Here is a 71580-nt window from a genome sequence, read left to right on the forward strand (position 1 = left end):
GACTGGTTTGCCGCACGCTCCTTCCACTGCATGCGCTTGGTTTCTGCATGCTCTCGGCGACGAGACTCGAGGTGCTCAGCGCCCCCCCGGATGCTCTTCCTCCACTTTGGGCGGTCTTTGACCAGGGACTCCCAGGTGTCAGTGGGGATGTCGCACTTTATCAGGGAGGCTTTGAGGGTGTCCTTGTAACGTTTCCTCTGCCCACCTGGGGCTCGCTTGCCGTGTCGGAGTTCCGAGTAGAGCGCTTGCTTAGGGAGTCTCGTATCGGGCATGGGGCGATGTGACCTGCCCAGCGGAGCTGGTCGAGTGTGGTCAGTGCTTCGATGCTGCGGATGTTGGCCTGATCGAGTTGGTGTGTCTGTCCTCCCAGTGTAGACATATTTTGACACCATTCATGGAGTTTACATGTTTCTCTATCCAGCACCTCATGTTTCTGTATGAAATTTCAACTGCCCGTTCTGTGCACTTACATATTTTATCTTAACTCAGTTTGAAGTTCTCAGGCTGACACCTGAGCTTCAGTCATCCCTCCCGGATTGGTGATGGTGAGAATTCGGCCAGCTCACAGCGAGCCTGTGAACGCAAGTCATTAATATGAATTAGCATTGTCCGAAGGTGTCTCCCCAGTGTCGACACATGATTTGCAGCACAGCTCGCTGGTCTGACCCACTGATCCCAGCAACCCTGCTTCAGCAAGTGCTGATTATCTCCTTTACACACCTTTGTACAAAGGAGTGTGCTAGACCATCCAATGCAAGCCCTCCCAGATCTCTGTGCTCCTCCGATTCCGGCCTCTTGCACATCCCCCAATTTTCATCGCCCCACCATTGGTGGCCGTGTCTTCAGCTGCCTGGGCCCCAAGGTCTGGAACTCCCTCCCTAAACCTCTCCGCCTCTCTACCTCCTTTAAGACGCTCCTTAAAACCTATCTCTTTGATCAAGCCCTGTCCCAGTATCTCCTTCTGTGGCTTAGTGTCAAATTTTGGTTGATAATCGCTCCTGTGAAGCACCTTGGGACGGTTTCATATGTTAAAGGCGCTATATAAATGCAACAAACAGGAAGTTGTCTGTGAAAGTTCGGAGCGAATAGCTGGTGTGATTTGGAGAGCCGGACTGCAGCTCTAGGATCCTGGCACGGAGACAGAGATTGGATTCAGCACCAGGAGCTCGTGTGGTGTTAATCCCAGCTGGTCATTTGAGGGTGAGGGCCAGGTCACAGGTCTGACACTGCACATGGCCCGAGGCTGATACACCCACCATCAGTCTGCTGTACAGCTTGCAACCCAGCAGCACTCACCTTGCCTCGGCCCGGGGAGGGGGGAAGGAGGGGTAGGGAAAGTGGGGGGGGGGGGGGAAGGAGGTGGCAGGGACAGGGGAGGGGGCAGAGAGGGGAGGCAGGGACAGGGGAGAGGAGGAGGGGGGCAGGGAGGGAAGGTTCCTGGTGCGGTGTATCTGGCTGGGTCAGACCAGCTGGAAAGCTCACCGTTCCCTGTCCTGGTATTTCCCCGCCAGTTCCTCGCTCTCGCACTGAAGCAGTAGGCCATTTTATTTTTTTCTTCTCTCTCCGTCACTAACTCACCTGCTGTGCGTTTCCAGTATTTTCTGCTGTTATTTCAGATTTCCAACCTCTGTTGTTTTCCTTCCCACCTCTTGGTTTCTGCAATTGTTGGCATCTCGCCTCCATCTCTCTCCCCGTGTTTGATCCAGAACTCTGCCCTGCCCCAGTTGCTCATTGCGTCATTGGGAAATGACGGTGCTTGAATCACCGTCAACTGACAGCACTGCATCCCCAAATAATTATAGATCGGGTGCAGATCGCCCTGGCCTTGCTCACAGTGAGCGAGACCATCAAGGCCAGAGTTTCATTGGCGATAAGTCAACGTTGGCTCAGGTCAAGCAGTTTGTTTCTATCGGGGACCTTCAGCAATTGGAATATTCTCGTCTGTTTCCCTGTATTTTAAATCCTGTGTATTTGTAACCAAGTGTGATACCGAGAGAATGTACCAGTGTGCGAGAATATAAAAGCTCGATCGAGGCCCACGGCCCATACACTCAGTGTCGCACAGGAGGCTGCAGGTTGTCTGGACTAGTGGCTCTTCATCGTTTCCACATTGTTTTCAGTTTAGTTTTTTTTACACGTCCAATTTATACACTTACTGCCCATGTCCCTTATTGTTTATATGCATCGGTGGCCGTGCCTTCAGCTGGCTGGGCCCCAAGCTCTGGAACTCCCTCACCTCTCCTAAACCTCTTCACACTGCTACCTCTCTCTCCTCGAAGATGCTCCTTAAAACCGACCTCTTTAACCAAACTTTTGGTCATCTGTCCTAACTTCTCCTTGTGTGGTTCAACAGCAAATGTTATTTGATAATCGCTTCTGTGAAACACCTTGGGACGTTTTACTATGTTAAAAGCACTACATAATTACAAGTTATTGCCTTGTGTTTTTTCTGCTCACCACCTCTCCATTCCACCATTTCAGTGTTTACACACCCGAGCAATGCCAAAGGAGCTGTGCTAATTATATATACATAGTTATTCTCGGGCAGTGTTAAACGAACAAATTCAGTCCAAAAATCCCTCCAGTTATGTTATTTCAAATCCCTCCTCGTTATACAGGACAGCCCGGGGCCCAGAATATCCAGCTCCTGTTATACAGGACAGACGTCCTGATCCATGGCATAGAACGAGGCTGGGAGTGAATTGATTTTCTGCCTCCTCTTGACATCCAGCAATGGCCAGGTCTGGAGCTACCAACCTGCTGCACTGGGCTTCCCTCGACCTGACTGACACTGACAGGGACCCCCAGTACTGGGCTCACTGATGGATAGGGACCCCCAGCACTGGGCTCACTGACGGTGACAGGGACCCCCAGCTCTGGGCTCACTGACAGTGACAGGGACCCCCAGCACTGGGCTCACTGATGGACAGGGACCCCCAGCACTGGGCTCACTGACGGACATGGACCCCCAGCACTGGGCTCACTGACGGTGACAGGGACCCCCAGCACTGGGCTCACTGACGGTGACAGGGACCCCCAGCACTGGGCTCACTGACGGTGACAGGGACCCCCAGCACTGGGCTCACTGACGGTGACAGGGACCCCCAGCACTGGGCTCACCGATGGTGACAGGGACCCCCAGCACTGGGTTCACCGACGGACAGGGACCCCCAGATCTGGGCTCACCGACGGTGACAGGGACCCCCAGCTCTGGGCTCACTGACAGGACAGACCCCCAGCACTGGGCTCACTGACGGTGACAGGGACCCCCAGCACTGGGCTCACTGACGGTGACAGGGACCCCCAGCTCTGGGCTCACTGACAGGACAGACCCCCAGCTCTGGGCTCACTGACGGTGACAGGGACCCCCAGCACTGGGCTCACTGACGGTGACAGGGACCCCCAGCACTGGGCTCACTGACGGTGACAGGGACCCCCAGCACTGGGCTCACTGACGGTGACAGGGACCCCCAGCACTGGGCTCACTGACGGTGACAGGGACCCCCAACACTGGGCTCACCGACAGTGACAGGGACCCCCAGCACTGGGCTCACTGACAGTGACAGGGACCCCCAGCACTGGGCTCACTGACAGTGACAGGGACCCCCAGCACTGGGCTCACTGACAGTGACAGGGACCCCCAGCACTGGGCTCACTGACAGTGACAGGGACCCCCAGCACTGGGCTCACTGACGGTGACAGGGACCCCCAGCACTGGGCTCACTGACGGTGACAGGGACCCCCAGCACTGGGCTCACTGACGGTGACAGGGACCCCCAGCACTGGGCTCACTGACGGTGACAGGGACCCCCAGCACTGGGCTCGCTGACGGTGACAGGGACCCCCAGCACTGGGCTCACTGACGGTGACAGGGACCCCCAGCACTGGGCTCACTGACGGTGACAGGGACCCCCAGCACTGGGCTCACTGACAGTGACAGGGACCCCCAGCACTGGGCTCACTGACGGTGACAGGGACCCCCAGCACTGGGCTCACTGACAGTGACAGGGACCCCCAGCACTGGGCTCACTGACAGTGACAGGGACCCCCAGCTCTGGGCTCACTGACTGACAGTGAAACGTCTGGAGAGAGGAGCGAGATGGGGCAAATCAGAAAATAGTGTTTTGTTAATGGAAAGCATGTTTATAAACTCTACAGCATCGGAGACATAGGACACAGGATGGCCAAGGAGATTCATAGTTGAGAGTCCTGGAAAATAATTTATTTTTCATCAAAGGAGGAAGATTTCGGTCAGAAACTCCGAGGATACATTCACTCTGGCTCCTGGCCAACAACAGCGACAATCCAGCAAACCTCCCTCTCCCTGTGTCTCTGTTGTGGGGTCATTGCAATACAAAGGGGTGGGAGCTGTATAACACTCGGGTCAGACGTCCAGTCCTGGGCCCCGGCCCTCGGGGAGCATATATTGCTCTCGGAGGGGGGTCAGCACAGATTCACCAGATTGATACCGGTGCTGAAAGGGTTAAATTCCGAGGGTAGGTTGCACAGACTGGGCTTGTGTTCCTCGAGTGTAGAAGGTTAAGGTTGGGATCTGATCGAGGGGTTTAAGATGACTAACGGAGTTGACGGGGTAGAGCGAGAGAAACTATTCCCCTGGTGTGGGGGGGTGGGGAAAGAGAGCAGAGCCAGGCCATCCAGGGTTGATGACAGGACACACAGGGCAGTGGGAATTTGAAACTCCCTCTCCCCCCCCCCCCCAAAAGGCTGTGGATGCTGGGGGTGAACTGAAATTTCAAAACGGAGATGGATAGCTTTTTGATGGGTCAGGGTATTCAGGATGACGGAACCAAGGCAGGAAATGGAGCCAAGATACAGAGGGCGGAAAGGAATTGAATGGTGAAATTCGAGGGGGTGAATGGGCCTCCCCTTCCCAGTTCTCCACACTGCCCTATCGCACACCTCCGAGGCTTGTACCTCCATTCATTTCCCAGCGAGAATACTGATGCACTTCCCTGAGCCGGATTGAGAAGGAGACACGACCTGACAGACTGCCTGCAGCTCCTGTATCGCTGCAGCTCCATGTCACTGGTGCAGTGGGAAAGGCAGCGACAAGCATCTCACTGAAGCTCTTTACTACCCTCGGAGGCCGGGGATAGAATAAGCCAGGGAGACAAGAGGCGATTCTCCACAAGGTGGGAGTGGAACCTGGAGGACCAGTCACCCACAGCACTCGCACACACTTCCTACTCGCTGCTATTCGACAAGGCGAGGGAACACGTCAGCTGCCCAAGGAAGGCAAGGAGAATTTGGGGAGGGAATCGGATGGAGATGGAATGCAGCACCCATTCCTTGATAATAACAGTGTACAAGGAGACAGTACCTTCCCGCACCATCAGATGGCGCCAGTGGTGTCGTACACAGCTCGGCACTGACCTCTTGTGGTGGTGCAATGGCACGGCACCAACCTCTTTAAATTTACAGACAATTCTCAGGAAATCCACCACTCCAAACACAAATATAAACACACAAATCTCAGAGTTTGTGTTCCAGCATCCCGATGCAAGTGATTCTGAATTGTAAAACTGGTATTTTTTTTCTAAAAAGGCACCGATTCTGAAATCCTGTTGCTGGCTCAGTCCATCTCGATCTCCTGCACATTGATGCTGGATTCAGACTTCTCCCACGGCACTGGACCAGGCACATGTGGGTCGTACGCCCACCTCGGGAACACCCGCTTGTACAGGTTCATCAGCACCGTGTCCTGGGACTTGAGCTGCCCATCGAACAAACACTTCATGTGTCCGTGAGTCCCTGCAAACAAACAAGCATGTGAGATCAGAGTACCTGCACCGTGGAACCAAGAGATGGGCGAGGATTACACAGTGCAATCCCACTCCGGGAACTGCCCTGCCGCAGGGTTTAACAACTCAATAAACAGGAGCAGGAGTCGGCCACACGACCCCTCGAGCCTGCTCCACCATTCAATAAGATCATGGCTGATCTTCAACCTCATCTCTTAGGCTAGAGTACTGCATGCAGCTCTATTACAGGAAAGATGTGACTGCACTCAAGAGGATAGAGGAGATTTACCAGGATGTTGCCTGGACTGGAGAATTTTGGCTATGAGGAAAGATTGGATAGGCTGGGTTTGCTTTCTCTGGATCTGAGGGGAGACCTGATTGAGGTCTATAAAATTATGAGGGGCCTAGATAGAGTGGATAGGAAGGACCTAACTCCCTTAGCAGAGAGGTTAACAACCAGGGGGCATAGATTTAAAGTAATTGGTAGAAGGTTTAGAGGGGATTTGAGGGGAAACGTTTTCACCCAGAAGGTGGTGGGGGTCTGGAACTCACTGCCTGAAAGGGTGGTAGAGGCAGAAACCCTCACATTTAAAAAGTACTTGGATATGCACTTGAAGTGCCGTAACCTACAGGGCTACGGACTAGAGCGGCCAGCGCGGACACAATGAGCCGAATGGCCTCTTTCCGTGCTGTAAATTTCTATGATTCTATGAACTCCACCTTCCCACACGATCCCCATATCCCTTGGTTTACACAGTGCGATCCCGTGCCCTGGAGAATGAAACAAAGGTACATTTTTATACAGTACCTTTCACAACCTCAGGACGTGCCACTGCGCTTCAAAGGCAACGCGGTCGTTTTGAAGTGTGGCTGAAGATGGGGTTTGAGAGCAGAGACAGACAGCTGCCAAACTCTGACCCCACTCGTCAGTAAAAGCACATCACATCGCAAGGTAGGATGTTGAATACCGACTAGACCGTCATGGAGGCAGAATCCAGAATAGGTTTGAAAAGGGAAGTGGAAAGATTTAAACCGGTAAGGGAGCGTGCAGGGATTGGGGCGAAGGGGATAGCAGTGAGAGCTGGCAGGGGCAGAGTGGGCCGAATGGCCTCCTTCTGTTCTGGAACAGCTTCCACCTGCGACACGGCAGTCTGGATCCGGCAGTGACCACCTTCACACATCAGCCCAGGGCGTTTGTTCCGACAGCGCAGCCACAGAAAGCAGAAAGCCAGGACCCCCCCTGCCCCACCCGTCCGCTGGTGAGAACAGGAACCAGCTCTGCCCGTGGGACATACCTGCAACGGCGCAGTGCGGGGCACTGGGTGGTCGAGTTCACAGGAGCGGCGCCCTGTCAGAGAGCCAGCGGCTGAGCCCAGGCCTGGACTCAGTGAAGGCCGGAGCCCAGGCCTGGACTCAGTGAAGGCCGGAGCCCAGGCTGCATTTAACAGTCGGAGCGGGCTCCGTCTTTGCACCAAGGGCCCGAAACTTGCGGCCTCGCTGGGTGCGTGCCGTTTCTCGCGGTGCACTGCGCAGGCGCCGACAACCGGCATTCGGGATCTGTCAAAATGTCCTTTGCCAGATCGCACGCATCGCGGGAGAAGGGCCTATACGGGCGGAGATTTGGGCTATTTTCCCCAACTCCAGCTCAGTGAATGTCCTTCAAACTCCTACACCTGCTAAAAGGGGCACACAACCTACTTTTACCAGCGTAACAGTTTTGAAACATAGAAAAATTAAATGTTACTATTTCTTTTTATATTAAAAACCCTGTCTGCCTATAAAAGTAAGTTTATTTTTAACATGGTTAAAACATTTTTTTTTACATTGCAAAAAAATACTTTTTTCTCTAAAACACTTAATTTAATACAATTTCTATTAATTAAAAGAAAAGTTCCTGTAATGTTAGTGTTGTGTGTGATTTATGGAGTATTCTCGAGGATGAATGAGACGATATTGAGATTGGTACATGCCCAGGATACAGACATTCCTGGACAATTTGATCCCGCGCACCGGATTGTACGGCCAGGCCTCGGAGAGCAATTCTACCTTCCTCCGGGACCACCAGGCACTTTCATAAAACATGCTTGGCCGGAGGCGTTCGCCCGTAGGAAGCCTCCAACTGCAATTTCCCCCCAATGTGTCAGCCGTGGCTCAGTGGGTAGTGCTCTCCTCTAACCGAGCTAGAAGGGAGTGGGTTCAAACCATAATCCAGGCTGACCCTCACATTGCGGTGCTGAGGGAGCACCGCACGGTCGGAGGGGCCGTACTGAGGGAGTGCTGCATTCTCGGAGGGGCGGTACTGAGGGAGCCCTGCAATGTCGGAGGGGCAGTACTGAGGGAGCCCTGCACTGTCGGAGGGGCAGTACTGAGGGAGCGCCGCACTGTCGGAGGGGCAGTACTGAGGGAGCCCTGCACTGTCGGAGGGGCAGTACTGAGGGAGCCCTGCACTGTCGGAGGGGCAGTACTGAGGGAGCCCTGCACTGTCGGAGGGGCAGTACTGAGGGAGCCCTGCACTGTCGGAGGGGCAGTACTGAGGGAGCCCTGCACTGTCGGAGGGGCAGTACTGAGGGAGCCCTGCACTGTCGGAGGGGCAGTACTGAGGGAGTCCTGCACTGTCGGAGGGGCAGTACTGAGGGAGCCCTGCACTGTCGGAGGGGCAGTACTGAGGGAGCACCGCACTGTCGGAGAGGCCGTCCTTCGGATGGGAGACTAAACCTTTCGGGTGGACGTAAAAGATATCATGGCATTATTTTGAAGAGCAGATTAGTTATCACCAGTGTCCTGGGGCCAATATTTATCCCTCATCATTAATCATCCTTAAAACAGATTATCTGGTCATTATCACATGGCTGTGTGTGGGAGCTTGCTGTGTGCAAATTGGCTGCCGCGTTCCCTAAATTACAACAGCGAGGACACTTCAAAAGTACTTCATTGGCTGTAAAGGGCTTTGGGACGACCTGAGGTTGCGAAAGGCGATACAGAAATGCAAGTCGTTCTTTAAATGACGAACCCTCTGCTGTGACGGTAATGCAGTATTTCGAGTGTGTCCGCCTGCTCTTCAACTCAGCACAGGTGCGCTGTGTAAACTGGCAACTGTGCCACGGAACGTCTCCTTACCTAAAGGCTCCTTGATGTGACCCCTGCGACCCCACTTTGTCCGAAGTTCGACTGGTTTGAACCACAGCACGTCCTCTGTAAACACAACACCTCCCTTTACAATCGTCAACAGGCACGAGCACGGAGTTATGTCAAATCTTTTCATTTAATTCCAATATCAAACACTCCCGGGGCAGGTACAGGGGGTTAGATACAGAGTAAAGCTCCCTCTACACTGTCCCATTAAACACTCCCAGGGCAGGTACAGGGGGTTAGATACAGAGTAAAGCTCCCTCTACACTGTCCCATCAAACACTCCCAGGGCAGGTACAGCACGGGGTTAGATACAGAGTAAAGCTCCCTCTACACTGTCCCATCAACCACTCCCAGGGCAGGTACAGCACGGGGTTAGATACAGAGTAAAGCTCCCTCGACACGGTCCCATCAAACACTCCCAGGGCAGGTACAGGGGGTTATATAGAGAGTAAAGCTCCCTCTACACTGTCCCATCAAACACTCCCAGGGCATGTACAGGGGGTTAGATGCAGAGTAAAGCTCCCTCTACACTGTCCCATCAAACACTCCCAGGGCAGGTACAGCACGGGGTTAGATACAGAGTAAAGCTCCCTCTACACTGTCCCATCAAACACTCCCAGGGCAGGTACAGCACGGGTTAGATACAGAGTAAAGATCCCTCTACACTGTCCCATCAAACACTCCCAGGGCAGGTACAGGGGGTTAGATACAGAGTAAAGCTCCCTCTACACTGTCCCATCAAACACTCCCAGGGCAGGTACAGCACGGGGTTAGATACAGAGTAAAGCTCCCTCTACACTGTCCCATCAAACACTCCCAGGACAGGTACAGCAGGGGTTAGATACAGAGTAAAGTTCCCTCTACACTGTCCCATCAAACACTCCCAGGGCAGGTACAGGGGGTTAGATACAGAGTAAAGCTCCCTCTACACTGTCCCATCAAACACTCCCAGGACAGGTACAGCAGGGGTTAGATACAGAGTAAAGTTCCCTCTACACTGTCCCATCAAACACTCCCAGGGCAGGTACAGGGGATTAGATACAGAGTAAAGCTCCCTCTACACCGTCCCATCAAACACTCCCAGGGCAGGTACAGCACGGGGTTAGATACAGAGTAAAGCTCCCTCTACACTGTCCCATCACACACTCCCAGGGCAGGTACAGGGGGTTAGATACAAAGTAAAGCTCCCTCTACACTGTCCCAGTTCTTGGGGAAAGAGCAAGGGAAGCAGGACTAATTGGGTAGCTTTTCCAAAGCACTGGCACAGACATAATGGGCCGATTGGTCTCTGTGCAGTAAGATTCTATGTGTCTAACTGTGCAACAGCACGAGTAAAATTCTGCTTACGACTTCATCTGGTCCTTGATGCAGAGATTCGATCGCAATGGGACATTCCGGCTCCTCTGCCTACCAGAGCCGCGCAGCCCCTTTAACCCACGTACCTGGCGCAATGCCGGGACGCTGCTCAGGGGCATCTCCTGGCACCAAACGGCAAGCGGGCGCGAGGTCGCGTTCTCGGCTGCGGACCCAGAACGGCTCCGAAGAAATTCCCGGCCGTTATTTCAGGTTAGCATCTCTTCTCCCCACTCCCCGATCCCAGCTACTTCCTACCCCACCCCCCCCCACTTATCCCGCCCCCCCCCCCCTTCCACTTCCCTCCCTCGCACCCCCGCCCCCGTGCTCACCTCGGCTGAAGAACATGTATCGAGCCACCGAGGTTCTGGTCAGGATTTTGAAGGGATGGCCGCTCAGGGTGATTCTCTTGACGATGACTCTGTCAGGGTCGACCTTCAGCACAGAGCCCGTTGCCATCAGGTCCTGCATGCCTGCGATCCAATCAGCAGTCAGCGTAAGACACCAACACAGAGTGATCGACTGACGGGACCAGGAACTATGTTACACCTAGTCCCCCGCCCCCCGGAACAGGCAATGTGCCCAGGAACGCGTCCATTCGCTCCGGTTACCACCCCACCCCAGTACCTCATCTCCGAGTGGCCACTGCTCACCGGCGAGTGCTGGGAGGCTATTCCACCACGTGGGATTCGCAGTCTGTTTTGCCCCCACCCAGCATCCAATCACGGCGTCATGCTCGCTGGGCAGCAGCGATTGGTTCGTTTCCCGCGCACCAACAATGGGGCACTGAGGCCAACTGCGAGCTCAGCTCGCGTGCAATCCTCGCTCCCCGAGCCTGGAGCCGCCTGGTCACCGTCTGCACCGGATGTGCCAACAGGTGAAACCTAGGTCACCGGGCCAGAGAGCCGCGGGAGCTCGGCACGTGCAGCGACAGTCACCCCCAGTTACAGCTGGATACAGCGACTGCCGCGGTATATCTCACCCCCCCCACCCCGCATTCACGCGCCCCCCCCACCCCGCATTCACGCGCCCCCCCACCCCGCATTCACGCGCCCCCCCCACCCCGCATTCACGCGCCCCCCCCACCCCGCATTCACGCGCCCCCCCCACCCCGCATTCACGCGCCCCCTCCCACCCCGCATTCACGCGCCCCCCCCCACCCCGCATTCACGCGCCCCCCCCACCCCGCATTCACGCGCCCCCCTCCCACCCCGCATTCACGCGCCCCCCCCCACCCCGCATTCACGCCCCCCCCCCCACCCCGCATTCACGCGCCCCCCTCCCACCCCGCATTCACGCGCCCCCCCCCCCCACCCCGCAGAATCATTGCTTACCGTTGGCTCGTTGTTTGAACATCAGCACGGAGGCGGAGGGGAAGGTTATCGGGCTGTACACGGTCCCCACCACAGTGGCATCGGAACGCAGAAACCGCTCATACTTGAACTTGTTGGCTGCAGGAGGAAGGAGAGAGTTAAAGAAAGGACCAACTGCTCTCGCCATCGGAGTCCCAAACCACCTCACAGCCACTGAATTATTTCAAGTGTCGTCACTGCTATGTAGACAAACAAGCGAGTTCCGTACAGCAACATCCCACAGGCAGCAACATGACAAATGACCAGTTACTCGGCTTTTGACGGCGCTGGTTACAGGAGGAACGTTGGCCCCAGGAACAACTCCCCAGCTCTCTGTGCCAATAGTAGCCAAGGGATTGTTTATGTCTGCCCTCTCCTCGGTTTAACATCTCATCCGAAAGCCAGCACCTCCGACAGTGCGGCGCTCCCTCAGTACTGCCCCTCCGACAGTGCGGCACTCCCTCAGTACTGCCCCTCCGACAGTGCGGCGCTCCCTCAGTACTGCCCCTCCGACAGTGCGGCGCTCCCTCAGTACTGCCCCTCCGACAGTGCGGCGCTCCCTCAGTACCGCCCCTCCGACAGTGCGGCGCTCCCTCAGTACTGCCCCTCCGACAGTGCGGCACTCCCTCAGTACTGCCCCTCCGACAGTGCGGCACTCCCTCAGTACTGCCCCTCCGACAGTGCGGTGCTCCCTCAGTACTGCCCCTCCGACAGTGCGGCGCTCCCTCAGTACTGCCCCTCCGACAGTGCGGCGCTCCCTCAGCACTGCCCCTCCGACAGTGCGGCGCTCCCTCAGTACTGCCCCTCCGACAGTGCGGTGCTCCCTCAGTACTGCCCCTCCGACAGTGCGGTGCTCCCTCAGTACTGCTCAAGGCCTCTCCCGACAGATGACCCTGGTACTCCCCAGCACCCCCCTGACCTGCAGTGTGTTGTGAATAGAGAGGAGGAGCCCGGAATCGCCTGCAGCCACAGTGGAAAATCATCTCCTCTTTGGACCTGATGGGCTCAGCGTTACTTGCGTGTCTCCTCAGCAGGAAATGGACAACTGACATCTGGAAAAGAAAGAAAAACCTCAGACTCCGGGCTTGGTGCCCAAGGCCCGTCCCTCCCCAAACATCCGCCTCAATTAGACCCAGCATGAAAGGCGCAGATCCACGGAGAGCAGAGGGGTGAGCAATCGGACAACACTCTGCCTCCACAAGGCACCCCTCAGGTCTGTCAGTGTATTACACTGGGGTACAGTACTGGTGGGTACAGGTCTGTCAGTGTATAACACTGGGGTACAGTACTGGTGGGTACAGGTCTGTCACTGTATAACACGGGGGTACAGTACTGGGGGGCACAGGTCTGTCACTGTATAACACGGGGTACAGTACTGGTGGGTACAGGTCTGTCACTGTATAACACTGGGGTACAGTACTGGTGGGTACAGGTCTGTCACTGTATAACACTGGGGTACAGTACTGGTGGGTACAGGTTTGTCACTGTATAACACTGGGGTACAGTACTGGTGGGTACAGGTCTGTCACTGTATAACACTGGGGTACAGTACTGGTGGGTACAGGTCTGTCACTGTATAACACTGGGGTACAGTACTGGTGGGTACAGGTTTGTCACTGTATAACACTGGGGTACAGTACTGGTGGGTACAGGTCTGTCACTGTATAACACTGGGGTACAATACTGGTGGGTACAGGTCTGTCACTGTATAACACTGGGGTACAGTACTGGTGGGTACAGGTTTGTCACTGTATAACACTGGGATACAGTACTGGTGGGTACCGGTCTGTCACTGTATAACACTGGGGTACAGTACTGGTGGGTACAGGTGTGTCACTGTATAACACTGGGGTACAGTACTGGTGGGTACAGGTGTGTCACTGTATAACACTGGGGTACAGTACTGATGGGTACAGGTCTGTCACTGTATAACACGGGGTACAGTACTGGGGGGTACAGGTCTGTCACTGTATAACACGGGGTACAGTACTGGTGGGTACAGGTCTGTCACTGTATAACACGGGGGTACAGTACTGGGGCGTACAGGTCTGTCACTGTATAATACGGGGGTACAGTACTGGTGGGTACAGGTCTGTCACTGTATAACACTGGGGTACAGTACTGGGGGGGTACATGTCTGTCACCGTATAACACGGGGGTACAGTACTGGTGGGTACAGGTCTGTCACTGTATAACACTGGAGTACAGTACTGGTGGGTACAGGTCTGTCAGTGTATAACACTGGGGTACAGTACTGGTGGGTACAGGTTTGTCACTGTATAACACTGGGATACAGTACTGGTGGGTACCGGTCTGTCACTGCATAACACTGGGGTACAGTACTGGTGGGTACAGGTGTGTCACTGTATAACACTGGGGTACAGTACTGGTGGGTACAGGTGTGTCACTGTATAACACTGGGGTACAGTACTGGTGGGTACAGGTCTGTCACTGTATAACACTGGGGTACAGTACTGGTGGGTACAGGTGTGTCACTGTATAACACGGGGGTACAGTACTGGGGGGTACAGGTCTGTCACTGTATAACACTGGGGTACAGTACTGGTGGGTACAGGTCTGTCACTGTATAACGGGGGTACAGTACTGGTGGGTACAGGTCTGTCACTGTATAACACTGGAGTACAGTACTGGGGGTACAGGTCTGTCACTAACACTGGGGTACAGTACTGGTGGGTACAGGTCTGTCACTGTAACACGGGGGTACAGTGCTGGGGGGTACAGGTCTGTCACTGTATAACACCGAGGTACAGTACTGGTGGGTACAGGTCTGTCACTGTATAACACTGGGGTACAGTACTGGTGGGTACAGGTCTGTCACTGTATAACACGGGGGTACAGTACTGGGGGCACAGGTCTGTCACTGTATAACACGGGAGTACAGTACTGGTGGGTACAGGTCTGTCACTGTATAACACGGGGTACAGTACTGGGGGGTACAGGTCTGTCACTGTATAACACGGGGTACAGTACTGGTGGGTACAGGTCTGTCACTGTATAACACTGGGGTACAGTACTGGTGGGTACAGGTCTGTCACTGTATAACACTGGGGTACAGTACTGGTGGGTACAGGTCTGTCACTGTATAACACGGGGGTACAGTACTGGTGGGTACAGGTCTGTCACTGTATAACACGGGGGTACAGTACTGGGGGGTACAGGTCTGTCACTGTATAATACGGGGGTACAGTACTGGTGGGTACAGGTCTGTCACTGTATAACACTGGGGTACAGTACTGGGGGGTACATGTCTGTCACTGTATAACACGGGGTACAGTACTGGTGGGTACAGGTCTGTCACTGTATAACACTGGGGTACAGTACTGGTGGGTACAGGTCTGTCAGTGTATAACACTGGGGTACAGTACTGGTGGGTACAGGTCTGTCACTGTATAACACTGGGGTACAGTACTGGTGGGTACAGGTCTGTCACTGTATAACACTGGGGTACAGTACTGGTGGGTACAGGTCTGTCACTGTATAACACTGGGGTACAGTACTGGTGGGTACAGGTTTGTCACTGTACAACACTGGGATACAGTACTGGTGGGTACCGGTCTGTCACTGTATAACACTGGGGTACAGGTCTGTCACTGTATAACACTGGGGTACAGTACTGGGGGGTTCAGGTCTGTCACTGTATAACGGGGTACAGTACTGGTGGGTACAGGTCTGTCACTGTATAACACTGGGGTACAGGTCTGTCACTGTATAACACTGGGGTACAGTACTGGGGGGTACAGGTCTGTCACTGTATAACGGGGGTACAGTACTGGGGGGTACAGGTCTGTCACTGTATAACACTGAGGTACAGTACTGGGGGGTACAGGTCTGTCACTGTATAACGGGGGTACAGTACTGGGGGGTACAGGTCTGTCACTGTATAACGGGGGTACAGTACTGGTGGGTACAGGTCTGTCACTGTATAACACTGGGGTACAGTACTGGGGGGTACAGGTCTGTCACTGTATAACACTGGGGTACAGGTCTGTCACTGTATAACACTGGGGTACAGTACTGGGGGGGTACAGGTCTGTCACTGTATAACGGGGGTACAGTACTGGTGGTTACAGGTCTGTCACTGCATAACACTGGGGTACAGTACTGGTGGGTACAGGTCTGTCACTGTATAACGGGGGTACAGTACTGGTGGGTACAGGTCTGTCACTGTATAACACTGGGGTACAGTACTGGTGGGTACAGGTCTGTCACTGTATAACGGGGGTACAGTACCGGTGGGTACAGGTCTGTCACTGTATAACTGGGGTACAGTACTGGGGGGTACAGGTCTGTCACTGTATAACACTGGGGTACAGTACTGGTGGGTACAGGTCTGTCACTGTATAACACGGGGGTACAGTACTGGTGGGTACAGGTCTGTCACTGTATAACACTGGGGTACAGTACTGGTGGGTACAGGTCTGTCACTGTATAACACGGGGGTACAGTACTGGTGGGTACAGGTCTGTCACTGTATAACACTGGGGTACAGTACTGGTGGGTACAGGTCTGTCACTGTATAACACGGGGGTACAGTACTGGTGGGTACAGGTCTGTCACTGTATAACACTGGGGTACAGTACTGGTGGGTACAGGTGTGTCACTGTATAACACTGGGGTACAGTACTGGTGGGTACAGGTTTGTCACTGTATAACACGGGGGTACAGTACTGGTGGGTACAGGTCTGTCACTGTATAACACTGGGGTACAGTACTGGTGGGTACAGGTCTGTCACTGTATAACACTGGGGTACAGTACTGGTGGGTACAGGTCTGTCACTGTATAACACTGGGGTACAGTACTGGGGGGTACAGGTCTGTCACTGTATAACACTGGGGTACAGTACTGGGGGTACAGGTCTGTCACTGTATAACGGGGGTACAGTACTGGTGGGTACAGGTCTGTCACTGTATAACGGGGGTACAGTACTGGTGGGTACAGGTCTGTCACTGTATAACGGGGGTGCAGTACTGGGGGGTACAGGTCTGTCACTGTATAACGGGGGTACAGTACTGGTGGGTACAGGTCTGTCACTGTATAACGGGGGTACAGTACTGGTGGGTACAGGTCTGTCACTGTATAACGGGGGTACAGTACTGGTGGGTACAGGTCTGTCACTGTATAACACTGGGGTACAGTACTGGTGGGTACAGGTCTGTCACTAACACGGGGGTACAGTACTGGTGGGTACAGGTCTGTCACTGTATAACACTGGGGTACAGTACTGGTGGGTACAGGTCTGTCACTGTATAACACTGGGGTACAGTACTGGTGGGTACAGGTCTGTCACTGTATAACACTGGGGTACAGTACTGGTGGGTACAGGTCTGTCACTGTATAACACGGGGGTACAGTACTGGTGGGTACAGGTCTGTCACTGTATAACACTGGGGTACAGTACTGGTGGGTACAGGTCTGTCACTGTATAACACGGGGGTACAGTACTGGTGGGTACAGGTCTGTCACTGTATAACACTGGGGTACAGTACTGGTGGGTACAGGTCTGTCACTGTATAACACGGGGGTACAGTACTGGGGGGTACAGGTCTGTCACTGTATAACACTGGGGTACAGTACTGGTGGGTACAGGTGTGTCACTGTATAACACTGGGGTACAGTACTGGTGGGTACAGGTCTGTCACTGTATAACACGGGGGTACAGTACTGGTGGGTACAGGTCTGTCACTGTATAACACTGGGGTACAGTACTGGTGGGTACAGGTCTGTCACTGTATAACACGGGGGTACAGTACTGGTGGGTACAGGTCTGTCACTGTATAACACTGGGGTACAGTACTGGTGGGTACAGGTCTGTCACTGTATAACACGGGGGTACAGTACTGGTGGGTACAGGTCTGTCACTGTATAACACTGGGGTACAGTACTGGTGGGTACAGGTGTGTCACTGTATAACACTGGGGTACAGTACTGGTGGGTACAGGTGTGTCACTGTATAACACGGGGGTACAGTACTGGTGGGTACAGGTCTGTCACTGTATAACACTGGGGTACAGTACTGGTGGGTACAGGTGTGTCACTGTATAACACGGGGGTACAGTACTGGTGGGTACAGGTCTGTCACTGAATAACACTGGGGTACAGTACTGGTGGGTACAGGTCTGTCACTGTATAACACGGGGGTACAGTACTGGTGGGTACAGGTCTGTCACTGTATAACACTGGGGTACAGTACTGGGGGGTACAGGTCTGTCACTGTATAACACTGGGGTACAGTACTGGGGGTACAGGTCTGTCACTGTATAACGGGGGTACAGTACTGGTGGGTACAGGTCTGTCACTGTATAACGGGGGTGCAGTACTGGGGGGTACAGGTCTGTCACTGTATAACGGGGGTACAGTACTGGTGGGTACAGGTCTGTCACTGTATAACGGGGGTACAGTACTGGTGGGTACAGGTCTGTCACTGTATAACACTGGGGTACAGTACTGGTGGGTACAGGTCTGTCACTGTATAACACTGGGGTACAGTACTGGTGGGTACAGGTGTGTCACTGTATAACACGGGGGTACAGTACTGGTGGGTACAGGTCTGTCACTGAATAACACTGGGGTACAGGTGTGTCACTGTATAACACTGGGGTACAGTACTGGTGGGTACAGGTCTGTCACTGTATAACACGGGGGTACATTACTGGTGGGTACAGGTCTGTCACTGTATAACACTGGGGTACAGTACTGGGGGGTACAGGTCTGTCACTGTATAACACTGGGGTACAGTACTGGGGGTACAGGTCTGTCACTGTATAACGGGGGTACAGTACTGGTGGGTACAGGTCTGTCACTGTATAACGGGGGTGCAGTACTGGTGGGTACAGGTCTGTCACTGTATAACACTGGGGTACAGTACTGGTGGGTACAGGTCTGTCACTGTATAACACTGGGGTACAGTACTGGTGGGTACAGGTCTGTCACTGTATAACGGGGGTACAGTACTGGGGGGTACAGGTCTGTCACTGTATAACGGGGGTACAGTACTGGGGGGTACAGGTCTGTCACTGTATAACACTGGGGTACAGTACTGGGGGGTACAGGTCTGTCACTGTATAACGGGGGTACAGTACTGGTGGGTACAGGTCTGTCACTGTATAACGGGGGTACAGTACTGGGGGGTACAGGTCTGTCACTGTATAACGGGGGTACAGTACTGGTGGGTACAGGTCTGTCACTGTATAACGGGGGTACAGTACTGGTGGGTACAGGTCTGTCACTGTATAACACTGGGGTACAGTACTGGGGGGTACAGGTCTGTCACTGTATAACGGGGGTACAGTACTGGTGGGTACAGGTCTGTCACTGTATAACGGGGGTACAGTACTGGGGGGTACAGGTCTGTCACTGTATAACGGGGGTACAGTACTGGGGGGTACAGGTCTGTCACTGTATAACAGGGGTACAGTACTGGGGGGTACAGGTCTGTCACTGTATAACGGGGGTACAGTACTGGGGGGTACAGGTCTGTCACTAACACGGGGGTACAGTACTGGTGGGTACAGGTCTGTCACTGTATAACACTGGGGTACAGTACTGGGGGTACAGGTCTGTCACTGTATAACGGGGGTACAGTACTGGTGGGTACAGGTCTGTCACTGTATAACACTGGGGTACAGTACTGGTGGGTACAGGTGTGTCACTGTATAACACTGGGGTACAGTACTGGTGGGTACAGGTCTGTCACTGTATAACGGAGGTACAGTACTGGTGGGTACAGGTCTGTCACTAACACGGGGGTACAGTACTGGTGGGTACAGGTCTGTCACTGTATAACACTGGGGTACAGTACTGGGGGGTACAGGTCTGTCACTGTATAACGGGGGTACAGTACTGGGGGGTACAGGTCTGTCACTAACACGGGGGTACAGTACTGGGGGGTACAGGTCTGTCACTGTATAACGGGGGTACAGTACTGGGGGGTACAGGTCTGTCACTGTATAACGGGGGTACAGTACTGGGGGGTACAGGTCTGTCACTGTATAACGGGGGTACAGTACTGGGGGGTACAGGTCTGTCACTAACACGGGGGTACAGTACTGGGGGGTACAGGTCTGTCACTAACACGGGGGTACAGTACTGGTGTGTCAGTGAGGATGTAGTCGGCGGGGGATTGCCAGCGGATGGATTACAGGAGCAGCATATCAGAGTATTGTAGTGAGCCGACTCCATTGGGGATTTCGCTCATGCTGTATTCCTGGCATCACTGCAACCTACATGTCTGGTTAGGTTTTAAGTCAAAGCCCAGAAATATCAAACACTTAGAGACGTTTATGGTCATAAAGATCAAAAGTACACAGCTCTGCACTATACCAGGAGCTGATTGTGGAACAATATCGACACCCCATCGATTACATCATTACAAATGCAGTCAATTAAGATCAATAAATTATTAAAATGGAGCCCCCCCCACTCTCCGACCCCCCCCCCCGCCCCCGCCACCTCCCCCCGTACCTTCTGTTCATGCGGCAGCAGGGTGAAGAGCACAAGGGGGGCCTCGGGTTTGAAACTCTCCATCACTGACACCGGCACGTTGCAGATATGGATGGTGACGTACCAGCCGGGCTGTGTGTGTAAATCAAACAATACAAGGGGTCAGCTCAAAGGAACAGGCCTGACGGTGCAGCAAGCAGCAGCCACAATATCAGCGCCCACTGTGGGCACCCAATAAATTACATTCCATGACTGAGCGATCTCCAGTTGCACCGGGCGATGTGGCTCCGAGCTGGACCAACTGGGAAAGTCCCAGGTCCTGATCTGTGACAGTCCACCATCTCCGCTGGTGTAGCAGAGAGAGGGGGGGAACCAGCCCGGGTTCCCGCTCGTGATTGCCACCGGCTGGAACACAGGCAGACCCGCACAAGACCCTCCCTCCCTCCCTCGGGGGCATAGCGTGCCACTCAGTGCATCAGCTCACACATGCTGAGGTACTGGAGTTGCCAGTGGAATCGTTCCCCAGCGAGAGTCGGCACCTCCTGGGGAGGGAAACGGCCCGGCACACACATGTACCGCGCAGTCCGCAGGTTGGTTCACTAAATTAATGGTGCTACAGAAATGCAAGTTGTTGTAAAATCGAACGGACTGGTGCGTTTAACTGAAATGCTGCAAAGTGTATTTAGTACCACGAGAGGCAGGGTTACAATCAGCTCACTCAGGATCTCCAATGGCAGAACACAAAGCAAGACTTGGATTTATATAGCGCCTTTCACAACCACTGGACGTCTCAAAGCGCTTTACAGCCAATGAAGTACTGTTGGAGTGTACTCACTGTTGTAATGTAGAACAGTCAGAGGACCCTGTAATACCCAAACACCGTCACAAATACACACAGGCCCTCGAATCAGTGCACAAGCCATGACATCTCATTCCTAGTGGGTTTTCCACCGTTAGATACATTTTAGTGCAGCCCAGGATGATGGTGAACCGTTAAACTATAAAGCAGTACATGCCCGCGCACACACAGCCAGACGTGGCACACACACACGCGCGCGCACACACACACACACACCACACACACAGCCAGACGCGGCGCGCGCGCACACACACAGCCAGACGCGGCACACACACACAGCCAGACGCGGCACACACACACAGCCAGACGCGGCACACACACACAGCCAGACGCGGCACACACACACAGCCAGACGCGGCACACACACACAGCCAGACGCGGCACACACACACAGCCAGACGCGGCACACACACACAGCCAGACGCGGCACACACACACAGCCAGACGCGGCACACACACACAGCCAGACGCGGCACACACACACAGCCAGACGCGGCACACACACACAGCCAGACGCGGCACACACACACAGCCAGACGCGGCACACACACACAGCCAGACGCGGCACACACACACAGCCAGACGCGGCACACACACACAGCCAGACGCGGCACACACACACAGCCAGACGCGGCACACACACACAGCCAGACGCGGCACACACACACAGCCAGACGCGGCACACACACACAGCCAGACGCGGCACACACACACAGCCAGACGCGGCACACACACACAGCCAGACGCGGCACACACACACAGCCAGACGCGGCACACACACACAGCCAGACGCGGCACACACACACAGCCAGACGCGGCACACACACACAGCCAGACGCGGCACACACACACAGCCAGACGCGGCACACACACACAGCCAGACGCGGCACACACACACAGCCAGACGCGGCACACACACACAGCCAGACGCGGCACACACACACAGCCAGACGCGGCACACACACACAGCCAGACGCGGCACACACACACAGCCAGACGCGGCACACACACACAGCCAGACGCGGCACACACACACAGCCAGACGCGGCACACACACACAGCCAGACGCGGCACACACACACAGCCAGACGCGGCACACACACACAGCCAGACGCGGCACACACACACAGCCAGACGCGGCACACACACACAGCCAGACGCGGCACACACACACAGCCAGACGCGGCACACACACACACAGATAGACACGGCACACACACACAGCCAGACGCGGCACACACACACAGCCAGACGCGGCACACACACACAGCCAGACGCGGCACACACACACAGCCAGACGCGGCACACACACACAGCCAGACGCGGCACACACACACACGCACACAGCCAGACGCGGCACACACACACACAGCCAGACGCAGCACACACACACACGCACACAGCCAGACGCGGCACACACACACACACACACACACAGCCAGACGCAGCACACACACACACGCACACAGCCAGACGCGGCACACACACACACGCACAGCTAGACACGGCACACACACACAGCCAGACGCGGCACACACACACGCACACACAGCCAGACGCGGCACACACACAGCCAGACGCGGCGCGCGCACACACACACGCACAGCCAGACGCGGCGCACACAGTCAAATTACCATTGCACCTTCCTCCTGCTCTTCAATCTCATTGAAGATTTTTCTCTTGGTCCTGGTAAAGTTCTGGAACTGGAATATTCTGGCGTAATCCAGCGGCAGGTTCTCCTTGGGGTCCCAAGGCGATGCCCGGAAACTCTTCAGACCTCTGTACTTCTGAAACCTGCGCAATGTACAGATCAAGATGTGTGCAGAATAACCAAACACCTACTCAGGAGGGGCTAACCCAGTGGTTACATTTCTCTCGGATTATCCCCCCACCACATGATGCAGCACAGGAGGCGGCCATTCGGCCCATCGTGCCTGTGCTGGCTCTGTGACAGAGCGATCCAGCTAGTCCCGCTCCCCTGCTCTTTCCCCATAGTCGTGAACATTTTTCCTTTTGAAGCATTTATCCAATTCCATTTGCAAGTTACTATTAAATCTCCTTTTCAGGTAGCACGCTCCATATCACAACAACTCGCTGCGTAAAAATAATTCTCATCTCCACCTCTGGCTCTTTTGCCAATCACCTTAAATCTGTGCCCTCTGGTTCCCGACCCTCCTGCCCCGGGGAACAGTTTCTACCTGACTATGGTATCAAAACCCCTGAAGTAGAACTTTTGAGGACTAGCAGTGATATTACGTATGGAATAAATTGTGCAGTACGCTGTCACTGGACAGACTGTCCATAGCAATAGACCACAGGGCACAAAGCAAGGCTTTCCCTTGAAGCAATTCATGAAAGGAAGCAAAAGCTGGAATTTAACCTCTTACACAAGAAATAGGAGCAGGAATCGGCCACCTGGCCCCTCGAGCCTACTCCACCATTCAATAAGGTCATGGCTGATCTGATCATGGACTCAGCTCCACTTCCCCGCCCGCTCCCCATAACCCCTTATCGTTTGAGAAACTTTCTATTTCGGTCTTAAATTTATTTAATGTCCCAGCTTCCACAGCTCTGTGAGGCAGCAAATTCCACAGATCCACAACCCTCAGAATTTCTCCTCATCTCTGTTTTAAATGGGCGGCCCCTTATTCTAAGATCATGCCCTCCAGTTCTAGTCTCCCCCATCAGTGGAAACATCCTCTCTGCATCCACCTTGTCGAGCCCCCTCATAATCTGATACGTTTCTATAAGGTCACCTCTCATTCTTCTGAACTCCAATGAGTAGAGGCCCAACCTACTCAACCTTTCCTCATAAGTCAACCCCCTCATCCCCAGAATCAACCTGGTGAACCGCCTCCAAAGTATATCCTTTCGTAAATATGGAAAGCAAGACTGCACGAGGTATTTCAAGTGTGACCTCACCAAAACTTTATATAGCTGTAGCAAGACTTCCCTGCTTTTATATTCCATCCCCTTTGCAATAAAGGCCAAGATACCATTGGCCTTCCTGATCACTTGCTGTACCTGCAAATTACTTTTTGTGTTTCATGCACAAGGACCCCCAGGTCCCGCTGTACTGCAGCACTTTGCAATCTTTCTCCATTTAAATAATAACTTGCTCATTGATTTTTCCTACCAAAGTGCATGACCTGGAGTGCAACAATTCAAATCACCGAAAACGAGAGATTTTAATTGTTAACAGTTGTATTCAGTCTCATTGGATTCCTTCTGCACTCTCCCCGAGGGGCAGATGCTTTGAGCCCAGTTCCTCCAGTGCAGCAGCTCCCTGCCCCCAGCCCAAGTGACCATTCTTCGGCATGAGCTGAGACAGTGTGCACCGGCGTGCTACTCAACTGCAGCGTGCATCACAGATGAATCAGGTCCTGTTTTTGATTTGTTTCAACTGTGGCTCGGTGGGTGTCACTCTCCGCGTCAGAGGACGACGGGTTCAAGTCCCACCACAGAGACTTAAGCACATAATCCAGGCTGATAGCTCAGCACGGTACTGAGGGAGCGCTGCACCGTCGGAGGGGCGGGACTGAGGGAGCGCCGCACTGTCGGAGGGGCGGGACTGAGGGAGCGCCGCACTGTCGGAGGGGCGGTACTGAGGGAGCGCTGCACCGTCGGAGGGGCGGTACTGAGGGAGCGCCGCACTGTCGGAGGGGCGGTACTGAGGGAGCGCTGCACCGTCGGAGGGGCGGTACTGAGGGAGTGCCGCACTGTCGGAGGGGCGGGACTGAGGGAGTGCCGCACTGTCGGAGGGGCGGGACTGAGGGAGCGCCGCACTGTCGGAGGGGCGGGACTGAGGGAGCGCCGCACTGTCGGAGGGGCGGGACTGAGGGAGCGCCGCACTGTCGGAGGGGCAGTACTGAGGGAGCGCCGCACCGTCGGAGGGGCGGGACTGAGGGAGCGCCGCACCGTCGGAGGGGCGGGACTGAGGGAGCGCCGCACTGTCGGAGGGGCGGGACTGAGGGAGCGCCGCACTGTCGGAGGGGCAGTCTTTTTGAGCAGATATTAAACCGAGATGCTGTCTGCCCTCTCAGGTGGACTTAAAAGATACCATTAAAAAAGCCATTGACAACTCAAAACCTACTCTTTGAAGATGCTGTTTGTGAAAGCAAGAAGAAATCATTTGAAGGATGGAATCCTCCATTGGTCCCCAAAAGGCTGGTGTGTGGGTATTCGGGTGACCCCTGTCCTCAGCCAATGGATAGCTGCAACATCACTGAGTGGCACTGACCCACCCACACCACCGGGAGAAAGGTTAGCCCACAGTCACGTACCGGACTCTCGCGGGCACATCCTTCGGAGTGTCCACCTCATCAGGGAACATTTCATCCATGCGCTCCTGCTTGTACTTTTCCAGCATCTCCTTCTCCTCCTCATCGTCAATCTTTTCGTCGTAATGATCATCACGGATGCTTTCTGGAACAGTCATGGTCTCACACTCCTCGTCAGCCTCTCCCTCACCGTCACTTTCATCGCTGGCCTATGGGTACAGAACAATACATCAGGTGCTGGGGTGACAGGACCACTTCCCACTTGTGTAACCAGCAGCAGCAGCATCGTGGATCAGAGGGTCAATGGGGATTGGGGCCAGGGCCAGCAAGGGTCACCGGGCCAGCGAGGGTCAGACACTGCGCAAAGCTCCTTCGCCTCACCCCCGCACCACCCCAATGGTGTGCCTGTGTTTATTCAGCACATCTCAGACATGTTTCAAAGCGCTTCAGGCAATGAATTATTTGAAGTGCAGTCACTGCTGTTAAGGAGGCAGAGGCAGTAGTCATTATGCGCACTGCAAGATCCCACCAGCAGCAATTTGACGAGTGAGCAGGTAACCCATCTCTGGTGGGGGATGTTACGGCTGGAATGTTGGCCAGGACACCGGCTCACCCATTAACAGTCACCGGATCTTTTACTTCCAGCTCAACAGGCGGACATACAGCCCGTGTGTACCATCTCATCTCAAGGAAGGCACCTCCTGCACTGCAGCACTCTCTCAGCACTGCACTGGGGTGCCAGCCTGTCGTACTTGCTTGAACCTGACCCTAAGAAGGGTGACCCCTCCTGCACCCAGGGAACTTGCCCGTTTTCCATCCCTTGCAGCCTGAATGAGACGGACCATTGTCCCACTCACTGGGAACAGACACCTTCCCGAACCATTTCAGATCGGGCCTTACAGCCAGCTCCCGGGTGCAAGGACATTGTACTAATCCCCAATACCACACACAAACTAAACCCAGTGCACAAGGGAGCCCCGACAGTGAGGAAAACAGCAGCACTTTCATTTACAAAGCGGTTAATATCAAGAGCCCTGAAGCAGGAGAAATGGAATTAAACAATCCTGTTTCCCAGCACTGGGGGCAAGGTGGGCTGCAATTCCATCAGAACGCAGTGATTTGATTCGATAGTCGGCACACTGATATGGAAGTGCAGACAGCAGGGCTGGAATTATGGCCATGTTTCTTACCTGTGACAGTGCCTCCCCCTCCATATCATCATCACTTCCTTCCTCACCATCTTCCTCCTCCTCCTCCTCCTCCTCGTCGTCCAGAATCCAGGCAGCCTGGTAATCGGAAGTGCCCTTTGGGACTCTGCGAACAATCTTTCTACTTTCCTTCAACGCATCTGGAACAAAACAGTGAGATGGGCAAAGCGGTGAGCGACGGCAGAGAAACCACGGCACCGTACTGAGAGAGGCAGCTCTCGCCATACAGCAATCCCCACTCCGTGAAACTCAGCCCTCGGCTGCCTCGTCATCGGTCCCCAACCATCTCCCCCCCCCCACCCCCCCAAGGGCCCTCCGCCCCCCCACCCCCCTCTCGCCGCTGTGAGGCGCTCAGTGTTGGTTATATTTTGGGACATTGTTCCATTTTTCACAGAAAGAATTTGGAACAAGGTCACATTGTGTGTGGGGGGGATTAAAAAACAAAATGTATTCACAATTTTTTTTTTTAAAAGCACCAAGATGAAAGCAGGTTAAAATGCGAATGAACTGGTCACTGAAATGGTTTCCCAATGACCAAAGATAATAAGCAACCCATTGTGCTAAAACCCTCACTGACTCACGCCCACTGTGTTGGGAAGTCTCTGGTCCTGGGTGATTGACAGGTACATTTTCCCCTTCGGTTGTAAAACAGGGGCAAACGCACCAACAGAAAACTGCCGAGTCAGGTTTCACCAGAATCAGTGGCTCGAACGCAGGAAGTTAAAAGTTATTTTTAAAAATTAGTCATTCTTGGGGTCTTTGGGCGTCGCTGGCAAGGCTGGCATTTATTGCCCACCCCTAGTTGCCCTGAGATGGCGGGGGTGAGCTTCCTCCTCGAGCCCCCACAGTCCCTGTGGTGAAGATGCTCAGAGCTGCTCATGCTTTGGGGGTCAGTGTTACCGGGTACCCACCCTCGGCCTCGCGCAGTTCCTCGTCCGTTGGCCAGGTCTGCTCCCCTTCCATTGGATCGGGAACCACCTCCGACTCCAGCGATTCCTGCTTCCTGGAATCTGCTTTCATCAACACTTTCAGCTCCTCTTCCATCTCTGCAGCGGGATCCTGACAAAGGAAGAGGAATCTAATCAATGGAGGTAGGATCAAGGGCATTGAGTCCATCCTGACTGTCCTGTCTTTCAGACCTTCCCCCCCCCCCCCCCCCCCACCCCAAGAACCACAGGATTTCTTATCGACACAGTTTCTCTCTCCCCAGAAAACAAAGACTCCCAGGAAAAACCAAGTGCAACACACATATATTTATATATATATATATTGCTGTCCATCAACTGTTTCCATTAAAATTTTTTATATTAATAATGGAAACCTATGTAAACGACATGCTGTAATTACACCCTCCCGCCAGTGAAGGCGCCACATCACCAGTGGTGGAAAAGTGTAATTACAGAGTGGCACGTTTACATAGGCAGCTACCAGCAACAGCTTGCATTTATATAGCGCCTTTAACGTAGGAAAACGTCACAAGGTGCTTCACAGGAGCATTATTAAACAAAATTTGACATCGAGTCACATAAGGAAGTAATAGGACAGGCGACCAAAAGCTTGGTCGAAGAGGTAGGTTTTCAGGAGCATTTTAAAGGAGGAGAGGTGTGGAGAAGTTTAGAGAGGAATTTCCAGAGCTCAGGGCCTAGGCAGCTGACGGCACGACCGCCAATGTTTGAGCGATGAAAATCGGGGATGAAGTGGCCTGGGGGGGGTTGCAGGGCTGGAGAAGATGAGAGAGATAGGGAGGGGTGAGGCCATGGAGGGATTTGAAAATAAGGATGAGAATTTTGAAATTGAGGCCTTGCCACACCGGGAGCCAATGTCGGTCAGCGAGCACAGCGAGCAATGGGCGAGCGGGATTTGGTGCAACTTAGGAAATGGGGCAGCGAGCACAGGGGGTGATGGGCGAGCGGGACTTTGAGCGAGTTCGGACACGGGGCAGCCGAGTTCTGGATGAGTTCATGTTTACATAGAGTAGTAATTTATATAGCATTAGAAATATAAATATAGATATAGGAATTATAATGAAAATACAAAAATAATAAAATGTATGACTGTAAAATGTGGACTGAACTGTCTCTATGTTGTGGTGCGGTTAGACCCCGCCCTCGAACCCCACTTACCCTGCAGTGCCACCACTGGAGGAAGAGTGGAATTACAGAGTGACACGCTTACATAGACAGTTACCATTATAAATGTAGACGACATTTATAATAGCAAAGTGAAAATAATGTACGACTTCAAAATAATGTCCTGGTCCAACTGTCCCCTGGCCTCTAAACCCACCTCACCTCAGGACTATACTTGGCATCAACTCTTACTGTGGGAGATGGACCAGTGTTGATGTTGTCATTGGGGAGACTGGAGAAGCGGAGGTTGTTCTCCTGAGAGCAGAGAAGGTCTAGGAGTGAATTAATAGAGGGGATCAAGGTCATGAAGGGTTTTGAGAGAGTAAATAAGAACCTATTTGCAGTGCCGGGAGGGTCGGTAACCAGAGGGCCGGTCACCAGAGGGCACAGATTTAAAGTAATCGGCAAACGAACCGGAGGTATGAGGACGACAATTTTTGTGTTTACGCAGCGAGTTGTTGTGATCAGGATCGCGCTGCCTGAAAGGGCGGTGGGAGCAGATTCAATAGTGACTTTCAAACGGGAATCAGATAAATACTTGAAACGGATTTGCAGGGCTGTGGGGAAAGGGCGGGGGATGGGACCAATCGGATCACTCTTTCTGAAGAGCCGGCACAGGCATGATGGGCCGAATGGCTTCTTGCTGTGCTGTACGATTCTGTAAGCATTGTAAGTGCATCAGCCGACTATCTTTTTACTCACTCGCATCTCTGCATCCTCTCTTTTCTTTGTCGTCTTGGGATTCAGGGGCATGGGGTCAGGCGGACCATCGATCTGACTCATCTGGAAATCTCCATGTCCCACAATGTGAACCAGCTTGCTGACATCCAGCGTCTGTCCCCGGACATAACCAGACACCTTCAGCGTTCCCACCAGTCCGCTTTCGTCGCTGGCCTCGAAGGCGGCCCGCTGTGCCAGCAAGTAGGAGCGGTGCTGCCGAAAGGCGAGGTGCCGCTGTTTCTGCATGGCGATGTGTCTGATGACCAGCACGGCCTCCTGCTCTGTGTCCAGGTGAAAGAGTTTGGCCTCAAGGAAACGTTTCTCCAACATCTTGCTCAGGTTCTTCCTGGCATCCGTTCGTTTCTTGACGGGAAGGTCGTTAACTCCCTGAACCACGAACACTGTGGGGCGAGAGTCAGTTACACATGGAGCACCGTTCCCTTTTGGACCAGACTCCCCCCCCCCCCCCCCGCCCGACACCCAACACTAAGCATTACCAGCAGACGGTAGGGTATGTCAGACCAGGGGAATTATCAGCAGGAAAATGCCTTTAGGCCCAACAAGCCCGTCTCCTTCTGATGGATTTCGACCTGTCGGGTCCCCCCCCCGCCGGGTCCCTCGGGCCCGCCTGCCATGCACCCCCTCCCCCCCTCCTCCAGGTCCGCACCCCACGCCATCAAAACTTGGCCTGGATTCTCAATTTCCAGTCAGCTCAAATTATACAATGACTTTAATCAATTTTTTTCCCCGTTAAAATTAGACTTTGATTAATTTTGTTCACTTTTAAAAATATTAATTCTCGATTGTGGACGTGACTGGCAAGGCTGGCATTTATTGCCCATCCCTAGTTGGTTTGATACAACTGAGTGTCTCGCTGGGCCACGACAGAGGACAGTCGAGAGTCAAGCACTTGGGTGTGGGACTGGAGTCCCCTATAGGCCCAGACCGGGTAAGGACAGCAGCTTTCCTTCCCTGAAGAACGCGAGAAGTAGTTGGGTTTTTACTACAATCCGACAGCTTCACGCTCACTTTTACTGATGCCAGCTTTTAAAAAAATGAACTAAATTAAAATTCTCAAATGGCCATGGTATGATTTGAACTCATTCCCTGGTTTACTAGTCCAGCAGCACCACAGCGCTATCCTATCCCACCAGCAAGTCCCTGACAGCGCATGCACACCGAATCCACATACCATGGCTGGGGAGGCCTTGAGCAAACAGACAGGAGAGACAAAAGTCCCCATAACTGTCCCATCCCTCATACGGATCTAGCACAAACATCAGCGTGTCCGCTACTTTGGCAAGGTCAAGAACCGCGTGGATATCACCTGAAAAGGAACAAAGAAATGTGAACATAGGAACAGGAGGAGGCCATTCAGCCCCTCGGGCCTGTTACACAGGAACAGGAGGAGGCCATTCAGCCCCTCGAGCCTGTTACACAGGAACAGGAGGAGTCCATTCAGCCCCTCGAGCCTGTTACACAGGAACAGGAGAAGGCCATTCAGCCCCTCGAGCCTGTTACATAGGAACAGGAGGAGTCCATTCAGCCACTCGAGCCTGTTACACAGGAACAGGAGGAGACCATTCAGCCCCTCGAACCTGTTACACAGGAACAGGAGGAGTCCATTCAGCCACTCGAGCCTGTTACACAGGAACAGGAGGCGGCCATTCAGCTCCTCGAGCCTGTTCCGCCTTTCAGTTAGATCACGGTTGATCTGTATCTTAATTCCATTAACCCGCCTTGGTTCAATAATCCTGACCTAACAAAATCTATCGATCCTGGTCTTGAAAGCTCCAATTGACCGCCAGCACCCACAGCCTTTGGGGGAAGAGAGTTCCCGATTCCTACTGCCCTTTGTGTGAAGAAATGTTTCCAGGCATCGCCCCTGAACGGCCGGGCCCTAATTTTAAGATTGTGCCCCCTTGTTCTTGTCTCCCCCCAGCAGCGGAAATAGTTTCTCTGTATTTACCCAACTGAATACATTTATCATTTTAAAGACCTCATTACAATCACCCCTTAATCGTCTAAATTCAGGGGAACAAAAGCCTGGGCTATAGTTGTGCGTTAGCTTAACAGCCCCGTGTAAACATTGGAGTGTGCCTTGGGCAGAAGGAGAAGGCTGCAGTCTGACTGGTGAGCCAGCCCCCGCCCCTCTAACAGAAGGAGAAACCTTCACGGGCCCAGAGCGCCTGTTGTTGTCGGGCACACCTGAACGGGGCTCCTTCTGCACGTGAGCGACACACATTCCCCGTGGGATCAGACTCGTGGTGAACTGCTTGGATAGATTAGGATTCACTTCAATTTTCTATCTTCAATCCACAGATACTGTTCACAAAGCCCCGGCTCTGCACACTGTTCCTTAATGTGAACCACAAAGCCCCAGCTGACCTTGGTGGGTGGGGCAGGCGATCAGATTGCGCCAGTGTCGCTCTGCAATTGCCTCAGCTTCGGAGTCGCCCCTCCTTCGGGAACGTACCTTGTCTGGTGTCGCCCCGAAATAACCCGCGCAGAGAGTGGGAACTCAGCAATATAAATATATTTAAATCGCAAGGTGGGAGTAGGGTTTGGTGTGTATAACACTTACAGGTATCCGCTCGTTATCTGCAGCATGCCACGCATTTGAAATGCCTTTGACTCCGCTGGTTCTATGAATCTGCAGAAACCCATTGCAGGGACGAGCTGACGGGCCGAATGGCCTCTTTCTGTGCTGTAACCGTTCTATGATTCCATTCATTAGAAACGCTCAGTTGCTCACCTGCATTCACTCGGATGAAGTAGAACCTCTGTTTGAACCTGGGGCAGACTAATCCAAAGCGCTCGCCCCCTTCATCCCGGTCATGCACGCTCGCGGTCTCATCGCTCTGAATCAACCTCAGCGCATCCTGGGCACTTGTGCCAGCGTGCAGGAGGATTACAGCCACCAGGTGGGGGGGTCCCTCTTTACTGCCCAGACTCCTCTTCTCTGTCAGCACCTGCAGAGGGAACAAGCGCCCAACAGCTCACGCACTGCACTGCAGGTCACCACGTATTACACGTTTTACATGCTTCAGCTGTGCAGAGCCATGGTCAGACCTTACCTGGAGTACGGTGTTCAGTCCTAGGAACCGTGCCCTGGCCGGGGTGCAGTGCTGATTCACCAGAATGATACCCAGAGCTTAGAGGATTAAATTACGAGGACAGTATGCATAAACTAGCCTATTATTCACTGGAATTTAGAAGATTAAGAGGCGGTGGGGAATCCAGAACAAGGAGGCATAACCTTCAAATTAGAGCCATGCTGTTCAGGGGTGATGTCAAGAAACACTTCTTCACACAAAGGGCAGTGGGAATCTGGAACTCTCGCCCTCAAAGGCTGTGGATCAACTGAAGCTATCAAGACCGAGATCGATAGATTTTTGTTAGGTAAGGGTATCAAGGAATATGGAGCAAAGGCTGGCAAATGGAGTTGAGGTACATTTCTGTCATGATCTAATTGAATGACAGAGCAGGGCTCGAGGGGCTGAATGGCCTCCTCCTGTTCCTGTGTACCCAGCTCTACACCATTCTCTGTCACTTGGAAACACTCCCAGGTGCCTCCTCCTCCAAGTTTCATTTCCGATGCGGAAGGAACTTGCTACCAGTCAGGATTCGACGGAGCCACTGGGATGAGAGCTCACCGCCTATCCCAGGTGACACATTGATCTGTTCATCACCTTTAGGCACAAATAAATTCTCTCTGAAGTACCTTATTGGACAGAGTCTGGAAATCAGTACCGGGCCGTAATCAAGGTATCAGTGCCAGTACCCACCCAGAACAGAGCTCTTTAAATCAGCCTGCACAAATCTCAGCCCCCAGTTGCTGATGCAGTGCCTGTGGGGAGCACAGACGGATCACTGGCGACCTTCAGCGACCCCTCCCTTTACACTTAAGAATGGAGTTTGCCAGGGATGGGATGTGTGGGTGTGCTGGGGGGGTGGTCAGAGGTTGGGGTTGAAGATTAGGATGGGTCAGGAGTTGGGAGGGTCGACGGTCAGGGTGGGTCAGAAGTTGAAGGTCGGGGTGGGTCAGAGGTTGGGTGTCAAAGGTCGGGGTGGGTCAGAGGTTGGGTGTCAAAGGTCGGGGTGGGTCAGAGGTTGGGTGTCAAAGGTCGGGGTGGGTCATAGGTTTGGTGTCAAAGGTCGGGTGTCAAAGGTCGGGGTGGGTCAAAGGTCGGGGTGGGTCAGAGGTTGGGTGTCAAAGGTCGGGGTGGGTCAGAGGTTGGGTGTCAAAGGTCAGGTTGGGTCAAGAAATACGACGGCTGGGGTCGAAGGTCGGGGAGATCACTCACCGCCTCCCTCTTCTGCTGCCGGATCTGGTTTGCGTGGTGTCTCCGATCATGTTTCTTCAAGTCTTTCCTCACCTTCTTACTGATCGTCTGAACAGACACTCGGCCTGTGGACACAGACTGACAGCGTCAACAAACCGGCCCCGGCCCGGGCCCCGCCTCAACCACAGCCCGCAACCCCCGGCCCCCAGGGCAGGCCCCGCAACCCCCGGCCCCCAGGGCAGGCCCCGCAAACCCCCGGCCCCCAGGGCAGGCCCCGCAAACCCCCGGCCCCCGCAACCCCCGGCCCCCCAGGGCAGGCCCCGCAACCCCCGGCCCCCGCAACCCCCGGCCCCCCAGGGCAGGCCCCGCAACCCCCGGCCCCCCAGGGCAGGCCCCGCAACCCCCGGCCCCCGCAACCCCCGGCCCCCCCAGGGCAGGCCCCGCAAACCCCCGGCCCCGCAAACCCCGGCCCCCAGGGCAGGCCCCGCAACCCCCGGCCCCCAGGGCAGGCCCCCGCAAACCCCCGGCCCCCCAGGGCAGGCCCCGCAAACCCCCGGCTCCCGCAATGCCTGTGTCACGTGGAGCCCCAGCCTCCCCCCCTCTCGGGCCCGCCTACCTTTCCCCGCCCGCCGCAGGCTGCCCTTGGTGCGGTGCCGGCCGGCTTTGTGCGCCTTCTTGGGCTGCTTGAAGCAGCCGGGCCGATGAGGCTCCGCCACCGCGCCGCCCGCCATCTTAACAAGGAGCTGGCGCCTGGCGCACGAGGCGACCCAGGGCCAGCGAGCCCGCTGCACCCTGGGATGCTGGAGGACCCGCGCGGCGGGGCGGGCCCGCTGCACCCTGGGATGCTGGAGGACCCGCGCGGCGGGAGACGGGCCCGGCCTCAGCCTGACAGACTTTAATTTACTGGTTTCCGACAATAACAAACAACAAGTGGCCCTGGGAGCCATTCTGTGGCGGTACTGAGGGAGTGCTGCACTGTCGGAGGGGCAGTACTGAGGGAGTGCTGCACTGTCGGAGGGGCAGTACTGAGGGAGTGCCGCACTGTCGGAGGGGCAGTACTGAGGGAGTGCCGCACTGTCGGAGGGGCAGTACTGAGGGAGTGCCGCACTGTCGGAGGGGCGGTACCGAGGGAGTGCCGCACTGTCGGAGGGGCGGTACTGAGGGAGCCCCGCACTGTCGGAGGGGCGGTACTGAGGGAGCGCCGCACTGTCGGAGGGGCGGTACTGAGGGAGTGCCGCACTGTCGGAGGGGCGGTACCGAGGGAGTGCCGCACTGTCGGAGGGGCAGTACCGAGGGAGCCCCGCACTGTCGGAGGGGCAGTACTGAGGGAGTGCCGCACTGTCGGAGGGGCAGTACTGAGGGAGTGCCGCACTGTCGGAGGGGCAGTACTGAGGGAGCACCGCACTGTCGGAGGGGCAGTACCGAGGGAGCCCCGCACTGTCGGAGGGGCCGTCTTTCAGATGAGACGTTAAACTGAGGCCCCGTCTGCCCTCTCAGGTGGACTCCAAAGGTCCTGTGGCACTATTTCAAAGAAGAGCGGGGGAGTTCCCCCCGGTGTCCTGGGGCCAATGTTTATCCCTCAGCCAATGTCACCAAAAAGATGATCTGCAGATTATCACATTGTTGTTTTTGGGATCTTGCTATGCACAAATTGGCTGCCTGGTTTCTAACATTGCACTTCAAAAGTGCATCAGTGGCTGTAAGTGACATCTTGAGGTTATGTCGTCTTTAAATGAAACATTCAGCTCCAGTGTCTAAAGCTAATCGCACTGCCCCGCTCTCTCCCCATAGCCGTGTATCTTCCTCTGCTTCCAATGCTTAGCCAATTTTTCCTTAAATGGGGCAATCGGCTCTGCCTCAACTACTCCCTGTGGTAAACCATTCCATTCTCCAACAATCCTGTGTGTATAAAAATACCTCCCACCTCTCTCCTCTCTCTTGCTGTCCTCTCGACACTGAAGCCCCAACCAGAATAAATTATCTTTCCCTATTCATTATCAAAATCTCTATAATTTAAAAAATCTCCTCTTCGCCTTCTCTTCTCCAATGGAAATAGTGCCAGTCTCCACATAATCATAGTGCCCCACCCCTGGCCCGTGAGTCAGTGCACAAAACGTGGCTTCATACGTGGAACTGTGTTTGCTGTCGATGGCACACCTGATGGTGGATCCCATTCCCTTTATTTCCCTGATGTTCACAGCTTTGAATCATTCACTCCACCACCTTGCCCCAGAGTCACTGAGCCGCCACACATTGGTAAATGCAAATTCAGTGGCACTCGCGAGCGTCTGCTTGCTGTGGCACTGAGGGAGCTCCGAGCTCGCTGGTGGGAGGGAGTGGAAGCAGCACACACTCCGTCTGGCAGTCGGAGAAAAACACCCACTGAGGTGGAGTTGGATACAATCACAAGCTTGTCAAAGAAGGAAGGAAAGACGTGCATTTCTATAGCGCCATTCACGATCACCGGACGTCCCAAAGCGATTTACAGACAATGAGTACTGTTTGAAGTGCAGTCACTGTTGTAATGTGGGAAATGCGGCAGCCAATTTGCACACAGCAAGCTCCCACACACAGCAATGTGATAATGACCAGATAACAGTAATGTCGATTGAGGGATAAATATTGGCCAGGACATCAGGGAAAACTCTCCTGTTCTTTGAAATAGTGTCATGGGATCTTTTACATCCCTCCGAGAGTGTAGCACTCCGACAGTGTAGTGCTCCCTCAGTACTGCCCCTCCGACAGTGCGGCGCTCCCTCAGTACTGACCCTCCGACAGTGCGGCGCTCCCTCAGTACTGACCCTCCGACAGTGCGGTGCTCCCTCAGTACCGCCCCTCTGACAGTGCGGCGCTCCCTCAGTACTGCCCCTCAGACAGTGCGGTGCTCCCTCAGTACCGCCCCTCCGACAGTGCGGCGCTCCCTCAGTACCGCCCCTCCGACAGTGCGGTGCTCCCTCAGTACTGCCCTTCCGACAGTGCGGCGCTCCCTCAGTACCGCCCTTCCGACAGTGCGGCGCTCCCTCAGTACCGCCCTTCCGACAGTGCGGCGCTCCCTCAGTACTGCCCCTCTGACAGTGCGGCGCTCCCTCAGTACCGCCCCTCCGACAGTGCGGCGCTCCCTCAGTACCGCCCCTCCGACAGTGCAGCACTCCCTCAGTACCGCCCCTCCGACAGTGCGGCGCTCCCTCAGGACTGACCCTCCGACAGTGCGGCACTCCCTCAGCACTGCACTGGAGTGTCAGCCTGGATTATGGGCTCAAGTCCCTGAAGTGGGACTTGAACCGACAACCTTCTGACTCAGTGGCGAGTGTGCTGTTCACTGAGCCACAGCTGACACAAAGCTAGGCAAGGAATGAGGGATTATGTTCTGGTAAACTTGGCACTGGAACGGTGAACTGAGCCTCACTCTGGGAATCAGAGAGATTTCCTTCAGTAAATAACATTTTGCAGATCCAGTAACTGAGTAACTGGAGACGTGCCGTGTGGGCAGTGTAGCGAGCTCGGGAGGAACAGGGGACTTTGGGCCTCAGGTTCCCAAAGCTGTCCCCCACTGGGTCTGGGTCTGTTGTAGACGCATTGATCGAGATTGCAGCAACCCCATCACCGTTGGATCAGCGACTGCCAGGATGGGAGAAAGCGCACTCGATGGACATTGGTAATCGTTAATGCATCGATGCCTGTCTTCCTATAACAGTAGAAGCCACCAGAGGGCAGGAGAGCACCAGTAATGTAATGGCGGCAGTGACGGGGCGTAACACGGAGGGCCCGAAGACCCTCGCCCTGCGACCCACACGGTCGCACCGGGACCCCGCCCGCTGGTGTCTGTCAGCACCAACCCCACCGGGATGTGCCGTCAGTGAGAGGTCACGGGATCAGCTGGCCTGTGACACTGGGTTTATCTGGTGACCCCAGCCGCCCCCTCCCCCCACAATCCCCAAGAGTCCGGCGCCCACCTGGCTGTGGTTGGGGGGGGGGCGTGAAGTCCAGGCCATGGGCGCTGATACACAGATACCTGTTATAAAGTTGGCCTCATCTTCAGGGATTCAGCCCACCAACCGGCCCAGATACTCCCCACCCCCCCCCCCCGGCCCAGATACTCCCCACCCCGCCACCCCCAGAGCGGGGCCACTCGCACCCCACGGAGGTCGGTGCAGTTCCAGACTTGCACCGTGTCCCATATTGGTTGGGGTAAGAAACCTCCCCCCTCACTCCTCGTCGCTCCCCCCCACTCCTCGTCGCTCCCCCCCACTCCTCGTCTCCCCCCCCACTCCTCGTCGCTCCCCCCCACCCCTCGTCTCCCCCCCACCCCTCGTCGCTCCCCCCCACCCCTCGTCGCTCCCCCCCACTCCTCGTCGCTCCCCCTCACTCCTCGTCGCTCCCCCTCACTCCTCGTCGCTCCCCCTCACTCCTCGTCGCTCCCCCTCACTCCTCGTCGCTCCCCCTCACTCCTCGTCGCTCCCCCTCACTCCTCGTCGCTCCCCCCCACTCCTCGTCGCTCCCCCTCACTCCTCGTCGCTCCCCCTCACTCCTCGTCGCTCCCCCCCCACCCCTCGTCGCTCCCCCCCACTCCTCGTCGCTCCCCCTCACTCCTCGTCGCTCCCCCCCACCCCTCGTCGCTCCCCCCCACCCCTTGTCGCTCCCCCCCTCACCCCTCGTCGCTCACCCCTCGTCGCTCACCCCTCGTCGCTCCCCCCTCGTCGCTCCCCCCCCCCCACCCCTCGTCGCTCCCCCCCCACCCCTCGTCGCTCACCCCTCGTCGCTCCCCCCCACCGCCCCCTCCCACACTTTGTCGCCCTCGCCCGGCCCCCCCACACTCCGGTCTCGTACCCGCCCCAGCAGTGAGTGGAGCTCTGACCCCAGTTGTTGTTGCGATCACATTAGCACAGATTGGAGAATAACACCAGTCCAAGTCTCTCAGTTTTATTCCGTTACTCACACAGCGATATTCCGTTATGGGGGCGGGACTCGGCCATTCAGCCCCTCTACCGATCTGTTACACGCACCTGCTCCGTATCCCAAGGTTCCACACAACAGGTAATTGACTAAACTGTGAGTGTGTGGGATTGGAGGGAGCCTCACGGCCCGGGGTTGGTAATAAGGGTGGGTGAGGATGGTGTTAAAGTGAGCATGCCGCTGTTGGATTGTGGATAGGGAAAGTTGCCATCCTTACCCGGTCTGGCCTCCCAGAACCCTCCGACAACCCAGCTTTTAATCTACACATTTTTTCTTTAATACTTTATTCAAATTCTCAAACTGCGGTGGTGTGATTGGAACTCACGCTCTCTGGATAATGTAACGCCTCTGTTTAAAAAAGGGAGCAGACAAAAGGCAGGTAACTATAGGCCGTTTAGTTTAACATCTGTAGTGGGGAAAATGCTTGAAGCTATCATTAAGGAAGAAATAGCGGGACATCTAGATAGGAACAGTGCAATCAAGCAGACGCAACATGGATTCATGAAGGGGAAATCATGTTTAACTAATTTACTGGAATTCTTTGAGGATATAACGAGCATGGTGGATAGAGGTGTACCGATGGATGTGGTGTATTTAGATTTCCAAAAGGCATTCGATAAGGTGCCACACAAAAGGCTACTGCAGAAGATAAAGGTACGCGGAGTCAGAGGAAATGTATTAGCATGGATCGAGAATTGGCTGGCTAACAGAAAGCAGAGAGTCGGGATAAATGGGTCCTTTTCGGGTTGGAAATCGGTGGTTAGTGGTGTGCCACAGGGATCGGTGCTGGGACCACAACTGTTTACAATATACATAGATGACCTGGAAGAGGGGACGGAGTGTAGTGTAACAAAATTTGCAGATGACACAAAGATTAGTGGGAAAGCGGGTTGTGTAGAGGACACAGAGAGGCTGCAAAGAGATTTAGATAGGTTAAGCGAATGGGCTAAGGTTTGGCAGATGGAATACAATGTCGGAAAGTGTGAGGTCATCCACCTTGGGAAAAAACACAGTAAAAGGGAATATTATTTGAATGGGGAGAAATTACAACATGCTGCGGAGCAGAGGGACCTGGGGGTCCTTGTGCATGAAACTCTTTTGGACAAAATTCGACATTTTGAAACAACTGCCTCCCCGTCGGGGAATTGAACCCCGGTCTCCCATGTGACAGGTGGGGATACTCACCACTATACTAACGAGCTTGTGCATGAATCCCAAAAAGTTAGTTTGCAGGTAATCAGGAAGACGAATGGAATGTTGGCCTTCATTGCGAGAGGGATGGAGTACAAAAGCAGGGAGGTCCTGCTGCAACTGTATAGGGTATTGGTGAGGCCGCACCTGGAGTACTGCGTGCAGTTTTGGTCACCTTACTTAAGGAAGGATATACTAGCTTTGGAGTGGGCACAGAGACGATTCACTAGGCTGATTCTGGAGATGAGGGGGTTACCTTATGATGATAGATTGAGTAGACTGGGTCTTTACTCGTTGGAGTTCAGAAGGATGAGGGGTGATCTTATAGAAACATTTAAAATAATGAAAGGGATAGACAAGATAGAGGCAGAGAGGTTGTTTCCATTGGTGGGGGAGACTAGAACTAGGGGGCACAGCCTCAAAATACGGGGGAGCCAATTTAAAACCGAGTTGAGAAGGAATTTCTTCTCCCAGAGGGTTGTGAATCTGTGGAATTCTCTGCCCAGGGAAGCAGTTGAGGCTAGCTCATTGAATGTATTCAAGTCACAGATAGATAGATTTTTAACCAATAAGGGAATTAAGGGTTACGGGGAGCGGGCGGGTAAGTGGAGCTGAGTCCACGGCCAGATCAGCCATGATCTTGTTGAATGGCGGAGCATGCTCGAGGGGCTAGATGGCCTACTCCTGTTCCTAATTCTTATGTTCTTATGTTCAACCAGCTCACCAACGTGGCTGACTCTGAACATCTGAAGTGGCCACTCAGTAAAAAAAGAAAGACTTGCATTTCTATAGCGCCTTTCACGACCACAGGACGTCTCAAAACGCTTTACAATGATGTACTTTTGGAGTGTAGTCACTGCTGTAATGTGGGCAATGCAGCAGCCATTTTGCACACAGCAAGCTCCCACACACAGCAATGTGATAATGACCCAGATAATTTGTTTTTGTTATGTTGGTTGAGGGATAAATATTGGCCCCAGGACACCAGAGAGAACTCCCTCTGCTCTTCTTCAAAATAGTGCCATGGGATCTTTTACCAATAAGGTCCACCTGTGAGAGCAGACGGGGCCTCGGTTTGACGTCTCATCTGAAAGACGGCACCTCCGACAGTGCGGTGCTCCCTCAGCACTGCATTGGAGTGTCAGCCTAGATTTCTGTGCTCAAGTTCCTGTGGTGGGACTTGAACCCACAACCTTCTAACTCAGAGGTGGGTGTGCTATCCACTGACCGTGTGTATTAAGCCCACTACCAGCGGTTCAACATGGCCCACCACCTTCTCAGAGCAACTAGGGATAGGCAATAAATGTTGGCTTTGCCAGCGACACCCACAATTCAACAATGAACAAAGACAAAATTATACAATGTATTTGCACATGTACTGTACATATCTGTAATATATATATATAATAGATACACAGCCGGGTTAATTCAACGCTTCCAAGCCCAAGGTCCATTGCGCAGGTTGAACAAGCTTGTAGACTCCACAATGGCTGAATACAAACTCTCCCTGTGGCAAAACAACTAGACCATCTTCACACCACTGTTCTTCATTCAGTCAGGTTCCTGCATAGCACGGTTGGGGTTCAGGGGTTCACTGGGGGCTCACCACCCCCACCCCGCCACATCCACCGCTGCTTCACACCGAATCCTGCCAGCCCGTGACGTACGTGTTCTGGACACAGGAGGGGTGAGGCAGTGTCCATGGGGGAGAGGTGCTCAGCGGGTGATGTTCCTCCGTACAGTCCTCCACCTGAATGTAATCCTGAATGTAAGCGAGAGAGGTGGCAGCGTTAGTTACGATCAGCACTCGGAACCAGAGTACGCAGCGTACAAACCTCCCTCTGCATTGACGGTCTCTCCCTGGGGTACAGTTCATAAGACCATAAGAAATAGGAACAGGAGTCGGCCATACGGCCCCTCGAGCCTGCTCCGCCATTCAATAAGATCATGGCTGATCTGATCATCCACTTCTCCGCCCACTCCACATAACTCCTTATCCCCTTATCGTTTAAGAAACTGTCTATTCCTGTCTTAAATTTATTCAATGTCCCGGCTTCCACAGGTCTCTTGGCAGCGAATTCCACAGATTGACAACCCGCTGAGAGAAGTAATTTCTCCTCATCTCTGTTTTAAATGGGCGGCACCTTATTCTAAGATCATGCCTTCGAGTTCTAGTCTCCCCCATCAGTGGAAACATCCTCTCTGCATCCACCTTGTCAAGTCCCCTCATAATCTTATACGTTTGGATAAGATCACCTCATTCTTCTGAACTCCAATGAGTAGAGGCCCAACCTACTCAACCTTTCCTTATAAGTCAAACCCCTCATCCCCGGAATCAACCAAGTGAACCTTCTCTGAACTGTCTCCAAAACAAGTATATCTTTTCGTAAATATGGAGATCAAAACTGCATGCAGTATTCCAGGTGTGACCTCACCAATACCCTGTATAACTGCAGCAAGACTTCCCTGCTTTTATACTCCATCCCCTTTGCAATAAAGGCCAAGATATCATTGACCTTCCTGATCACTTGCTGTACCTGCATACTATCCTTTTGTGTTTTATGCACAAGTACCCCCAGGTCCCGCTGTACTGCGGCACTTTGCAATCTTTCTCCATTTAAATAATAACTTGCTCTTTGATTTTTTTCTGCCGAAGTGATGACCTCACACTTCCAACATTAAACTCCATCTGCCAAATTTTTGCCCACTCACTTAGCCTGTCTATGTCCTTTTGCAGATTTTTTGTGTCCTCCTCACACATTGCTTTTCCTGCCATCTTTGTATCGTCAGTAAACTTGGCCTGAAGGTGATGACTCTCCCTGGGGTACACTCCCTGAATGTGCTGACTCTCCCTGGGGTACAGTCCCTGAAGGTGCTGACTCTCCCTGGGATACAGTCCCTGAAGGTGCTGACTCTCCCTGGGGTACAGTTCCTGAAGGTGCTGACTCTCCCTGGGGTACAGTCCCTGAAGGTGCTGACTCTCCCTGGGGTACAGTCCCTGAAGGTGCTGACTCTCCCTGGGGTACAGTCCCTGAAGGTGCTGACTCTCCTTGGGGTACAGTCCCTGAAGGTGCTGACTCTCCCTGGGATACAGTCCCTGAAGGTGCTGACTCTCCCTGGGGTACAGTTCCTGAAGGTGCTGACTCTCCTTGGGGTACAGTCCCTGAAGGTGCATACTCTCCCTGGGGTACAGTCCCTGAAGGTGCTGACTCTCCCTGGGGTACAGTCCCTGAAGGTGCTGACTCTCCCTGGGGTACAGTCCCTGAAGGTGCTGACTCTCCCTGGGGTACAGTCCCTGAAGGTGCTGACTCTCCCTGGGGTACAGTTCCTGAAGGTGCTGACTTTCCCTGGGGTACAGTTCCTGAAGGTGCTGACGCTCCCTGGGGTACAGTCCCTGAAGGTGCTGACTCTCCCTGGGGTACAGTTCCTGAAGGTGCTGATGCTCCCTGGGGTACAGTCCCTGAAGGTGTGACTCTCCCTGGGGTACAGTTCCTGAAGGTGCTGACGCTCCCTGGGGTACAGTTCCACAGATCCTGTCTGCCCTCTGTATGTCTCACTAAGTGGGCATTCTGTATAGTTCAACCTAACTGTCGACAGGCAGTTTGACCGAGGAAGGCATCACACCGATGCCTGTGTGATCCCCCCCCCCCACACACACACACTGGCGATCAGTGAATGGAGACGAGGATCAGGAACCCGGATTGTTGACTCCGTTCCACCCCTTCCAGCCCACGGGGAGAACCCCTCCCCCCGCCCCATGCTGAGCTCGGCTAACTCAGCCGAGGCAAGAGCTGTGAGTGACAAACTCCTGCTCCATGTGGCTCAGTGCACAGCCCGAGGAATCGCTCGCTTTAGCCAAGGGAAGCTTTGCTCTGCCCACAGCCCCTCACTCACTGCATCGTTCTCCACCAGATCCTCCAGGTACTTGGTGATGTCGCTGAACATTGGCCTCTCCTCGTATCTTTCCGTCCAGCAAAAATCCATCAGTTCCCAACTGGACAAACACACACAGTACAGGTTAGATACAGAGTAAAGCTCCCTCTACACTATCCCATCAAACAGTCCCAGAGCAAGTACAGCACGGGGTTAGATACAGAGTAAAGCTCCCTCTACACTATCCCATCAAACAGTCCCAGGGCAGGTACAGCATAGGTTAGATACAGAGTAAAGCTCCCTCTACACTATCCCATCAAACACTCCCAGGGCAGGTACAGCACGGGGTTAGATACAGCGTAAAGCTCCCTCTGCACTGTCCCATCAAACACTCCCAGGGCAGGTACAGCATGGGGTTAGATACGGAGTAAAGCTCCCTCTACACTGTCCCATCAAACACTCCCAGGGCAGGTACAGGGGGTTAGATACAGAGTAAAGCTCCCTCTGCACTGTCCCATCAAACACTCCCAGGGCAGGTACAGCACGGGGTTAGATACAGAGTAAAGCTCCCTCTACACTGTCCCATCAAACACTCCCAGGGCAGGTAGAGGGGATTAGATACAGATTAAAGCTCCTTTTATACTGTACTGGGCCCAGATCCCCAAACTTCTGACTCAGAGAAGAGAGAGAGTGTGACCCAGCTGACGTACTGAGCAGCATCCGTGTGTTATCCTGGGGTAATAGACACCACATCAGCTCCCCCCACCCACCGGTGTATCTGGGCCGGCGGGGCCGGATTGGTACAGTGCGGTAAATGGTCTGAGTGACTGAATGATTAGACGGCCGGCCCTTCTTCCCCCCCTCCCTCCCCCCCCCAACACCACCGACCCCCGCCCCCATGGAGCCTGCGAGCAGCAGAGAGGTTGGTGGGGAGGGAAAGCGAGCAGAAATGAAAATGTGCGCACGTACATCTCATCCCGACACTGCTGAGGCTTCTTCATCTTGTATCCAGAGCAAACATTCATCACCACCTCGTCCGCCGTCTCGAACTCGGGGTACGGGGAGCTACCTGCAACGAAGAGCAGAGCTGAGTGTCAGCAGACCAGCCACCTCAGGCTGTGGAATCGAGACCGGCAGTGTCCGTGCCGCACCACTGTCCGTCCATTGCAACAGACACTGAGCGCCGCACTCACCCGCCGGGGCAACGCAGAGACCAAGTCGTTTCTCAAACTGCCCCCAACTGACCCAGGGTAACCCTCGGCCACCCTGCCCGTTTATCAGCAAGAAGATTAAACCTCAAACACCAGGAACGGTGTCAGGTTTGATCCCCTGGTCGCTGATGAGGGTGACTGATGCGCGGTAAAGACGCCAACAATCTGCCAATACCGTCAGGGGAGCAGGCGAGCGGCACGTTACCGAGAGGAGGGGTGCGGTGGGAAAATGATAGAAGTTTAAGGCACAGAAGGAGGCCATTCGGCTCATCGTGTCCACGCCGGCCGACAAAGAGCTACCCAGCCTAATCCCACTTCCCAGCTCTCAGTCTGTAGCCCTGTGGGTTACGGCACTTCAGGTGCACATCCAGGTACTTTTTAAATGCGGTGAGGGTTTCTGCCTCTACCACCCTTTCAGGCAGTGAGTTCCAGACCCCCACCACCCTCTGGGTGAAAAAAATGTCCTCTCAAATCCCCTCTAAACCTCTCCCCAATTACTTTAAATCTATGCTCCCTGGTTGTTGAGCCCTCTGCTGAGGGAAACAGGTCCTTCCTATCCACTCTATCCAGGCCCCTCTTAATTTTATACACCCCTATCAGGTCTCCCCTCAGCCTCCTCTGTTCCAAAGAAAACAACCCCAGCCTATCCAATCTTTCCTCATAGCTAAAATTCTCCAGTCCAGGCAACATCCTCGTAAATCTCCTCTGTACCCTCTCCAGTGCAATCACATCTTTCCTGTAATGTGGTGACCAGAACTGAACTAACTAGTGTTTTCTATAAAAGCAAAATACAGCGGATGCTGGAATCTGAAATAAAAACAGAAAAGGTTTTATACAGTTCAAGCATAACCACCCTGCTCTTGCAACTATCCCTTTTGCCTTCTTAACCACCTTATCTACCAGGCCTGCTACCTTCAGGGATCTGTGGACCTGCACTCCCAGGTCCCTTTGTTCCTCTACACTTCTCAGTGTCCTACTATTTAATGTGTATTCCCTTGCCTTGTTAGCCGTCCACAAATACATTACCTCACACTTCTCCGGATTGAATTCCATTTGCCACTGTTCTGCCCACCTGACCAGTTCATCGATATCTTCCTGCAGTCCGCAGCTTTCTTCTTCATTATCAACCACACGGCCAATTTTTGTATCATCTGCAAACTTCTTAATCATACCCCCTGCATTCAAGTCTAAATCATTGATGTATACCACAAAAAGCACATGTGGGGAAGGGAGAGTGTGGAGTTGTTGGTGGAGGGTGGGGGAGTGAGAGGGGGAGTGAGAGGGGGAGTGTGGTGGTGGGGGGAGGGGAGGATGTTGGAGTGAGGGGGAGGGTGGTGGTGGGGGAGGGGAGGGAGAGTGTCGAAGTTGGGGGCGGAGATGAGGACGTGTGGGGGAGGGGGAGGGGAGGGTGTTGGAGGAGGGAGGGGAGAGTGTGGGTGTTGGGGGCGGGTGTTGAGGGAGGGGAAGAAGGTGTGTGTGTTGAGGGAGGGTGTCGGGGGAGGGGTGGGTGTCGGGGGAGGGGTGGGTGTCTGGGGAGGGGTGGGTGTAGCGGGAGGGTGTAGGGGGAGGGAGGGGAGGGTGTTGGAGCAGGGGAAGGAGGTGTGTGTGTTGGGGGAGGGGATGGTGAGGGAGGGGAGGGTATCGGGGGAGGGGTGGGTGGTGGGGGAGGGGTGGGTGGGGTGATGGGGGAGGGGAGCGCTCAGCCAGCCCTGTTGTCTGCAGATTCCTTACCCAAACTCTCCATCTCCCAGAGCAGGATGCCAAAGGCCCAGGTATCACCGTGCAGGGTGTAAATGCTCTCGGTGAAGTACTCGGGTGGGTACCAGCGGAACGGGATGCCCGGGATCTACACAGAAAGATCAAACCTTCAGTCTGAGATTCACTTCGGGGAACTCCCTCACTGGCTTCTGTTCTATGGTTTAAAACATTATATTTTTTAATCAGTGCAATGAGATCACAATCCATCCTTTGTTTTCCCAGCTTCCCCGTTCTCCAGAGAGGGAACTGCTGCCATCTCCTAAGAAACAACCTGGAGAATCTGGGGACAGAACTGGACAACACTGGGGTATAGTACTGGTGGGTACAGGTCTGTCACTGTATAACACTGGGGTACAGTACTGGTGGGTACAGGTCTGTCACTGTATAACACTGGGGTACAGTACTGGTGGGTACAGGTCTGTCACTGTACAACACTGGGCTACAGTACTGGTGGGTACAGGTCTGTCACTGTATAACACTGGGGTACAGTACTGGTGGGTACAGGTCTGTCACTGTATAACACTGGGGTACAGTACTGGTGGGTACAGGTCTGTCACTGTATAACACTGGGCTACAGTACTGGTGGGTACAGGTCTGTCACTGTATAACACTAGGGTACAGTACTGGTGGGTACAGGTCTGTCACTGTATAACACTGGGGTACAGTACTGGTGGGTACAGGTCTGTCACTGTATAACACTGGGGTACAGTACTGGTGGGTACAGGTCTGTCACTGTATAACACTGGGGTACAGTACTGGTGGGTACAGGTCTGTCACTGTATAACACTGGGGTACAGTACTGGTGGGTACAGGTCTGTCACTGTATAACACTGGGGTACAGTACTGGTGGGTACAGGTCTGTCACTGTATAACACGGGGGTACAGTACTGGTGGGTACAGGTCTGTCACTCTATAACATGGGGTACAGTACTGATGGGTACAGGTCTGTCACTGTATAACACTGGGGTACAGTACTGGTGGGTACAGGTCTGTCACTATATAACTCGGGTACAGTACTGGTGGGTACAGGTCTGTCACTGCATAACACAGGGGTACAGTACTGGTGGGTACAGGTCTGTCACTGTATAACACTGGGGTTCAGTACTGGTGGGTACAGGTCTGTCACTGTATAACACTGGGGTACAGTACTGGTGAGTACAGGTCTGTCACTGCATAACACGGGGGTACAGTACTGGTGGGTACAGGTCTGTCACTGCATAACACAGGGGTACAGTACTGGTGGGTACAGATCTGTCACTGTAACACTGTGGTACAGTACTGGTGGGTATAGGTCTGTCACTGTATAACACTGGGGTATAGTACTGGTGGGTACAGGTCTGTCACTGTATAACACTGGGGTACAGTACTGGTGGGTACAGGTCTGTCACTGTATAACACTGGGGTACAGTACTGGTGGGTACAGGTCTGTCACTGTATAACACTGGGGTACAGTACTGGTGGGTACAGGTCTGTCACTGTATAACACGGGGGTACAGTACTGGTGGGTACAGGTCTGTCACTCTATAACATGGGGTACAGTACTGGTGGGTACAGGTCTGTCACTGTATAACACAGGGGTACAGTACTGGTGGGTACAGGTCTGTCACTGTATAACACTGGGGTTCAGTACTGGTGGGTACAGGTCTGTCACTGTATAACACTGGGGTACAGTACTGGTGAGTACAGGTCTGTCACTGCATAACACGGGGGTACAGTACTGGTGGGTACAGGTCTGTCACTGCATAACACAGGGGTACAGTACTGGTGGGTACAGGTCTGTCACTATATAACACTGGGGTACAGTACTGGTGGGTACAGGTCTGTCACTGCATAACACTGGGGTACAGTACTGGTGGGTACAGATCTGTCACTGTAACACTGTGGTACAGTACTGGTGGGTACAGGTCTGTCACTGTATAACACTGGGGTACAGTACTGGTGGGTACAGGTCTGTCACTGTATAACACTGGGGTACAGTACTGGTGGGTACAGGTCTGTCACTGTATAACACTGGGGTACAGTACTGATGGGTACAGGTCTGTCACTGTAACACTGGGGTACAGTACTGGTGGGTACAGGTCTGTCACTGTACAACACTTGGGTACAGTACTGATGGGTACAGGTCTGTCTCTGTATTACACTGGGGTACAGTACTGGTGGGTACAGGTCTGTCATTGTATAACACTGGGGTACAGTACTGGTGGGTACAGGTCTGTCACTGTATAACACTGGGGTACAGTACTGGTGGGTACAGGTCTGTCACTGTATAACACTGGGGTACAGTACTGGTGGGTACAGGTCTGTCTCTGTATTACACTGGGGTACAGTACTGGTGGGTACAGGTCTGTCATTGTATAACACTGGGTTACAGTACTGGTGGGTACAGGTCTGTCACTGTATAACACTGAGGTACAGTACTGGTGGGTACAGGTCTGTCACTGTATAACACTGGGGTACAGTACTGGTAGATACAGGTCTGTCACTGTATAACATTGGGGTACAGTACTGGTGTGTACAGGTCTGTCACTGTATAACACTGGGGTACAGTACTGGTGGGTACAGGTCTGTCACTGTATAACACTGGGGTACAGTACTGGTGGGTACAGGTCTGTCACTGTATAACACTGGGGTACAGTACTGGTGGGTACAGGTCTGTCACTGTATAACACTGGGGTACAGTACTGGTGGGTACAGGTCTGTCACTGTATAACACGGGGGTACAGTACTGGTGGGTACAGGTCTGTCACTCTATAACATGGGGTACAGTACTGGTGGGTACAGGTCTGTCACTGTATAACACAGGGGTACAGTACTGGTGGGTACAGGTCTGTCACTGTATAACACTGGGGTTCAGTACTGGTGGGTACAGGTCTGTCACTGTATAACACTGGGGTACAGTACTGGTGAGTACAGGTCTGTCACTGCATAACACGGGGGTACAGTACTGGTGGGTACAGGTCTGTCACTGCATAACACAGGGGTACAGTACTGGTGGGTACAGGTCTGTCACTATATAACACTGGGGTACAGTACTGGTGGGTACAGGTCTGTCACTGCATAACACTGGGGTACAGTACTGGTGGGTACAGATCTGTCACTGTAACACTGTGGTACAGTACTGGTGGGTACAGGTCTGTCACTGTATAACACTGGGGTACAGTACTGGTGGGTACAGGTCTGTCACTGTATAACACTGGGGTACAGTACTGGTGGGTACAGGTCTGTCACTGTATAACACTGGGGTACAGTACTGATGGGTACAGGTCTGTCACTGTAACACTGGGGTACAGTACTGGTGGGTACAGGTCTGTCACTGTACAACACTTGGGTACAGTACTGATGGGTACAGGTCTGTCTCTGTATTACACTGGGGTACAGTACTGGTGGGTACAGGTCTGTCATTGTATAACACTGGGGTACAGTACTGGTGGGTACAGGTCTGTCACTGTATAACACTGGGGTACAGTACTGGTGGGTACAGGTCTGTCACTGTATAACACTGGGGTACAGTACTGGTGGGTACAGGTCTGTCTCTGTATTACACTGGGGTACAGTACTGGTGGGTACAGGTCTGTCATTGTATAACACTGGGTTACAGTACTGGTGGGTACAGGTCTGTCACTGTATAACACTGAGGTACAGTACTGGTGGGTACAGGTCTGTCACTGTATAACACTGGGGTACAGTACTGGTAGATACAGGTCTGTCACTGTATAACATTGGGGTACAGTACTGGTGTGTACAGGTCTGTCACTGTATAACACTGGGGTACAGTACTGGTGGGTACAGGTCTGTCACTGTATAACACTGGGGTACAGTACTGGTGGGTACAGGTCTGTCACTGTATAACACTGGGGTACAGTACTGGTGGGTACAGGTCTGTCACTGTATAACACTGGGGTACAGTACTGGTGGGTACAGGTCTGTCACTGTATAACACTGGGGTACAGTACTGGTGGGTACAGGTCTGTCACTGTATAACACTGTGGTACAGTACTGGTGGGTACAGGTCTGTCACTGTATAACACTGGGGTACAGTACTGGTGGGTACAGGTCTGTCACTGTATAACACTGTGGTACAGTACTGGTGGGTACAGGTCTGTCACTGTATAACACTGGGGTAAAGTACGGGGAGGGGTATGGCCACTGCGAGTGGCATCGATGTGTTGGGCCGGTGAGGAGCCTCGCCCATTGATGGTGTTACCCAGCAGTATCGGGTGCCGGTTTACTGGGATCTTCCTGTTCTGTAGTGGCACTGACACGTTACACAAACCCAACAGTAGAGCTGCTGTGTGCTGTGTCGGGGCTGAGCTGGGGGGAGAATTTTCTCCACTGTAAACATTGCCGTGGCCTCCACTCTCAGTTGATATCTTTGCCTCTCTGGGAGTGGGCTTGTTCTTGCTGGGAGTGGGCTCGTGTCTCTGGGAGTGGGCTTGTTCTCGCTGTGAGTGGGCTCGTGTCTCTGGGAGTGGGCTTGTTCTCGCTGGGAGTGGGCTCGTGTCTCTGGGAGTGGGCTTGTTCTCGCTGGGAGTGGGCTCGTGTCTCTGGGAGTGGGCTTGTTCTCGCTGGGAGTGGGCTCGTGTCTCTGGGAGTGGGCTTGTTCTCGCTGGGAGTGGGCTCGTGTCTCTGGGAGTGGGCTTGTTCTCGCTGGGAGTGGGCTCGTGTCTCTGGGAGTGGGCTTGTTCTCGCTGTGAGTGGGCTCGTGTCTCTGGGAGTGGGCTTGTTCTCGCTGGTAGTGGGCTCGTGTCTCTGGGAGTGGGCTTGTTCTCGCTGGTAGTGGGCTCGTGTCTCTGGGAGTGGGCTTGTTCTCGCTGTGAGTGGGCTCGTGTCTCTGGGAGTGGGCTTGTTCTCGCTGGGAGTGGGCTCGTGTCTCTCGGAGTGGGCTTGTGGGCTCGTGTCTCTGGGAGTGGGCTTGTTCTCGCTGGTAGTGGGCTCGTGTCTCTGGGAGTGGGCTTGTTCTCGCTGTGAGTGGGCTCGTGTCTCTGGGAGTGGGCTTGTTCTCGCTGGTAGTGGGCTCGTGTCTCTGGGAGTGGGCTTGTTCTCGCTGGGAGTGGGCTCGTGTCTCTGGGAGTGGGCTTGTTCTCGCTGGGAGTGGGCTCGTGTCTCTGGGAGTGGGCTTGTTCTCGCTGGGAGTGGGCTTGTGTCTCTGGGAGTGGGCTTGTTCTCGCTGGGAGTGGGCTCGTGTCTCTGGGAGTGGGCTTCTTCTCGCTGGGAGTGGGCTCGTGTCTCTGGGAGTGGGCTTGTTCTCGCTGGGAGTGGGCTCGTGTCTCTGGGAGTGGGCTTGTTCTCGCTGGGAGTGGGCTCGTGTCTCTGGGAGTGGGCTTGTTCTCGCTGGTAGTGGGCTCGTGTCTCTGGGAGTGGGCTTGTTCTCGCTGGGAGTGGGCTCGTGTCTCTGGGAGTGGGCTTGTTCTCGCTGGGAGTGGGCTCGTGTCTCTGGGAGTGGGCTTGTTCTCGCTGGGAGTGGGCTCGTGTCTCTGGGAGTGGGCTTGTTCTCGCTGGGAGTGGGCTCGTGTCTCTGGGAGTGGGCTTGTTCTCGCTGGGAGTGGGCTCGTGTCTCTGGGAGTGGGCTTGTTCTCGCTGGGAGTGGGCTCGTGTCTCTGGGAGTGGGCTTGTTCTCGCTGGGAGTGGGCTCGTGTCTCTGGGAGTGGGCTTGTTCTCGCTGGGAGTGGGCTCGTGTCTCTGGGAGTGGGCTTGTTGTCTGGCTTTCCGCTGCCGACCCTCTGCAGACGGGCCGGCGGAAAGTTCCCCGCACGCTGAGCCACAGCGGGACTGATTCCGACGGTTCTGTTCGCATTGCTCTGAAAGCCAGTTTTCTCGGTCCTCTCCTCCCCTCGCCATTACTTTGTGCACCCCCCCCTCCCCCTCCCCACAGCAGCTGTTCCGGCGCTCCCCCCCCCGGGTTAGGAGAGCTTGCTCTGCCCCCCCAGGGTGATGACAGTACAGCTGGCTCAGTGAGTCAGCGGGTTTGCTGTTGCTGAATGTACCCACCGCTCTTCCTTTCTTACACTTCTCAGCTCCCGAGGAGGAGAGGTCGGTTGCCAGGCTGAACTCGGCGATTTTACACTCCTGGGGAAAGCGACCGACCAAAATGTTCCTCGCTGCTAAGTCCCGGTGAACTATCTGCCAACAAAAACAGTGTTAGGCTCAATGTCAGAGCATTAGACATAGGGGTCGAGTGCTTGGTTCAGGACCCTGCACTCTGCCGAGCCGAGCCATGCCAGGCCAAGCTGTGCTAAGCCATGCTGAGCCGTGCCATGCCGAGCCGAGCCGAGCTTTACCTTCTTCGATGCGATGTGTTGCATCCCCAGTGAAATGAAATAGGCAGCTGACGTGAGTTGGGTTTGCAGGTCCTTGCAGCTCAACAGCTGCTTCCTATTGTTCTGTAACAAGCTCTTCAGATTCCGGCTTCCCACGTCTTCCATTATCAGTATGTACGGCTCTGAGAAGCACACAGGTACAAGGTCACTGGGTCACAGCGGTACGAGGTCACGGGATACGGGGTCACAGCGGTACGAGGTCATGGGGTCACAGCGGTACGAAGTCACGGGGTATGAGGTCACGCGGTCACAGCAGTACGAGGTCACGGGATACGGGGTCACAGCGGTACGAGGTCATGGGGTCACAGCGGTACGAGGTCACGGGGTACGAGGTCACAGTGGTACGAGGTCATGGGGTCACAGCGGTACGAGGTCACGGGGTACGAGGTCACAGTGGTACGAGGTCATGGGGTCACAGCGGTACGAGGTCACGGGGTACGAGGTCACAGTGGTACGAGGTCATGGGGTCACAGCGGTACGAGATCACAGCAGTATGAGTTCACAGCGGTACGGGGTCACGGTACGAGGTCACAGGGGTACGGGGTCACATGACTACGAGGTCACGGGGTACAAGGTTACGGGGGTGCGTGATCACGGGGTTCGAGGTCAGGGGGTTGAGATCCCCCCCACATGGGCTGGTGTTCCCACAGCACTCACGCTGTTACCTTGTAATATGTTCCATTCCAGGAGTTGGATAATGTTCTTGTGATACCCGAGTTTGTTCATGATGCTGATTTCCGACTGCAACTGCTTCTGGGAGACACCTGCCCAAGAGGCAATGGGACAGGTTAGAGTTCAGCTCCCCCGGGGTTAGAGTTCAGCTCCCCCGGGGTTAGAGTTCAGCTCCCCCGGGTTAGAGTTCTGCTCCCCTGGGGTTAGAGTTCAGCTCCCCCTGGGTTAGAGTTCTGCTCCCCCGGGGTTAGAGTTCAGCTCCCCCGGGGTTACAGTTCAGCTCCCCTCGGGTTAGAGTCCATGCCTCTGGGGTTAGAGTTCATTGCCTCTGGGGTTAGAGTTCAGCTCCCCCTGGGTTAGAGTTCAGTTACCCTGGGGTCAGAATTCAACTACCCCTAGGGTCAGAGTTCAGTTTTTCGACCCCAGCATTAATAAGAAGCTCGGGGCCTGGTTTATGCTGAGACTCAAACCCTGGCTTTAAACAGGGGAGCATGAGGCGGAGCCATTTATACTTTGAGCTGGGGCCAGATCACGTGTGGGAAGTAGATTGTACGTCACAGCCTGAATATAGTATTCAGTGCCTCTGAGTTAGACACGGTGAACAAAATCAGTCAGAGATTGGGATCCAGTGACTCATGCTGGTCTGTGTGTGGGGACAGAAGGCTGTGATCCCCTCATGGTTCAATAGCCTGCCAACACTCATTCTCTCGGCTGTTGAGCAACGGGCAGTTCGCTGAGGTACTGAGAGATCAGCTCCCTTGGGACCTGTAACCCGGTGAGAGTCGGCATAGAGGGCAGAAAAAAAATTGAGGGAATAAAGAAACTAAATCCCCCCTGAACCAGATGGCCAGAGTCGATTGAGCACATCCTACAATGCACTGCAACCCAGGTAGGGTCAGGGTTCATAGTGCACATCCCAAAATGCACTGTAATCCAGGTCGGGTCAGGGTGCATAGTGTACATCCAATGCACTGTAACCCAGGTAGGGTCAGGGTTCATAGTGCACATCCCAAAATGCACTGTAATCCAGGTCGGGTCAGGGTGCATAGTGCACATCCAATGCACTGTAACCCAGGTAGGGTCAGGGTTCATAGTGCACATCCTACAATGCACTGCAACCCAGGTAGGGCCAGGGTTCATAGTGCACATCCCAGAATGCACTGTAACCCAGGTAGGGTCAGGGTTCATAGTGCACATCCTACAATGCACTGCAACCCAGGTAGGGTCAGGGTTCATAGCGCACATCCCAGAATGCACTGTAACCCAGGTAGGGTCAGGGTTCATAGTGCACATCCCATAATGCAATGCAATCCAGGTAGGGTCAGGGTTCAAAGTGCACATTCCACAATGCACTGTAACCCAGGTAGGGTCAGGGTTCATAGTGCACATCCCCAGTTCACAAGTCCTTTTGCCCCTGACTCACTCCTCATGGTGAGCTTGCAGGTCACGAGTCGGTGACCCTTGCAGTTCCCACGGGTAATCTTGGCTCGGTAGAACTTTCCCTGCTTCCCAATCTTCAAAACCTCAAGCAACGACAGGTCCTCCACAGTGAATTGGACAGGCTGCAAAAACAAAGCACAGGAAACAGGCCAGGGGAAGCAGGGTGAACACAAGAACATAAGAATTAGGAGCAGGAGTCAGCTATATGGCCCCTCGAACCTGCTCCGCCATTCAGTAAGATCATGGCTGATCTTTGACCTCAACTCCACTTTCCCGCCCGATCTCCATATCCCTTGATTCCCTTAATATCCAAAAATCTATCAACCTCTGTAAAGTCCTGTCCCTGCAGTATAGACTCACACGAGGCACGTACTGAAGTCAAGGTCACTCAGGACCGGCACCTTTATTACACAGCTCTCGAATGCCACGCTTGCCTGAGACCTGTCCTTATATACCTGTCTGGGACAGGTATCCAGTGTCTCCTGCAAGTGCACCCCTGGTGGTAAGGTGAGCTTGTGGTTACAGGTCATATCTAGTTACAGTCATGTATAGCATGGTAAGATACAGTTATATACAGTAGTGTGAGATACATGACATCACCCTCCCCCAAGGTCTTATTGTCTTTATAGGTTCAGTCTCTCCGGTGGTCTACGCTCTCGCGTGGAGCGTCTTAGTTGTGGCTCAGTTGTTTGCCTTGGTGCCTGTTGTTCTTTCGGGGTGATTGCTGGTATCTCGTCTGGGCTGTCTGTTTCGTTCAGTATGATTGTTGGTGTCTCGCCTGGGCTGTCTGTTGGGATTGCTCTTTCCTCAGGTTGTTCCCTCTGTCTGTCCACCAGGAGTGGTGTGAGTTCCACATTGTAGTCTGCCTCTGGTTCAGCAGTGTTGCTGGTGAATCTACTTTTGACTTGGTCTACATGCCTCCGGCAGGTTTGGCCATTGTCTATTTGTACCACCAGTAGCCTGTTTCCTTCCTTGCCTGTTACTGCAAGCCATTTGGGACCCCTGCCATAGTTTAGCACAAACACTTTGTCCCCTATTTCATTCCACCTCCCCCTTGAATTTCGGTCATGGTACTCGGTTAGCTTACAGCGCTTTGCCTCAACGATTTCATGCATGTCTTGGAGGATTAATGAGAGCCTTGTCTTTAAGGTCCGTTTCATTAATAGTCGCGCGGGGGGAACTCCAGTCAATGAATGCAGACGAGATCTGTATGCCAGCAGCAGTCACGACAGGCGACCCTGCAGCGTGGGACCTTGGATTTTGAGCATGCCTTGTTTCATGATCTGCACTGCTCTCTCCGCCTGGCCGTTGGAGGCCGGCTTGAACGGTGCCATCTTGACGTGATTTATGCCGTAGTGACTTATAAAATCTTGGAATTCTGCGCTGGTGAAGCACGGACCATTATCACTGACCAATATGTCAGGAATGCTGTGCATTGCGAACATGGTTCTAAGGCTCTCCACAGTGGTGGAGGTGGTGCTCGAGTTTAAGATGGTGCATTCGATCCAATTAGAAAATGCATCTACAACTACGAGGAACATTTTGCCCATGAATGGGCCCGCATAGTCTACGTGCACCCGCGACCACGGTTTGGTGGGCCAGGGCCAGGGGCTCGGGGGCCTCCCTGGGGGCATTACTGAGTTGGGCACAAATGGTGCACCGTCGGACGCAGAGCTCCAAGTCCACGTCAATGCCAGGCCACCAGACGTGGGATCTGGCTATGGCCTTCATGAGAACGATCCCCGGGTGCTCGCGGTGGAGCTCCCGGACAAATGCCTCTCTGCCTCGCAGAGGTATAACTACTCGGCTGCCCCACATCAGGCAGTCTGCTTGAAGTGACAGCTCATGCATGCGCCTATGGAAAGGTTTGATCTCCTCGGGGCAGGCATCACGAGCCTCTGCCCAGTCACCGGTTAGGACACATCTTTTTACTAAGGATAATGTGGGGTCGCTGGTCGTCCAGGCTCTGATTTGGCGAGCCATCATGGGCGAACCTGTGGACTCAAAGGCATTGATTGCCATGACTATCTCACAGTCCTGTTCGTCAGACCCTTCTGTGGTCGCCAGGGGTAGCCTGTTAAGCGCGTCGGCACAGTTGTCTGTGCCAGGTCGGTGCCTTATGGTGTAATCGTAAGAGGCCAGCATGAGTGCCCACCGTTGAATGCTCGCCGAGGTGTTGCCGTTTATTGCCTTGCTTTCGGATAGGAGGGACGTGAGGAACTTGTGGTCGGTTTCTAACGCGAACTTGGCCCCGAAAAGGTATTGGTGCATCTTTTTGACACCATACACGCACGCGAGCGCCTCCTTCTCCACCATTCTGTACCCGCGCTCCGCCCGCGAAAGTGACCTGGAGGCATAAGCTATGGGTTGTAATTTACCCGCACTATTAACATGTTGTAAAACGCACCCGACCCCGTACGCTGACGCATCACATGTAAGAACTAGCTTTTTACCTGAATCAAAGAAAGCCAAAACACTGTTGGAACACACAAGGTTGCGTGCCTTATTGAAGGCACGTTCCTGGGCATCCCCCCAAAACCAATCGCACCCCTTTCTGAGTAGCACATGGAGAGGCTCCAACAGCGTGCTTAAGTTCAGCATAAAGTTCCCAAAGTAATTGAGTAGCCCGAGAAAGGCGCGCAGTTCTGAGACATTCCGGGGCCTGGGTGTCAGGTGAATTGCTTCAGTTTTGGACTCTGTTGGGCGGATTCCATCAGCGGCAATCCTTCTGCCCAAAAATTCAACCTCAGGCGCGAGAAACAGGCACTTGGATTTCTTAACTCTTAGGCCTACCTGATCCAACCGCTTTAGTACTTCCTCCAAATTGCGGAGATGGGATTCGGTGTCCCTGCCCGTGATAAGCATGTCGTCTTGAAATACAACCGTCCCCGGGATGGACTTGAGCAGACTCTCTATGTTGCGCTGGAATATGGCAGCTGCCGACCTGATGCCGAATGGGCATCGATTGTACATGAAAAGGCCTCGATGTGTGTTGATGGTGGTGAGTAGCTTGGACTCATTGGTCAATTCTTGCGTCAAATACACAGATGTGAGGTCTAGTTTTGAGAAACGTTTTCCTCCAGCCAATGTGGCAAATAAGTCCTCCGCTCTGGGCAGTGGGTATTGGTCCTGTAGGGAGACTCTGTTTATGGTAGATTTGTAGTCCCCACAGATTCGTATGGATCCATCAGGCTTCATGACTGGGACAATGGGACTTGCCCAGTCGCTAAATTCCACGGGTGAGATAATACCCTCCCGCAGAAGCCTGTCCAGTTCATGTTCAATCTTTTCCCTCATCACATAGGGCACAGCTCTAGCCTTGTGATGGACCAGTCTAGCATCCTGTCTGATGTAGATTTTGAAGGTGCCCACACCTGGCTGAAAGAGATGTTCAAATCGCTTTAGAACTGTTGAGCAGGAGGTCCGTTCCTCTGACAACATGGTGTGAACATCATCCCATTTCCAGTTGAGTTTTGCCAGCCAGCTTCTCCCCAGCAGTACTGGGTGATCTCCGGGGACAATCCACAGGGGAAGTCGGTTCACTGTCCCTTTGTGTGTGACTGAGAGCATGGCGCTGCCGAGGACTGGGACGATTTCTTTGGTATAGGTCCTTAGTTTGGTGTCGACCCTTGTGAGTTTTGGTCTGTCTCTTTTGTGCGGCCACAGTTGTTCAAATTGTTGAGCGCTCATGAGAGATTGACTCGCTCCCGTATCCAGCTCCATGTTGACGGGTATCCCGTTGAGTAGGACCCTCATCATTATTGGAGGCATCTTGTTGTAGGAGCAGTGGCCATTGATCATGTTGACCCGCTGTATCTCGGTGTCCCAGGCACTGTCCCCACCGTCTTCTGGTCCGCTTTCCGACCCTTCCGATTCGTAAACCAGCCGAGCTGCCATTTTTCTGCACATGCGGGCCAAATGCCCTGTATAGTCGCAGTTTCTGCAAACAACATGCTGAAATCGACACCCCCTTGATGAGTGCCTTCCCCCACATCTCCAGCACAGACCGCTTCCATTGTTCCCAAAGAATGAGCTGCATCTGGCTGATCTCTCTTGAGCTTCTCTCAGTTTGTAGTTGATTGCTCGCATTGTGGGTTGATGAGGTGTGAACGGCTGTTCATGTGGCCCTTGATGGCTTCTGGCGCCACTGCCTGCTGTTGAGGGCCTGCTCTCCTGCCTTTGTCTGTGTGTGGGGGTAGCAGCTTGTTTCACGCTGTGAACCCCTTGTTCCGATGTTTCGTTAGTTGTCGTACCCGCAGTATAGATCAACCTCGTTTCTTCTTCTCCTGCCAAGAATGTCTGTGCAACCAGTGCTGCTGCCTCTAGAGTCAAGTTCTTGGTTTCTTTGAGCTTTTGGAATATGCCTGCGTAGCCTATTCCTTCAATAAAAAAGTCTCTCAGTACTTCTCTCCTTAGTTCATTGGAGAACTCACATAAGCTAGCCAACCTCCGAAGTTCCGCCACGAAGTCAGGTATGCACTGGCCCACACAGCGTCTGTAATTGTAGAACCTGTGTCTGGCCATGTGTAGGCTGCTCGCTGGCTTCAGGTGGTCTCTTACCAGTGTGCTCAACTCTTCAAACGACTTGCTTGCTGGTTTCTCGGGTGTCAGCAGGTCCTTCATTAAGGCGTATGTTTTTGAGCCACAGCTGGTCAAGAGATGGGCTCTTCTCTTGTCTGTCTTGTCGTCGTCTAACCAGTCTTTGGTTACAAAGCTTTGCTGGAGCCTTTCTATAAAGTCCTCCCAATTATCTCCAGCATTGTATTTTTCATCTGAGCCGTTGTTCGGCCATTCTGTGGATTCTGTAATCCGATCCTCGTCGCCACTGTAAAGTCCTGTCCCTGCAGTACAGACTCACACAAGGCACGTACTGAAGTCAAGGTCACTCAGAACCTGCACCTTTATTACACAGCTCTCGAGTGCCACACTTGCCTGAGACCTGTCCTTATAGACCTGTCTGGGACAGGTATCCAGTGTCTCCTGCAAGTGCACCCCTGGTGGTAAGGTAAGCTTGTGGTTACAGGTCATCTCTGGTTACAGTCATGTATAGCATGGTAAGATACAGTTATATACAGTAGTGTGAGATACATGACAACCTCGAATATACTCAAAGACTGAGCATCCACAGCCCTCCGGGGTAGAGAATTCCAAAGATTCACCACCCTCTGAGTGAAGAAATTTCTCCTCATCTCAGTCCTAAATGGTCGACCCCTTATTCTGAGACTGTGACCCCTGGCTCTAGACTCCCCAGCCAGAGGAAACGTCCTCTCTACACTGTCAAGCCCCCTAGAATGTTATACATTTCAATGATATCACCTCTCATTATTCTAAACTCCTGAGGACCATTCTACCCAATCTCTCCTCATAAGACAGCCCGCTCATCCCAGGGATCAATCTAGTGAATCTCCGCTGTACCGTCTCTAAGGCAACGATATCCTTTCTTAGTAAAGAGACAAAAACTGTGCACAGGTGTGGTCTCCCCAAAGCCCTATATAATTGCAGTAAGACTTCCTTACTCTGAACAAATATTTTGTATCAGTCTTTACGGTAGAGGACACTAACAATATTCCAACAGTGGATAGTCAAGTAGCTATAGGGGGGGAGGAACTTAACACAATCACAATCACTAAGGAGGTGGTACTCAGTAAGATAATGGGACTAAAGGCAGATAAATCCCCTGGACCTGATGGCTTGCATCCTAGGGTCTTAAGAGATGTAGCGGCAGGGATAGTGGATGCATTGGTTGTAATTTACCAAAATTCCCTGGATTCTGGAGCGGTCCCAGCAGATTGGAAAACTGCAAATGTATCGCCCCTATTTAAAAAAGGAGGCAGACAGAAAGCAGGAAACGATAGACCAGTTAGCCTAACATCTGTGGTTGGGAAAATGCTGGAGTCCATTATTAAGAAGCAGTAGCAGGACATTTGGAAAAACAAAATTCGGTCAGGCAGAGTCAGTATGGATTTATGAAGGGGAAATCATGTTTGACAAATTTTCTAGAATTCACGAACAGGGTGGATAAAGGGGAACCAGTGGATGTGGTGTATTTGGATTTCCAGAAGACATTTGACAAGGTGCCACATAAAAGTTTACTGTACAAGATAAAAGTTCACGGAGTTGGGGGTGATATATTAGCATGGATAGAGGATTGGCTAACTAACAGAAAACAGAGAGTCGGGATAAATGGTTCATTCTCTGGTTGGCAATCAGTCACCAGTGGGGTACCGCAGGGATCAGTGCTGGGACCCCAACTATTTACAATCTATATTAACGACTTGGAAGAAGGGACCGAGTGTAACGTAGACAAGTTTGCCGATGATACAAAGATGGCAGGAAAAGTAATGTGTGAGGAGAACACAAAAAATCTGCAAAAGGACATAGACAGGCTAAGTGAGTGGGCAAAAATTTGGCAGATGGAGTATAATGTTGGAAAGTATGAGGTCATGCACTTTGGCAGAAAAAATAAAAGAGCAAGTTATTATTTAAATAGAGAAAGATTGCAAAGTGCTGCAGTACAGCGGGACCTGGGGCTACTTGTGCATGAAACACAAACAGTTAGTGTTCATAATAAAGTAATATAACTGAGTACTGTAGACGTGAGTAAGTGTAACCTTAGCTCCTTTATTCTAACTCCAGAGTGTAGGTACAGCATGGGAGGCCTGCTTATATACAGTGCTCCCAAGGGATGCTGGGATCCCTTGGGACTCCAACAGGTACGCCCTCTGGTGGCGATTTAATACTGGTTACATAGGGTTGCATACATAACATCACTCCCTCCCAAAGTCAATAGTACACTTATTTACATGGTGAGATGATCTGGGGCCTTTCGCTCTCTAGTCGATCGTCTCGGTAGAAATGCAGGTGTAGGTGAGTTGGTTGGTTCTTCGCTGGGCTGCTGTGCAGCTGGCCTTGCTGGGCAGCTAGGGATGGTGAGTTCAGCTTCGTGGTCAACCGTGATGATGTGTGTGTGTCGGAGGGTCGAAGTTGGTGGTGTCGTCTTCGGGTTGCTCGTGGCTGTTTGTGAATCGCAGTTTGGTTTAGTCCAAATGCTTTCTGCAAGTTAGTCCATTTGCAAGTTTGACTTGAAACACCCTACTCCCTTCTTTGGCTATGACATGCCAGCAAACCATTTGGGACTATGTCCATGGTTGAGTACAAATACAGGGTCATTGAATTCAATATCACGTGACAAATTTGCGCGATCATGGTACATGCTTTGTTGATGCCGCCTGTTCTCGACGTGATCCTGGAGATCAGGGTGGATAAGAGAGAGCCTTGTTTTGAGCACCCTTTTCATGAGCAGCTCGGCTGGGGGAACCCCGGTGAGCGAGTGGGGTCTGGTGCGGTAGCTGAGCAGGACTCGGGATAGGCGGATCTGCAGGGAGCTTTCCGACACGCGTTTCAAGCTTTGCTTGATGGTTTGTGTTGTGTATGGAGGAAGAGTCAGACTGAACACTGTGAGCTCAAAGTCAAGTGTGACCTTAGCCTTTTATTGCAGGTCTCCAGAGTGCCTCTCCAACCTGTGAAGCCTCCTTAAATATCTGTGCTCCCAAGGGATTATGGGATCCCTTGGGACTCCAGGGGATGAGCCCTCTGGTGGCTGTACAGAGTAAATACAAGTTTACATATATAACAGTTTGGTCTGCCCGTTCTGCCTGGCTGTTGGATGCGGGCTTGAACAGGGCAGATGTGACGTGCTTGATCCCATTGCGGGTCATGAACTCCTTGAATTCAGCGCTGGTGAAGCACGGCCCATTGTCGCTGACAAGGACATCAGGCAGGCCGTGCGTGGCAAACATAGCTCATAGGCTTTCGATGGTGGCAGTGGACATGCTCACAGACACTCAATCCATTTTGAATAAGCTTCCATAACAACCAAAAACATTTTGCCTTTAAACGGGCCAGCAAAGTCAGCGTGGATTCTAGATCACGGTTTGGAGGGCCATGACCATAAACTTAGCGGTGCCTCCCTGGGTGCATTGCTCAGTTGAGAGCAAGTGTTGCATCGGCGCATGCAAGACTCCAAATTGATGCGGGGCCACCCCACGTGGGATCTAGCTACGCTTTCATCATTACAATGCCTGGGTGGGTACCGTATAGGTCGCGTATGAATGTTTCCCTGCCTTTTTTAGGCAAAACCACGCGATTACCCCACAAAAGACAGTCCGCCTGTATGAACATTTCGTCTTTGCGCCGCTGGAACGGCTTGATCTCTTCCTGCATCTCCCATGGGACGCTGGACCAGCTCCCATGGAGGACACAGTTTTTTTTACCAGGGACAGTAAAGGATCCTGGCTGGTCCAGGTCCTGGTCTGGTGCGTCGTAACGGGTGACTTTTCATTTTCAAATGCATGTATCACCAAGAGCAAGTCTGCAGGCTGTGCCATTTCCACCCCGGTGGTGGGCAATGGTAGCCGACTGAGAGCATCAGAGCAGTTCTCTGTGCCTGGCCTGTGGTGAATTACATAGTTATATGCAGACAGCATCAGCGCCCATCTTTGGATGCGAGCAGAGGCATTGATCTTAATCCCTTTGCTCTCTGAGAATAGCAATATGAGCGGCTTATGGTCAGTTTCTAACTCAAACTTAAGACCAAACAGATACTGGTGCATTTTTTTACCCCGTAAACGCATGACAGAGCTTCTTTTTCAATCATGCTGTAGGCCTTTTCGGCCTTGGACAAACTTCTGGATGCATAGGCGACTGGTTGCAATGTTCCCGATTCATTTGCTTGTTGTAACACACACGCGACCTCGTACGAAGACGCATCGCAAGCTAGCACTAGACGTTTACATAGGTCATACAGAACAAGCAGTTTGTTGGAACATAACAGATTTCTGGCTTTCTCAAAAACAGCCTCTTGTGATTGCCCCATACCCAGTCATCTCCCTTGTGTAGCAACACATGTAGAGGTTCTAGCAAGGTGCTTAACCCGGATAGGAAGTTACCAAAGTAATTGAGGAGTCCCAGGAACGACTGCAGCTCCGTCACATTCTGTGGTCTCGACGCGCTCCGAATGACCTCCGTCTTGGCGTCGGTGGGTCTGATGCCGTCTGCAGCGATTCTTCTCCCTAAGAACTCAACCTCTGGCGCCAGGAAAACACACTTCGAGCATTTCAACCTGAGTCCCACACGATCTAGCCGACTTAGAACCTCTTCCAGGTTCTGCAAGTGTTCGATGGTGCCCCGACCTGTCGTCCTGGAAAACCACGGTGCGCGGGACCGACTTTAGCAGGCTCTCCATGTTCTTTTGGAAAATAGCCGCGGCCGATCGAATTCCAAACGGGCATCTATTGTAGATGAACCTTCGTGCGTGTTGATGCAGGTGAGGCCTTTCGAAGATTCCTCCAGCTTCTGCGTCATGTAGGCCGAGGTCAGGTGCAACTTGGTGAACGTCTTCCTGCCAGCGTCGCAGATAGATCATCTGCCTTGGGTAGCGGGTACTGCTCCTGCAGCGAAAAACGGTTAATCGTTACTTTATAGTTCCCGCAAATTCTGACCATGCCATCGCCCTTGAGGACCGGAACAATCGGACTGGCCCACTTGTTGAATTCCACTGGCGCTATGATGCCTTCTCGTTGCAGCCTGTCCAGTTCGATCTTCACTTTCTCTCGCACCATATATGTCACCGCTCGTGCCTTGTGGTGGATGGGTCGTGTACCGGGAACCAGGTGGATCTGCACCCTCGCCCCCGAGAAACTTCCGATGCCTGGCTCAAATAACGACGGAAACTTGCTCAGAACCTGGGCACATGAGGCGTCGTCGATGGACGAGAGCGCTCGGATGTCCTCCCAGTTCCAGCGGATTTTTCCCAGCCAGCTTCTGCCGAACAGTGTGGGGCCATCTCCTGGTACAATCCATAGTGCGAGTTCGTGCACTGCTCCATCATAGGAGACTTTTACTGCTGCGCTGACAATTACAGGGATCAGCTCTTTAGGGCAAGTTCCTCAGCTTGGTGTGACTAGGGCTCAGCTTGGGCCTGTGTGCCTTGTTGCACCACAGCCTGTCGAAGGCCTTTTTGCTCATGATAGACTGACTCGCACCCGTGTCCAATTCCATGGATACTGGAGATGTTGTGTATCTGTAAAGCATGCATTCCCATGTTCTGCTACCAGGGAGCTCATCCCCTGAAGTCCCAAGGGATCCCAGCATTCCTTGGGAGCACTGTATATAAGCCGGCCCCTAAGGCCTGTCCCTTACTCTGGAGTGTCTTATTAAAGACTGAGGTCGAACCAGACTGGATGATGGCAGCAATGACTGAAATGTCTGCAGGGGAGAGCTTCCAAATTAATGTTTATGAGCCCCCATCAAGGGGCATCAGAGTTTCAACCCCTAGCATAGGTCTTGGTTCCACCTTCCATGGTTTTGCTTCCGATGTTGCGGGTCCCAGTGGTGCTGCTGGTATAATGCAGCATTCTACAGTCAGTGCGCTACCGTCCCAGCCTGCGCCTCCCTCTCGCATAGGTTCTGGTTCCACCTACTATGGTTTTGATTCCAACGCTGCGGGTCCCAGTGTTGCTGTTGATATCATGGAGCAGTTTACACCCATTCGTCCAACATCCCAGCCCATGGCTCGCACTCGAGTGCTGTCGTCTGGAACACCGAGCGTCCCACCATCCCAACCCAAGCCTCTCTCTCTAGTTCTGCCGTCTGCAACACAGAGCGTCTACCGTTCCAGCCCGAGCCTCTCCCTCCAGTTCTGCCGTCTGGAACACAGAGCGTCCCACAGTGCGTCCCACAGTCCCAGCCCGCGCCTCCCTGTGTAGTGGTGCCGCTTGCAACACCGAGCGTCGCACAGTCCGTGCCCGCGCCTCCCAGTGTAGTGGTGCCACGAGGCAGACCCAGGCAGAGGAGAAGGAGATTGGAGACATGCTCTCCTGAGATGCAGCATGCAACAGATGCGGCTCAGGTTGTGGCATTGGGTGTGGAAACCAATGAGCTTACCCGATCACTCATCAGTAGCGTCAGTGCAGTGTGTGAAGAGGTGACGGTCCTGACGGGAGAAATAGTAGTAATGACACGGGAACTGAGGGAGGGAATGTCCGAGGGAGTGCAAGTGTCGGCACAGGCCGTCAGGGAGGGCCTGGTTGAGGTAGCTGCTGCAATAAGGGCACACAGCCCAGCCAATCAAATGACACCCTCATGAGGAAGTGAACATTCACTGAGATGTGGATGAGACATGGTTGCAGCCTTTCTTTGCTGCTTTTGTTCTTGTTCTTGATGTAGCCGTAGTAGCGTTTTTCAAATTGAAATTGTTTTGTAAGTTTTGTAACTTTACACAACTTATAAGGGATTTTATGGTTTTTAAGTGATCTTATAGTGTAAATGCTCTCACATTTTTTTGTATCTTATTTAATTTTGCACCTAAAAAGTGATCATGAAGTTTAAGTGTTCTTCAGAGTGTAAGATTTTTCACATTGAAACTGTTTTGTAAGTTTTGTAACTTTACAACTTATAAGTGATCTCAGGGTTTTCAAGTGATCTTATAGTGTAAATGCTCACACATTCTGTAACTTATTTAATTTTGCATCTAAAAAGTGATCTTGAAGTTTAAGTGATCTTCAGAGTGTAAAATTTTTCACATAGAAATTGTTTTGTAACTTTTGTAACTTTACAAGTTTATAAGTGATCTTAAAGTTTTTAAGTGATCTTCAAGAGTCATATTAAAAAGTATAGTTTGATACAACAAATGTTTTATTACAGTGACGTTAACTTTTCAATAAAATATTTTTTCATTAAAACGGTTTCATGTTCCATTAACACAACACAACGTAGGAACAACTGCAAAGAATAAACATGTCCATGCACAACAGTGGTCAGTAGTTGAAGAGTTCACGGATGAGCTGCTGGCGCAAGGCTCGAGCAATCATTAAAGGGGCACGATGGACGGCCCTCCTCCGAGCTCGTGCTCCGGCATCAGGCACTTGCGTGCTTTCCTGATCGTCGTCATCATCCACATCCTGCTCTTCCGTAATATTACCATCATGCACTGGACCCTCACGTCGGTCTTCTGGTTCCACTACCAGCTCCTGCTGCCTCATGATGGCTAAGTTATGAAGCATGCAGCACACAACAGTGAAGTGACCGACAATCTCAGGAGAGTTGCAACAGTCCTCTGGAATGGTCCAGGCATCGGAATCGCTGTTTCAATATGCCAATGGTCCTCTCAATGATGCTGTGCGTCGCAATGTGCGCCATGTTGTAATTGACGGTCAGCTTCTGTCCGTGTCACGCGTAGGGGCGTCATGAGCCAGGTGGTTAGGCCGTACCCTTTGTCTCCCAGTAGCCAGCTCTGCCCTTCTGGCTGCTGCTCAAACATGTCAGATAGAACGCTGTCGCGTAGGATGAACGCATCGTGGGTGCTGCCAGGGTATCTCGCATCGACTGACATGATGCGCTGCTTGTCGTCACACACGAGCTGCACATTGATAGAGTGGAAACCTTTCCTATTTCGGTACTGCTCAGAATCCTCCACAGGTGCTCGCAAGGCTATGTGGCTGCAATCAGTGCAGCCCTGTACCTTTGGGAAGTCAGCAATCCTGAAGAAGCCCACAGCCCTCTCATGGATCGCTTGTGCGGTTATTGGGAAATTGATGAAGTCATTCCTGAGCGCATACAGTGCAGCCGTGACCTGGTAAATGCAGGCAGGTATTGCACATTGAGAGATGGCAAACACATCTCCAGTTGTAGCCTGAAACGATCCCGAGGCATAGAAAGAAAGTGCAGCTGTTACCTTCACTGCAACAGACAGGGCAGTTGGTGTTCTGCTTCTGGGCTGCAAATCTGCTCTCACCATATCACAGATCTCAGTGACAACTTCTCTGCGAAAATGCAGCCTTTTCACACAATCCAGGTACAAGCGCCTGGCTAGATATTGTCGACGTGGGTAAGGTCTCTTGCCCATCAACCTACGGGCTACGACGTTCCTGGTGCGCTGAGCTCTAATCAATTCTCTCCTATGCAGTGAATTGATGGCGAACCATTGCATAATACGTGGTGTTGACAATGCAGCACCCATTATGCAAATTTAAGCATAAAACTGTCGATGTGGCTGCCTCTCCCTGTCCAAATGGCCTCAGTCCCCCTCACAGCTCGAAGGCTGCTGCTGTATCTTCGGCTGCCGTCAAGCAGGATGAGTGGAGCAATGGTCTGGAGGTGATGCAGAGAGCTCTGCAGATGGAGAAGAATGTGAACCAGAGTCTGCTGGATCTGCACAAACTCTCCACTGGGAGCACCGACCCTCATTTGTGTGATTTCCTGGAGACCCACTACTTGGATGAACAAGTGAAGATGATCAAGAAGCTTGGAGATCACATCGCCAACCTGAAGAGACTGGGAGCCCCTGAAAAGGGCATGGGAGAGTACCTGTTTGACAAGCACACCCTGGGGGTAGATGCTGCCCCTTAAGCATGGCCGAATGGCCTCAACCCCCTTCGAAAGCTGCGTGCGTGGGTATTGATTCCTCGGCTGCCGGCCAGCCACTGACGCCACTCCTATCCCATGGCCGAATGGCCTCAACCCCCTTGGAAAGCTGCGTGTGTCCGGTGTTGATTCTTTGTCTGCCGGCAAGCCACTAACAGAATGAAGGCCTGCCTGAAGCACCGCAGCTCAGCTCGAAGGCTGCTTGCTGCCGCTGTTGGGGCTGCCGTCAAGACACTGACGCCATCCCTGCCTGTCTCCAACATGAAAGGCCTGCCTGAAGCACAGCAGCTCGAAGGCTGCTGCTGTTTCACACAGGTAGGAACATGCTTTATTTAATCTTTTCTTTGCTTATAAATTTTTATTCAGGTTGGATTTATTTGTATAATATTTGTATAAGTATAACTAAGGATTGATTGTAGAATTTAATGACTTCCCTTCCCCCCCCTCCCCCCCCCCCACCTCGTTCCCTATGCCTAATTTGTAACCTACGCCTGATTTTCTAAAGTGTAGACAAGGTTTTTTCGAACGTATAAAAATCTTGACTTACTCCATTCTAAGTTAGTTTGGAGTAAGTTTTCACTGCCTAAACTTTGAAAACAGGCGTAAGTGGCGGACATGCCCCCTTTTGAAAAAAAAATTCTGTTCCAAAGTGAAACTGTTCTAACTGACTAGAACTGGAGCAAACTAAATGCCGAGAATTCAAATTTCTAAGATACTCTGTTCTAAACCAGTTGCTCCAAAAAAACAGGAGCAACTCAGGCCGAAACTTGGCTCCATGATGAGGGAGAGAGTGGAAATCGAGCTGGACAGGCTGCAACGCGAGGGCATCATCTCCCCAGTGGAATTCAGTGAGTGGGCCAGCCCGATTGTTCCAGTACTCAAAAGTAATGGCACGGTCAGGATTTGTGGCGATTATAAAGTAACTATGAATCGTTTCTCACTACAGAACCAATACCCGCTACCTAAGGCAGACGACCTATTTGCGACGCTGGCAGGAAGCAAGACGTTCACCAAGCTCGACCTGACTTCGGCCTACATGACGCAGGAGCTGGAGGAGTCTTCGAAGGGCCTCACCTGCATCAACACGCACAAGGGACTGTTCATCTACAACAGATGCCCGTTTGGAATTTGGTCGGCTGCAGCGATCTTCCAGAGAAACATGGAGAGCCTACTCAAGTCGGTACCACGCACGGTGGTCTTTCAGGACGACATATTGGTCACGGGTCGGGACACCGTCGAGCACCTACAAAACCTGGAGAATGTCCTCCAGCGACTGGATCACGTAGGGCTGCGGCTGAAGAGGTCAAAATGCGTCTTCATGGCAACAGAAGTGGAGTTTTTGGGGATAAAGATCGCGGCGGACGGCATTCATAGAAACATAGAAACATAGAAAATAGGTGCAGGAGTAGGCCATTCAGCCCTTCTAGCCTGCACCGCCATTCAATGAGTTAATGGCTGAACATGCAACTTCAGTACCCCCTTCCTGCTTTCTCCTGTTTAAGAGACTGTGGTGTAACAAGGCATTCAGACCTGCCCTGAACAACCCACAGCAGACAGCACCTTTTTCGAGCCTACAACACACACCCAAAGGATCAATAATACCACGCCGGACCAGGAAATCGAATCCATCACGCCCAACAGCCCAGCAAGGCTAGGCTCACCCAGCAGCCCTGCAGGGCCAACAACACACCAGCCCAGTGAGGGCACAGCCAACACACCAGAACAGACATTTGTACCGAGGAGATCCACCAGGGCAAGAAAGGCTCCCGACTGCCTCACCTTGTAAATAGTTTTCACTTTGACTTTGGCAGGGGGCGGGGAGGAGGAGTGATGTTGTGTATCTGTAAAGCATGCACTCCCATGTTCCACCACCAGGGAGCGCATCCCCTGAAGTCCCAAGGGATCCCAGCATCCCTTGGGAGCACTGTATATAAGCCGGCCCCCTAAGGCCTGTTCCTCACTCTGGAGTGTCTTATTAAAGACTGAGGTCACTGTTACTTTAACCTCTCTGTGTGCAGTCTCATCTGTGTTAGGAACACAATTGGAATTCCATTCAGTTCGACTTTTAACATGATCGGTGGACATTTTGTGGTGAAGGTGTGTACCCCGTACACTTCTGCCTCCCCGGTTTGAGTCTCTAGTTCAGTTTGATCCGCCATGGATCGGTCTTCCTCTGCAACGTGCTGGTTTGCAGGGTTTGTAGCTCGTCTGCACATACGCTGGAGGTGTCCCATTGTTCCACAGCCTTTGCACGCATAGTGTTTGAAGCGGCATTGATGGACTCGATGATCATCTTCGCAGCTCCAACAAGGTGTTAATTGTCTCGCATTAACGCTTGATGGCGGACTCTCGGTCAACTGAGGTCGTGCAGCTGCAGGCGTGTACATTCTGTCATAAGCATTCCTGCCTGAAAATGACGTTACTTTGTGTACACTACTTGCCGAAACCTCTTTAGGCTGCAAAATTTGTTTGGTGTTATCGCTGGTGGACATAAATGCCTGGGCTATTGTTATGGTTTTGCTCAGCTTCGGTGTTTCAATAGTCAATAGTTTGCGAAGGATAACCTTATGGCCAATGTCAAGCATGAAAAAATCTCTTAGCATTTGCTCCAGGAATCCATTGAATTTGCAATGTCCTGCAGGGCGCCTTAGTTCGGCGACGTAGTTCGCTACTCCCTGGCCTTCAGACCGTTGACATGTGTAAAATTGAAACCTTGCCATCAGAACACTCTCCGTTGGATTTAGGTGCTCCCGGACCAGCGTACACAGTTCTTCATATGATTTGGCTGTTGGTTTCACCGGAGCGAGAAGATTCTTCATGAGGCCATAGGCTGTTGCCCCGCAGACAATGAGGAGGATCGCCCTTCGTTTGGCAGTGTTCTCGTCCCCTTCCATCTCATTGGCCACGAAGTATTGGTCGAGTCGCTCCACGAAGGCCTCCCAATCGTCACCTTCTGAGAATTTCTCCAGGATACCAACAGTTCTCTGCATTTTCGCGTGATGGTTCGTTATCTCGTCACCAGTTGTTACGTTCATAATAAAGTAATGTAACTGAGTACTGTAGACATGAGTAAGTGTGACCTTAGTTCCTTTATTCTAACTCCAGAGTGTTCATGCAGCATGGGAGGCCTGCTTATATACAGTGCTCCCAAGGGATGCTGGGATCCAACAGGTACGCCCTCTGGTGGCGGTATAATACTGG

The 71580-nt window shown here is 53.1% G+C and overlaps 2 protein-coding genes across 2 annotated transcripts; both read right to left on the minus strand.

Moving 5' to 3' along the window:
• Positions 1-4200: 4200 nt before the first annotated feature.
• tsr1 (TSR1 ribosome maturation factor) lies at positions 4201-34313 on the minus strand. Its single transcript, XM_070856881.1, has 15 exons — positions 34159-34313; positions 33564-33667; positions 32012-32228; positions 30449-30583; positions 29239-29657; positions 27319-27466; positions 26390-26547; positions 25203-25408; positions 22554-22713; positions 20082-20192; positions 12519-12651; positions 11582-11698; positions 10580-10720; positions 8880-8954; positions 4201-5772 (listed from the first exon to the last, which is right to left on the minus strand). The coding sequence occupies exons 1-15, from the start codon at positions 34271-34273 to the stop codon at positions 5594-5596; spliced, it is 2418 nt and encodes an 805-aa protein (XP_070712982.1). The 5' UTR covers positions 34274-34313; the 3' UTR covers positions 4201-5593.
• A 6797-nt stretch (positions 34314-41110) lies between these two features.
• LOC139226254 (tyrosine kinase receptor Cad96Ca) lies at positions 41111-46570 on the minus strand. The gene is made up of 4 exons (XM_070856882.1): positions 46502-46570; positions 44529-44628; positions 43581-43680; positions 41111-41448 (listed from the first exon to the last, which is right to left on the minus strand). The coding sequence occupies exons 1-4, from the start codon at positions 46512-46514 to the stop codon at positions 41323-41325; spliced, it is 339 nt and encodes a 112-aa protein (XP_070712983.1). The 5' UTR covers positions 46515-46570; the 3' UTR covers positions 41111-41322.
• Between the last annotated feature and the right edge of the window lie 25010 nt (positions 46571-71580).

This window comes from Pristiophorus japonicus, chromosome 16 (genome assembly GCF_044704955.1).
Source record: "Pristiophorus japonicus isolate sPriJap1 chromosome 16, sPriJap1.hap1, whole genome shotgun sequence".
NCBI classification, from domain to species: Eukaryota; Metazoa; Chordata; class Chondrichthyes; family Pristiophoridae; genus Pristiophorus; species Pristiophorus japonicus.

Bases quoted from the DNA above. Each gene is read 5' to 3' on its own strand.
- LOC139226254 (XM_070856882.1), bottom strand. The intron at 43,681-44,528 runs GTACGTGCGCAC...GTGTTTGTCCAG, and splicing joins CAGCAGTGTCGGGATGAGAT to TTGGGAACTGATGGATTTTT. The intron at 41,449-43,580 runs GTGAGTGAGGGG...GCTTACATTCAG, and splicing joins ATCTGGTGGAGAACGATGCA to GATTACATTCAGGTGGAGGA.
- tsr1 (XM_070856881.1), bottom strand. From the start codon at position 34,273: ATGGCGGGCGGCGCGGTGGCGGAGCCTCATCGGCCCGGCTGCTTCAAG. The intron at 26,548-27,318 runs GTGGGTACCCGG...GTTTTGTTCCAG, and splicing joins GGAACTGCGCGAGGCCGAGG to ATGCGTTGAAGGAAAGTAGA. The intron at 8,955-10,579 runs GTGAGCACGGGG...TTGTGTTTACAG, and splicing joins ATACATGTTCTTCAGCCGAG to AGGACGTGCTGTGGTTCAAA.